This window comes from Delphinapterus leucas, chromosome 21 (genome assembly GCF_059928025.1).
Source record: "Delphinapterus leucas isolate spDelLeu-1000000601 "Yukka" chromosome 21, BTC_Dleu_Yukka2, whole genome shotgun sequence".
NCBI classification, from domain to species: Eukaryota; Metazoa; Chordata; class Mammalia; order Artiodactyla; family Monodontidae; genus Delphinapterus; species Delphinapterus leucas.
This window is the reverse complement of record NC_143149.1, coordinates 28,277,864-28,349,952: the sequence shown is the minus strand read 5'-3', so window position 1 is coordinate 28,349,952 and position 72,089 is coordinate 28,277,864. Positions and strand designations below refer to the sequence as shown.

Sequence of the window (72,089 nt, the reverse complement as noted above, 5' to 3'; positions counted from 1 at the left end):
CATTCTCTTTAACCTGAGACTTGGTCTAGCTTCTCTTCCACTTCCCCAAGAAACAGTGAAATATTCAGAAACTTTTGAGTACCAGTCAGCATTCAGGGTAGGTGAGAAGGGAAGATGGTTGGGGGGGAGAAAACTTCAAACTCTTGAGCTCAGTAATGCTAAATTACTGTGGCTCATTAGGAATTATCAAAAGCTTTCTTTAGTAGAAACGATTCAACTTCACACAGAAGAGACTGTGCTTTCTAATATAACTCTCACATTGTGAAATGAAGACATGACGGGGGAGTCTGGCTTATTTCACTCAGTATAAATATTCTGGGATTCATCCATGTTGTTTTGTGTGGAGTCCATTCATTTTTATCACTGAGTAGTACTCCATTGTACGGATATACAACAAGTATTCTGTTGATGGATATTTGAGCTGTCCAGGTTTCAGTTGTTACAAATAAGGTTGCTATGAACATTTGGATATAAACACTCTTTGTATACACGTATTTTTATTTTTATTGTGTAAATATCTAGTAGTCAAATATTTGAGTCATATGGTTTGTTTACCATTTAAAAAAACTGCAAACTGTTTTACAAAGTGGTTGTACAATTCTGGTGATAGAATTTTACTTTGCATCTGTGTATAAGAGTTCCAGTGGACTCTACATACTTGTCAATGCTTGTTATTGTCTGTTCTTTTTTCACTTCAGCCATTCTAATATGTGTGTTGGATTGTGTTGTACTAGCTCTTTGTGGTTTTAATTTGCATTTTCCTAATGACTAGTGATGTTGGGTGTCTTTTCATGTGCTTATTTGCCATCGATTTATCTTTGGTGAATTGTCTGCTCAGATCTTTTGCCCACTTTTGGGGGTTATTTGTATATTTGTAGAGTGCATAGTAAGATACATAGAAGGCTCTGGAAAAGAAGCAAAGAAACCTTAGTTGTGAACAATATTGTACGCCAGAGATATTTAGCACCAGCTTCCTTTATTCAGGTTAACATAGTCTTACTTTACCCCTTTCTTCTCCAAATGCATTTGATAGATTTCATGATGTACATGACAGCATTACTTCCTTGGTCTTTTCTTGAGATGAGTTCAAGGCTGGGACCTTTCCTGTGGAACAATGTTGAGTAGAGAGAAAAGCTTCTGTTGAACAGGACTAAGTTCAAATGTTGGTTCTATGCCATGGTAGTTGAGTCACTGTGGGGAAGTCCCTTATGTCTCTGAGCCTTAGTTTCTATCTGGACAACTGGGGGGGGAGGTGGTCAATGTGGAGGTGACGGCATCCCCTTTACAGAACTATCACGAGGATCAAAAGGAGCTAAGGAAAGGAAGCATCCAAGACTGTGTTGAACTTGGGTTGTTTTAAATTTGTCTTCTTTTTTCCTCTGTAACTTGAGTGGGAGACAAGCAGAGATGTGTATAGGGCTTGAGAAAACAAGTACATGATATTCTTCAGGGTACTCTTTTAAACACTCCTTAAGTAGATACCTTTATAATTATACAGGTAGGAGTGAAAGTTCTGCCACCTAGAAGTATAGGATGCTGGTGAGCTAAAGGTACCTGGCACTACGCACCAGACTTTGTATAAATCAGCCCAAGAAATACATAAGATGAAGAATCTTCTTTCAGGTATGCGAAGCCTCACTAGGGACAGAGAATATATCCCCATAATTCTTCTTTATTATTTCAAGTTACATGAAATGTTTACTTGGAAACAGAGGACCCCCTCTGGCTAATGCTGAGTGATGTTGATGTTTTTTATGAAAAAAGGAGATGATATTGTTAGATGGGGAGTAGACTGGGGAATTGGGATTTGAGGATCCTCGATAGTGCTAAATATTTTTAATGCATTTAAACCTGATCCAAAGTCCCTTGTGGCCAATTGTATTATTTGTTCATAAGTATTTATTCATTCCTTAGGCTTGCTTTCTCTTGATTGGAATACCCTTCTGTGTGGCCTTTTCTAACACTAAATATGTCATTTTAAGTCTCCAATTCTTCAACACTGAGTGGGTGTCCAACAATTCAGTTCTGACACTGATTACCCATAGTTAGTGCAGACCCCATGGGCTAAGGGCTCTGTCCCACAAGACTGCCCCACTTCAGACGTCAGCTGCAAATGGCGGCCCCCGGTGACCCACACGTCTGCCTGCTGACTACCAGTTCAGGGGTTCCAACAGCCTCCTCGCTCAGGTTCCATAATTTGCGAGAATGATTCACAGAACTCAGGAAAGCACTTCACTTAAGCAACCGGTTTATTATAAAGGATACAATTCAAGAACAGCCAAACGGAAGAGATGGGTAGGGCAAGGTGGGAGGGCGGAGGTGCAGAACTTCCGTGCCCTCTCCAGGCACACCACCATCCCAGCATGTCAATGGTTCCACCAACCAGGAAGCTCCTTGAACCCACCAAGGCGTTCTCATGGTGCTTTCGTCACATGGGCACACTTGATTAAATCCTTAGACATCTGTGATTGAACTCAACGGCCGTCCCCTTGTCCCTCCCTGGAGGGGGGTCGGGCTGAAAGTTCTCATTCTGTATTCACATGGCTGATTTTTCTGGTAACCAGTCCCCATCCTAAAGCTACCTAGGACCTCCTTTCCTGTGATTCATTTCATTAGCATACAAAACCCCCAGGAAAATCCAGGAGTTTGGGGAGCTCTGTGCCAACAACCAGGGACAAGGACAAAATATCAATATGTATATATATATATACATTTACTGTACCACACCTTCCAGGCTCCATTGACTCTAGGCTTGATTATCTGACTTGCGTGGAACAATGAAATGTGGGCAGCTTCGCAGCTCCAGGTGAAGGATTTAAGAGGAATTCCATGTTTTTTGTTCATCCTCTTGAACTTCTGTGCTCTATCGCCAGAACAGCACACTCCAAATAGTGTCTGCTCCTTGAGCCTGGTTCCCAGAATAAGGACTAACAGAGCAGACCTGAACCCAAACGTGGCACCGAGCGCATCCAAGCCCTGTTGGACGCAGCAGAGCTATACCCAATCCACAGACCCACGAGTAAGAAAGACAGGTTTGTGTTATAAACTGCTGAGGTCTTGAGTTTGCTTGCTGCCACAGCAAAAACTGACAAATGTATACATCAACATGCATTACTTCATGTTTATCCTTTGCTTACTGCTGGATTTTAATCACAGTTGTACATGTTCGAAATGAATCATATTTCACTAAATTCAGAATTGCCATCCATTGAATATTTATTTATTTTTAACATCTTTATTGGAGTATAATTGCTTTACATTGTTGTGTTAGTTGCTGCTGTATAAAAAAGTTAATCAGCTTTTAACTGATTAAAAGTGTTTGATTTTGCATATGTTGAAGAATCCTTGCATTCCTGGGATAAACCCCACATGATCATGGTGTATGATCCTTTTAATGTGCTGTTGGGTACTGTTTGCTGGTATTTTGCTGAGGATTTTTGCATCTATGTTCATCAGTGATATTGGCCTGTAGTTTTCTTTTTTTGTGACATCTTTTGTCTGGTTTTGGTATCAGGGTGATGGTGGCCTCATAGAATGAGTTTGGGAGTGTTCCTCCCTCTGCTGTATTTTGGAAGACTTTGAGAAGGATAGGTGTTAGCTCTTCCCTAAATGTTTGCTAGAATTTGCCTGTGAAGCCATCTGGTCCTGGGCTTTTGTTTGTTGGAAGATTTTTAAGCACAGTTTCACTTTCAGTGCTTGTGGTTGGTGTGTTTATATTTTCTATTTCTTCCTGGTTCAGTCTCAGAAGGTTGTGCTTTTCTAAGCGTTTGTCTGTTTCTTCCAGGTTGTCCATTTTATTGGCATATAGTTGCTTGTAGTAATCTCTCATGATCCTCTGTATTTCTGCAGTGTCAGTTGTTACTTCTCCTCTTTGATTTCTAATTCTGTTGATTTGAGTCTTCTCCCTTTTTTTTCTTGATGAGTCTGGCTAATGGCTTGTCAATTTTGTTTATCTTCTCAAAGAACCAGCTTTTAGTTTTATTGATCTTTGCTATCATTTCCTTCATTTCTTTTTCATTTCTTTCTGATCTGATCTTTATGATTTCTTTCCTTCTGCTAACTTTGGGGTTTTGTTCTTCTTTTTCTAATTGGTTTAGGTGTAAGGTTAGGTTGTTTATTTGAGATTTTTCTTGTTTCTTGAGGTAGGATTTTATTGATATAAAGTTCCCTCTTAGAACTTCTTTTGCTGCATCCCATAGGTTTTGGGTTGGCGTGTTTTCATTGTGATTTTTTTCTAGGTATTTTTTGATTTCCTCTTTGATTTCTTCAGTGATTTCTTGGTTATTCAGTAGTGTATCTTTTAGCCTCCAAGTGTTTGTATTTTTTACAGTTTTTTTTTTCCTGTAATTGATATCTAGTCTCATAGCATTGTGGTTGGAAAAGATACTTGATACAATTTCAATCTTCTTAAATTTACCAAGTCTTGATTTGTGACCCAAGATATGATCAATCCTGGAGAATGTTCCATGAGCACTGGAGAAGAAAGTGTATTCTGTTGTTTTTGGATGGAATGTCCTATAAATATCAATTAAGTGCATCTTGTTTACTGTATCATTTAAAGCTTGTTTTTTCTTATTTATTTTCATTTTAGTTGATCTGTCCATTGGTGAAAGTAGGGTGTTAAAGTCCCCTGCTATTATTGTTTTACTGTCGATTTCCCCTTTTATAGATGTTAGCATTTGCCTTATGTATTGAGGTGCTCCTATGTTGGGTGCATAAATATTTACAATTGTTGTATCTTCTTCTTGGATTGATACCTTGATGATTTTGTAGTGTCCTTCTTTGTCTCTTGCAGTAGTCTTTATTTCAAAGTCTATTTTGTCTGATATGAGAATTGCTACTCCAGCTTTCTTTTGATTTCCATTTGCAAGGAATATCTTGTTCCATCCCCTCACTTTCAGTCTGCATGTGTCCCTAGGTCTGAAGTGGGTCTCTTGTAGACAGCATATATATGGGTCTTGTTTCTGTATCCATTCAGCAAGCCTGTGTCTTTTGGTGGGAGCATTTAATCCATTTACATTTAAGGTAATTATCGATGTGTATGTTCCTATTACCATTTTCTTAATTGTTTTGGGTTTGTTATTGTAGGTCTTTTCCTTTCTTTTGTTTCCTGCCTAGAGAATTCCTTTAGCATTTGTTGTAAAGCTGGTTTGGTGGTGCTGAATTCTCTTTGCTTTTGCTTGTCTGTAAAGGTTTTAATTTCTCCGTTGAATCTGAATGAGATCCTTGCTGGGTACAGTAATCTTGGTTGTAGGTTTTTATGTTTCATCACTTAAATATATCCTGCCACTCCCTTCTGCAGAATTGCCATCATTTAGATTTTTCTTTGCATCTTGGGTTTTAAGCTGAACTTTAAAAGGCTTCATTGTCACTTGCTCCTATGGTTTCAGGCCCTCTTGTATCCACAAAGGCCTGGAAATTAAAGGAAAAAATAAGTAGGTTACCTGTGAGGCAAAATCCAATGCAGACTTTGCAAAATCCTTTATGTCTGAAAAATATGTTCCTTGAGCCTCTCAGTCCAAATGCCACTGGCTTCCTCCATCCCCAGTTGATAGTACATTATGTTCAGGACTTATCAAAAATGCAGCCAGCCTGCAATTCAGACCAGCTTGCATGGAGGCGAGGTTCCCAGTGGGAGATGCCTCACAGAACTTTGTTATCTCTTGACTAAGAATGGCTAGTTAGGAATGACAGCTCTAAGAAGGAAAATGCATGCTGAAGAAATACAGATGAGAAAGGGGCAAGAAGAAAAAGGGGGAAAAAAAGAAAAAATCTCCTGAAAAAAAAAAAACAACTGAAGTTTGCCCTGTAGAAATTCAACTGTGTGTGTGCGTGCGTGCATGCGTGTGTGTGTGCGCGCGCGCGCAGTAGGACACTCCAAAGCCCAGAAAATCAAAGCAGAGAAGGTGTTAGCCTACAGTGAGAGACGAGCACCCAGCTCCACTGCCTTGGTGCTGGGCAGGTGCTGGCTTGGACTAAAGAAGGGGTGAGAATTAACTAGAGCTGCTTCTGAACGCCTTCCTTGGAATTGCCTGTTTGTGCTTTTGTGGTTTTGTTATCCCTTCATTCTTGGTGCTCTTCCAGCTACCAGGCTCCTGCAAACTCAGGTCTTGAAAGCAAACCTGACTCTGTAAGTCTGCAGGAAAATGAGCGCAGCAGTGTTTGTCCCTTTGATTCGTGCTCTTTTCCCATGGATCTATTTTTTTCCCACAACCCAAAGACTCATAACAGTTAATGAACAGCCCATAGTATAGAGAACATAAAACAGATGTCCCTCCTGAATCATCCTTGATTATGGTTTCTACAAACTCATGTGTGGATTACTGGATCCAGACCTTCCATTTGTGGGAGGGGCTGCTTATTTTCAAAGGCAAGTGCGAAGCTATTGATAAACTCAGAAGACTTCAGTTGATAAACAGTCCGATTTCAGTATACTCAGCCTGAGAGCCTTCTCTTTGAAACTCATTATGTCCTTTAATACAACGCAACATTTAACCTGTCTTATGTTTAGCTGTCTCTGTGAGTATTTGGCAAATTTAAATTTTCAACCAGTTTCAGCCTGAGCCATCAACATCACATTTTTTTTTTCCAATTTTGGTTGGGTCACTGAAATAATTGCTGGAGCTTAGCAGATTAAGTTGGATTGATTTCCATGATCTCTTACATATCTACTACAATATACAAGGTTGTGATTGGGGTGGAGAGACATCCTGTTTTACTGTCATTTGTTTTTCTGAGCAAGTTTTAAAAAAAATGCTTGACGAGAGCCAAGAGTACTTATGAAAGGCACTGCATCTATGCATTAGAGAAACATCTTTAATTATTGGTGATGAATTAAGGAAGTTTCCTTCTTAAAGGTGGAGATGCTCTGTGTAGACAGTTCATCACTGTAACACTGGGATCCTGCTTGTCCTTTAGTTTCAAGTTCTTTTCTTTAGAAATGGGATTCAGTGGAAGCAAAGTCCAGGAGAGTGTGGGTCCTGTTGAAAATACTCTCCTCTTAAAACATTCCGTGTCCGTGGACAACCTAGGAGAACCTGCATCCTGTAAAAGAAGCCCTTCGTTTACAGGCATACTCTTCTTAGAGGTTAATTCCCCTGACCTTCCTAAATCAAACTCATGCATAGGAGTAAACAGTGGGTAAGTGCTGGCCTGTCTACAGAGGAGCAGAATATGTAACAGACTTTCATACCATCTGACATTTTTCAAACTTGGGAGAAGGATGATGGTGGAAAAGCCTCACTTGTGATGCTACCATGAAGCCAAGAGAAGAGAAATGAAAAGAAACTGAAAGCTGTCCCTGCACCACCAGACTCAGATTCCAGCTTCTTCTTCCCATGGCAAGCACAGATCATTAACACTGGTAATGTCTTCACTGAATCTGCTTGGATAAAGTGACAAGTCTAATTTGTTACCGACAGACCGACGGCTGGGAGTACGTTTAAGATGCATTGCTCTTGCTCCTGGACCCTCTGAGTTGCTGTGCGGAGTCTGCCAGGTAGGCTTGGCATTTGGTTAAAGACTATCTGTGATTTCATCCATCTCCCCAAAGGCCTCCCAGGGGAAGGACCTGCTGCTTCTGCTCCCTCCTTCTTTCTTCATTTCCAGGAATAGCCTCTGCCAGCAAACCTGGAGGTGCTGTGATTTAAAATTCAGAACCTGGGGAGGGATTCCTTATGCAAGCAATTACCATTAATAATCAATAGCTCTCAGCCTGACAAATAATTGCAACAGATCTGGATCGGTGTAAACTTACATTCTTTGAATCATATGGACGTGGCAACGATACTGGTTTTCATGAACTAGAAAACATATTTGGGGTCCCATTTTAATAAGCTTTAGAGTGATTTTAAGTTAAGCTGCATAGAAGTTAAAACCATGATGCAAATGGGGTCTCTGAGGAATGGAGACGAGTGAGCCTCATGAAGGAAAAGCTTAAGTCATTACCTATGACCTAATATTATAATAAGGTGAATGTTATGTGGAAGATGATGATAGCCTGATCCCAATGCCAACCAAATCCAGAGCAATGATGGCGGGTCTTCAACATGATATGAAATACTTAGGCTCTACCTTGAGCAGGCTTCCTCTATAAGGCAGACATTTAGCTTACGTAAGAAGCTATAGCGGGAAACGGATCAAGGGTAAACCAGCTATCTACCCACACACTACGTGCCTCACTCCTAGTTAAAATGAATGGTGCTGAGTCTTTGAAAGGCATTCATGGAATCTGAGAACTGGAAGTGAGTTCCCCAAAATGTCAAAGAAACAAATATTTGCTGTGATAGATATGGGTCACAATTTAAAGCAAAATTTGTGCTCTTCCTTGACTTTACACGTATTGTTCTTCTAGTTTAATGTCATTGGTTTCCTGATTTAGTTTCAGAAGTTCAGTCTTTTAAAAGCACGTGCACCACGGGAATGGAATGTAAACCAATAATAATCTAGCCCTTGCTAACGTACCAGGCACTTTGCTAAGTATGATACATACGTGATCTCATTTAATCCTCTGAACCTATGATATATTTACATCTTTACTTCAATTTTAGATAAGGAAACTGAAGTTCTAAAGATTTGGAATTTCAAGAATATGCCAATAAAACAAGTGTAAGATAGTGTAGGGAAATTATAGCCACGTAAAAGCAAAGTCCAGTGAAAGACTGAGACAGCCCTGATTTGGAGATAGATACAAGGTACTCTTTATTCATTCTAAATATCAAGGACACAAAGAAAAATAAGAAATGGTCCCCATCATTGAGACCTGAGTATAATGGAACAGCTGGGGGGAGGGCATTGGGTTAGTACCCTCTTTGCTCACAAGACGTTGTCCCGCAGAACTCAAGAGGCAGATGCAACCATACGTTGTAGTCCTAATCTCCAATTTCCATATAAATAGCACAATTCGATGGATCGCACTGTTTCAGAGTATAGCTAGCTTCTGCCACTGCAAGTTCTAGAAAAGAGGCGAAATGATCCTCACCTCTTAGTAATATTGCAGGGAAGACTTCTGTGATGGGATAGATGGCCTCTCAGATCATTCCAGACCCAGAAATTCTGCCCCTGCCTTATGACTGTTAACAGATGAGTGGCCTGTTACCATTGATTGAAGGCCTGCGAGTATGTGAAGCTGGGTGCAAACAGCTCTTGGAGCAGATGGAAAGAACAGGTTTCTTAATGGTAATTGGTCCCTTGGATATCACTGCTCACTTTCTACCTCATTTTTTGGAGGTCAGTGTGTCAGTATAAAAAAAAAAAAAAAAGACTTTTCGGGTGTGAATTACTTTGTAGCCTCATGTATTGAATTTCAGTTGAATATCTTCATCTCCTACCTTGTCTCCAAACACCAAACATGTAGAGGCAGAGGCTTCTGAACTCTAGATACGGCCCTGGATTTGCCATTCACTAATTGTGCGATCCTAAGTCAGTTACACTGCTTTTCTGGATCTCAAATTGCACATCTGTAAAATAAAAATAATTGAGGAAAATGCCCCAAGTTTCCTGTTCCTATTTCCGACCACATTGAGAGGATCGGCACCAACCCCCTCCCCACCTGTCACAGGTATTATCCTACAGAAGACCGGACCCGAGGCCACTCATAAATCCTCCTTCTTCCTCCGTGCCCGCTAGGAAAGCTAGCATGCTGGTGCTCTGACCATTTAGCCCTTTTCCCAGCAAGTGACACATCCAGCAGCAAAAAGGAAGTTCTGCCTTAAAAAGTTCTTTCAATTGTTCTTGCTTTGCTCTGATGTAAAACTAAAACTAAAAATCAGTCATAGACCTCTGGAGGTTTTAGTAGAGACGCATTTAAATCATTTGCTCCTACAGTTGTTATACGTCAGTGTTCACACATTGCAAGCTTTTCTCACAGCAAGATGCGCCCCATCCAGTGGACTTTAATACAGAGGACTCCCATCACTCGTGCTGCTACATACTCAACACTGGCTCCACCACATACGCGTCTTTTTTAGCACATTTTGCATGCTCAGTATTCTGCTACCGATTGTACACATCACTCTGGCTATGTCAGCTGACGCTTATGTTAGAGAATAAGTATAAATGTAGGTACACTATGTGGAGAGTGTATTTATATTCATGGGACACATTTCTGTGACTGTGCATATTAATTACAACATTATTCAAGTGGTTCTTGTAGAGATGGGGATATACACTGTATACAAGTCATTTTAAGTTCATTTGGGTGGAAAATATTTAGATAAACTAAAAGCAGAATCCTAGTAAATGCAACATTGACTCTTAAATTATTCTAGTATTTACTTTACTTTCTGATCTTTGTATTGTTCAACACAAAAATAGTATTATAAATTGCTATGCAAGGGAAGTTAAACCAAAGTCACCTTCAGTTTGCATGGACAAGAATCGGCATTAGACTTTCAACCTTGTGCTTTTGTAAGTGATGTAATAAGGGCAAGAGTGGGGCAGAAGGTGGCAAGTAGGTGCCAGTACTAGCTTCCTCTTCTCCACAAGGAAGCATGGAGTCTGTATTGGATTCTGAGGGCATTATGCTCCAACATCCAGACGAGATGCTTTGACTCTTCTTTCTAATTTTTGCTTTGAATAATCACTGGGTGTCTAAATCCCATTAGAAATGTTCTACTTTAATTGGGTGTCAAATTATTTGTGGAAAACAGGAAGCACACTATCTATAGGGTATAGGGGTCTGTTTGGGAGAAAAAGTAGAGCTGAGATTAGAACAATATATGCCAAATCAGAAGGTTTCGCTGCAAGATGTGGGATTTGGGGCAAATCACTGAGCTTTAATTTCCTCACTAGTAGAACTAGTAGAAGATGCTTAGAAAAAACGGAGCTAATATATGCTGTAAGTCCTCCCCAGTGTTGTCTTTAAATTGAATGAGCTTCTGTTGGTGAAGAGACACTGTAATTCAAGAGTTGAAAGCAAGTTTTTTTTGGTAAGAGTGGGAGAAAGGCTACAATCCCAGAGGGTCTGGGAAGTTGAAAGTTTACCAGTACTGGAACTCAGTTACTGGACCTTGAGACCAAGAAGGGCAAAGAGGCTAATTTGATGGTTCCTTTACTCTAAACCTAGAGTTCTTTAAATTCTCCCTGATGGGAGGAGGATATGTCCTAGTGTCTACACGGAGCCGAAGCCTCCAGATGGGGTCAGGCCAAGGACTGAGCTGTTACTCTATAGCTTTAATCCTTGCGGAAGCATCCTAAGAATTTATTTTGGATTGGTTCCCATGAACTAAATACCTCAAGACATCAATAGGTATGAATTTAAGGGAGTTTGAAAAAATATTTGTACGATTCACAATGAAATAAAAATGCTACAAGCCCAGAAACAGTGACTATTCTGAATCATTCCTTTTATCAATGACTCAAACTCAATGCCTTTGGAAACTAACTCCAGTCAAGAGCACTTAAAACACTTTGTATTCAAGCTTCTTAAAAGGAAGAATTAATCATTTCTGACTGCACTTTAAATAGAAAACAAGCTGGACTAAGACAATTAGAAAGAATGGCACTGAGCAGCTTCTGTTGCACCCATTCTTCCCAGATATGTAATTAAAAATTACAAAATAATAATACCAAGATGTAAAATAAAAGTAAGTCCAATAAAGATCTAATTTTCCCCCAAAGATTTCTCATTTTATGTTTTTCTTAGGAAATATCATTATTAAACCTAAGACTCTTTCAAACATCATTTTGGTGCCCCTAAGCATATGTTTTCTCTGCCTGCTGGGAAACTCGGAACTGACTGAACACAGCAGGATATGTCCCAAGAGTAGTAGCATCTCTCTTGTACTCTCGACTGGGAGATAAAAATGAAGGCTCAGATTCAACAAACACTTGGGGCAAGAGAATGGAGGTGGACACTGAAAGAGGAAGCGGTTAATCAGGGACTGAATGTTGGTGTCCCCATTCCTCTGAGTAAGAAAAGCAAGGAGAGCTTTTCTGGAGTTCTGCAGCTACACAATCACTGAGCAGTACTTCATGAGGGAAGATCATAGCATTTCCTTCTGCAAAGACAGTGGCAATGAAAGAGCAGATGTATTTCTGCTCAGTTATTCAGTGTGAAGAGTCAGCAGCAAGTCTGAAGTGAACAAAATTGATAATATCCTTCTAGTCCTTCACGGAAACAAACACAAAGATAAAATCTGGCAGCCTGGCCTTTTGCCTCCCTTTTCATTCTTGGCTGCGGCAGTAGGCTGGCTGGAAAAGACCTCCCAGCATCTGGTTCAGGGTGGAGTAGGCATACATCACTTTCATGTCTTACCTTCTAAGTCCTTTCTTTAGTCTCAAAACCAAAAGTTACAAAGGTTTGTTATTGCTGGGATTCTAGGCAGTGAGTGGCCTTGGAGATGAACGGGAATAGGATTGTCCATGAGGCATGAAAAGGGGATAGGTCTAAAGAATAGAGACCAGAGTAAAAAGAAAAATTATAAAAAATAAAATAGGAAAGCACAGAAAAATAGTAGCTGAATAACCAAAGGGAAAGAAAAAGGAGGGAACCGGTTATAGGCTGAATTGTTTTCCCCAAAATTTATATGTTGAATCTCAACCCCTAGTGCCTTAGAATGTCACTGTATTTGGAGAAAGGGTACTTAAAGTGATGATTAAGGTAAAATGAGGCCATGTGGATGGGCCCTAATCCAATATAGCTGGTATCCTTATAAGAATAAAAGATTAGGACACAGACTCACAAAATGGGAAGACCTTCTGAAGATACAGAGAGAAGGCGCCCATCTACAGCCAAGTGAAGAAGCCTCAGAAGAAACCAACCCTGTTGACACCGTGGTCTTGACTTTCTAGCCTCCAGGATTGAGAGGAAATAAGTTTCTGTTGTTCAAGCCACCCAGACTGTCAGAACCAGAAAATAAAAAATAAAATCCTCCAAGAATAAATAGAAAGAATAGAGGAAAGTTGCAGATAGCTAGAAATCCATAAGAAAATAAGATGGAAATAAATGAATATTAGGATGCAAGTAACAAAGGAGGGAGGAAAATGCAGGGGAGGAATCAAAGGACATGGTGGCATTTCTTGCTGAATTTCTGGGGAAAAGAGAAAATGAGACCTGGAAGACTAATAGGCATAGAATAAACAAATACAACAAGAGAAAGCACACATCAGGTTTTATGTGTGCATGACTGAGGTAAAATTTGAATGTTTAGTTGAACTTCCTCACTTTTTGAAACACCAATCACAGGGAAAGCCTGCAGTTCTTTCCAGAAACTTAGATTATTTGGGGAAATAAATAGATGCATGGGATAATCTTGATTATATATAAGAAGAATTTCAAATAAGGAATAACAGTGGGGGAAATGCCATAAGATTCTTATTTCTAAAAGAACAGATTGATCCATAGGTTGAGCAGGTAATCAAAAGTTCCGTTAACGATGTCATTAATCAGATTCATTTTCTGGTCCTATTGGAGCTCTACAGAAGTGTTTCTGGTGGTTTGCTCAATAATATGTCACAGAAACTGTGCAAGAATGCCTGATATGGAGAGGCTCAGAAGTCAAGTGCTGAGAAGTGGAAAAAATGTGCTACAGATTTTTTGCAGATGTTCTCAGATCAAATTATGGTGTTGAAAAATTGTATAGTATGTTCAGTAGAGCATCTGAGATGAAAAGACAGTTCAGTGGCTTTGTAATCTAGATAAAAAAAGAATCGTGGAGCCGTGCTTATGTAGGGTGTAATTCACAAGTAAAGAAGTGTCAATGTTGGAGGTGATGGCAAGGAAGCACTTGACTTTTTGAATAACTTTCACATAAATTTACATATAAAAACCTGGGTAATATCAATAGATCTGCCTGATTCCTTATTTTCTGTATCTATTGAGTAAGCAGTTAGGTTTTGTATTTTGTCTATTTATCAACCAGTACATGTTCTATACACAGGAAATGCTAAAAAAAAATTGAGTAGATGGAAGAAAATATCCTAAGAATCATAGAATTTCAGAGTGTGCAACAAAATCAGGCATCATTTAGCTTATGTCCTTTAATTTACATTCCCATAAAACTGAGGTTCTGAGATCTAAGTGACTTTTTTTTTTAATGTAAGCCTGTATTTATTCACATGTAATATCATGTATTTTATGAATGGCAGCCTCTAGCCTAGATTTTACTTTCTTGAGCAGTTGATATCTAAGTGATTTGAACAAAGTTAGCTGGAGACAATGGTGGATCAAGAGTAGGACACAAATTGTGCAACTCCCAGGTTTCTGGACTTTTGAGATCTTTGAAAAAAGATGCTAAATGTTCCAATGAACATATTTGTTATTGTTCTGAAAAGAAAATAATCCCTTCGTAGACTATCCCTGATAAGAAGATATATTTAGATATAAATCTGGGACATTACAGGATATACCAAAAATGATGCAAGCCTTTATTTGGGGGGGATATCATTCCCTCGCTTGTTCAATAAATCCTTACTGAGCACCTACTATGGGCCAGGCACTGTCCTAGGAACATGGCAGTGAGCAAAACAGTCAAAACTCTCTCCCCTTATGGAATTCATATATTCATGCGGGGAGCACTGAAAACAAGAAAAATATATGGAACATCAGATGTAATAGCGCTGTTGAGAAGAATGAATTGGGAAGAGATAGAGAGGGGTAGGTTAGAATGATCTGATCAGATCAAGCCTCACAGAGAAAGTGATGTTTACGCAAAGGTTTGAAAGAGAAAAGTGTGAGCATTACAGCTGAAACGAGCAGTTCTGTGGAGCTGCGGAGGTATTAGGATTAGGGTTAGGGTTAGGGTTAGAGTTTTATCATTTCGGAGGCTAAATAGTCAAGATCAGTGGCCAATATTTATTACATTAAGGAGGCAATAGGGGTAAATGCCACTTGACTTTTCACTGTGTAAGGTGAAAATATTCTCAGGGGCCAAATGACCTTTCAGACTATCCTGACATATACAATCTGGCCCGGCAAAGTGGGTACATTTCATGAGCTGGTTGGTTGAAGATGGTGAAAGGAAACCTTTGATGAATTCAGTCAATACTGGTTTTCTTTCATGTCAGTTTTTATCTGTGGACACAGTATGACTGCTTGGGTTAAGAAATCTAAATTGGGATACTACTTTCTGACAGAAGTATGATGGATTTATTCACTGTGTCACAGCCAGAAGCATAACCCTTCTGCGGAAATGAACAATTTAGCATTTCCAGGTCACAGAAGACCGTGAAGATGATACGTCAGGCCACGTTTAGTATAAATGCAAATCTTACTGAAGAGTGACATGTCAGCAGGGCTTGAAACGACTCTTTTCCTTTAAAAGCAAACCTAAGAAATGGTCTTTCCCAAACATTAAATTTTTCTGCTATGGCAACATTTACAACAACTTGATATGTGAAAAAAATTGAGAACCCAGTGCAGATACATATGAAAAGAAAACAAGAGTCTCTTCTTTATATATATACACTTACTTCTTGGTTCCTGTACTTTAAAATGCATTAAAGTATGATTCATTTTACACATGTAAAAGTATGTATCACTTACTAAATACGCAACTGTTGAAAATACTGAAGCTATCTTCACTATTCAGATGGTCCACACAAACCTATTAGAGGGGCTTCTCTGGCGGTCCAGTGGCTGGGACTCCACACTTCCACTGCAGGGGGCGCGGGTTCGATCCCTGGTCAGCTGGCCGGTCAGGGAACTAGGATCCCGCAAGCCACATGGCACGGCCAGAAACAAACAAACAAACAAAAAACCTATTAGAGTTTTCTGGCACCCTTCACAGGCTACATACGGAAAGGGAACAGGTTAGACATAAATACTGAAGTCAAAATAGGGGGCAAAGCAGGGAGATGCGCAGCTGTAACAGATGGAAATGTTTTTGAGCACCTAAGGCATGAGAGCAGTGATTTGACAAAATACTCTACTTTTGGATATACCTGAAAGTTAGATCCACAGTAAGACTGACACCAAGAAGTGGTTTTCTTTCAAATAACAATGAAGTAACCTAGCTTTGTAAGCATTTTCCCTACTTGCTTAAGAAAGAACTTCCGTTTAAAACCCAGAGCTGTCTTGTGTAAAGCTGTAACATTAGACACAGGGATTCAAATCTTAACTCTCATATTTACATCTGTGACTTTGACCTCTCTGTCCATTTGTCGTCCTGTCCCCTTTAGGGTTGCTGTAAATTTAAATGACGTAACACACAAAAGTGCTTCGAACAGTGTTTAGCACAATGGAAAGACTCATGTATATTAGGCATCACTATTATGTTCCAGTGGTTCCTGGAATAGAAAAGTGGAAATTGGAAATGCAGGACCAGGCTCTTAATTTGTTGCTTGATTCATCCTGGTGTGATGTAAAGCACAGCCTTTACAGTTAGACCTGGCTTCTAACCCCAGCTCCACCTCTTAGTAGACGGTGTGACACAGTAAAATTCTTTATTTGCTTTCAGCTTCAGTTTCCTCATCTGTAAAGTCAACACACCGATGCAGTCCTTACAGGGCTGTGAAAAAGCGACAAGGGTTAAATGCCAATGCCCAGTAAGGAATGGCATTACTCATATTTACCTTATGGATGTTTAATGTCATATCAGATTTTTATTGTATATAGTTAGGAGATCAAGAATCAAATCATATCCTGTTTCATATTAAGATCTGTAAAATATTTTTAAAGCGTAGAAAAAAAAACCATGGGATTTCTTAGCAGCAAAGACCCTGGGAATAATCTAGTTCAATCTTTTTATTTTACAAGCAAATGAACTAAGACTAAGAATAGGCACGTGTGTTGTTTCTGAAGTCACATGGTTAGTTTGTAGCAGATCTAAGAGCACATGCCTGTGACTAGCAGACCAGAGCTCTTACAGGTTTCTCCCATAGGTACGTTCCTAACAAGGCTTCTAACACATCGAAGCTTTATTGCAATTGCTTATCATTTAATCTAAATAGTGAAGATCTTTGTACTTTCAAATGCAAATATTTTCACACTCTGTTTCTTCACCTCCTGTGGCTGTAGATTTAAGAATATTAGATTTGCTTTAGGACAAATATTTTGGTTTTCAGGCAAACACTTTAATGATACATCTCCATGTATCACCTGCTAGGTTAGGGTAAGGATGTAGTAAGGGAGATATGAGAAAGGGTGTGATAGATTGTGAGCAGTGTCCATTTTCCCTTTGACAGGAGAATTGAGGATCAGTGTCTCATTTATTATATGGCAAATACCATGAGATTTTAAAAATATCTTGGAGTTAAGTACAATATAATCATCACTCTATTTCTGGAGCCAAGATGAGAGAATGGATTATAAATTGCAGCCCGAGGTATCTGCATTGAATACATGGATCTTGGCACTGAAATAGTCATGAGATGCAATAATATATTCCATTCATCAACTGGCTATACAGTTTCTATAGCATCTCCTTGTTTATTTAAATAATAAGTCTGTGTCTGAGACCAATAACTTCTCAGTTCAATCAACTCAGTGAAAGAGAAAAGAAAAAAGAGACTAGTTTGCTTGATAATTCCCACCACCTCTCCTCACCCAGTAGACATTGGTATATTTCAGTCAAAATGAATGAGAATCAAAACTCCTGGTGTGGAGTGAACTGGAGGCGGAGCCGGGGGGGGGGGCTGCTCTCTAGCTCCCCCTGGCTCTCCACCCACCTGCTCGATGGGGAGGAGTTACCTCTGCTCTTCGGCCTCAGAACTTACCATGATGGCTGTGACCTAAAATCCTCAGGAAGCCCTGGGGTCACGGCCCGGAAGCACCCCGGAGAAGGAGGGTTGTGTGGAGCCCACCACAGTGGTGGTGCCTCCCTCAGGACTTTAGGACCCTCTGTGGACCCTGAAATACTTTCATTCTCAGGACTCAGGGACTCGGCTGGGCCTGCTCACAATGGTACCCGCTGCCTCACAGAGCACTCTAGTCCTAAGTACACACAGCCCCCAAATCCAGCCCACTGGTCAGATCCAAGCCATGGCCTCCAAGGGGTCCACTCCGTCCCTAGGGATGGAGAGGACCCTGATCAGAGTGAGGCATCTTCAGAAGAGTCAGGAGTGGGCCAGGAACTCTCAAGAGAGAATGAGGCTGGGTACCAGGAGGATGGGAACCCTTCTTTTCTTTCCATTCCATCTGCTTTTAACTGCCAGGGAATCCCTGAAGGGCCTTGTTCTGAGGGAGGAGACAGCTCTTCTAGCAGCTTTTGCCACCATTGTACCTCTCCGGCTTTGGGGGAAGATGAAGAGTTGCAAGAGGAATGTGATGAGGAGGAACCTCTTAAGTTTCCCAGTGGTTTTTCACGTGTGCCCAGTGGAAGGAAACCTGTGCTCCGGAGACAACGGCACCGCGTTCCAGCCAAGGAGGGTACTTGGGAGGGTGGACGCAGAGATCCCAGATCCCCTGGTTGACATCGGCTGGGTCGGAACCGGAGTGGGACAGATAAGCGCAGAGGACAGGGAGTGTGGGTGCGTCAGCTTGGACAGGCAGGCTTCTGGTGGCTGATCGAACTGCTGGTATTAGTGGGGGAGTACGTGGAAACTTGTGGCCGTCTCATCTATGCACGCAGGCAGCTGAAAGGCAGCGATCTGGACCTTTTTTCGGGTCTGGGTGGGAGTCTGGGCAGGGCGGCTGGGGGTCGGGGCCCAGGTGATGTCCCAATTTCCGAGCCAAGGGTTTTGCTATGGGGCAGGGCTGTTCACCCGTTTTCTTAGGCTGCTGGGTGCTTTGCTGCTCCTGGCTCTGGCCCTTTTGTTGGGCTGTCTGCAGTCGGGCTGGTGGTTTCTGGTGGGACTGAGAGATCGGTTAGGCTGGAGGGGTAAAGCCACCTGGCTCTTCTCTTGGCTGGCTTCTCCCACCTGGCAGCGGTGCCTGATCCTGCTGAGAGACAGCAGGCCGTGGCAGCAGCTGGTAAGAATAGTTCAGTGGGGTTGGCTGGAGTTGCCTTGGGTCAAGCAGAGGACCAGTAGGCAGGGGAATGCACCTGTAGCTAGTGATCGCTACTGCCAGCCTGAAGAGGAAGTGGCTCGAATGTTGACCATGGCTGGGCTTCCTGAGGATGAGCTAAAGCCTTTTCATGTGTTGGGGGTTGAAGCCACAGCATCAGGTGTTGAACTGAAGAAGGCCTATAGGCAGCCGGCAGTGATGGTTCATCCTGACGAAAATCATCATCCCCGGGCTGAGGAGGCCCTCAAGGTTCTGCGGGCAGCCTGGGACATTGTCAGCAACCCTGAAAGACGGAAGGAATATGAGATGAAGCAAATGGCAGAGAATGAGCTGAGCCGGTCAGTGAATGAGTTTCTGTCCAAGCTGCAGGATGACCTCAAAGAAGCAATGAATACTATGGTGTGCAGCCGATGCCAGGGAAAGCATAGGAGGTTTGAAACGGACCAGGAACCTGAGAGTGCCAGATACTGCGCTGAGCGTAACAGGCTGCATCCTGCTCAGGAAGGAGACTTTGGGGCAGAGTCGAGCATGTTGGGCCTCAAGATCACCTACTTTGCGCTGATGGATAGAAAGGTGTATGACATCACAGAGTGGGCTGGATGCCAGCATGTGGGAATCTCCCCAGATACCCGCCGGGTCCCCTATCACATCTCACTTGGTTCACGGATGCCAGGCACCAGTGGGTGGCAGAGAGCTACCCCAGGTGCCCCTCCTGCTGCCCTTCAGGATTTCTTGAGCCAGATCTTTCAAGTACCCCCAGGCCAGATGTCCAAAGGGAACTTCTTTGCAGCTCCTCAGCTGGGCCCTGGGACCACTGCAGCCTCCAACCCCAACAGCACAGTACCCAAGGGAGAAGCCAAACCGAAGCGGCGGAAGAAAGTGAGGACGCCCTTCCAACGTTGACACCTCCTCTCTTTCCTCAAATCAATGTCAGGGAGTCAAAAGGGCCGTGTACAGCACAGGATGGAGTTTGATTTATTTTTAAATATTTAAAAAAGGGAAAATTTTAAGCTCAAATTGTTCACTCAGTACTTATAGGAAGCCCTGGAACCACTGTCCCTCCTCCACCAGCACCCAGGAACTGAGTCTTGTCTTCTGACAATACCAAAGTAATAGGGGGTGAATAGAACGAAGAACCTAAGGGCCTGGACCTGGGCTGGACCATATCTCCCATAGTAGTGTGGGAACTGGGTATTTCCCTGGCGTCTGTATGCCTTTGTTTTGTCTTTTGCTTCTACAGCAGATGACACTTTCCCCCCACTTTTTAAACATGTCTGTATTATTTCTTGACCCATTTCAGGAGGGAGCCCCCTCCTTTGCCCCAATATACTAGTAAAAATACAGAACGAGAAAGCATGTAACCCTAATTAAAGGAGATACATAGAGTTCAGAGGGTGGGGACTCTCACCTTGTGGGTAATCACCCAGCTTCGTGCTTGTTGCTGCAGGGATGGCCAAAACTGATAATTTTTAAAAAACAGATTCACGCCCTCTGCCCTTGGGTGAGGGGGAAGGATAGAGGGGCTCCCGGCAGCCCCCTTATGATCCAAGGGTTTGTATTTTTTAAGTTTGTTCGCATTTGTATGTACATATCTACTTAAAGCCAGGGGATTATCTTTCTATAAATACATAACTGGCAAAAAAAAAAAAAATTCCTGGTTTGAGTGTTAGTTAACTTACACTCTATGTCTTGGGAATCTATATATCTTAGAGGTTCACTAAAGAACTGTGTATTTGAACCAGTGGATTTTATAAAGCACGGTGAATACTCAAAGTACTAGTATATTTCCCTCATATTCTCAGTCTAACAATACAAAGATAAGTCAAACATACCTCAATCATATGTTATTTGAAAAACTGTCTTATATATCCACTTAACAAAAATTTATTGAATGCTGATCATGTGTCAAATACTGTGTAATGTACTGTTATTAAGTGACAAGTATATTTACAAATGTACTTTTATCAAAAGAGGGGGAAAAGAAAGAGCACGGAAGCATTATTCAGCTATTCAATTATTATAAAATATGTAAACAAATATTTGTCGTGCATTGGTTTTCCTCTGTCCTGCTTCAAGATAGGAAAAGAAATTGAGAGAAACTCTAAAAGAAGTTACTCCCAGGGTTCATGTTCTAGGTTCATAGGTAGGTTTATTTTACTCCTGATTATTAACTGGCATAAGGTGAATTAAGCTTCTCTTAGATACCAGGAATAAACCTCTCATCAGAAAAATTTATCAAGCCATAGAATCGTTGTTTGTGGAGAACATTCCAAGTCCCATTTCTGGAGTCCTTTAAAGAGAAAAATGAATACGGTGCTGGTGCCTTATTGTAAATAACTTAGGCTCTGACTTTGTCCAGCTTTTTGTTCTGTAAAGAGCCTAGTGCATTTTGGGGGCTTAATAAATTTTGAATTGTAAGTAACATTCTTACACAGCCTCTGGGGATGGACTCTTAGTCCTAATGAGATTTTCCAACTCTAATTTTCATGATTTGCTGCTGTGTAGGTAGCAGTCATGAATTCAACAAGATCTATAAATGCAAAGTATTTTGTAGTCAAAGTATTTTGTAGTCTCAATATGTCAAAGATAAGATTTCATTGAAAGTAGCATTAGAATGAACACTATTGAGTACCTCTAAAATGTGGATCGAAGGACGACCTATAGAATTTCATATAAGGTGAGCATTGTGTGAAGTGCTAACCCAGGTTAATTTTAAGCTGAGATTGATAGGGAAATAAGATGAAATAGAAATGAGAAGAAAGATCATTATCCAAAATGAAAGGTGCTGGAGGATTTATGGTGGCACAAAAGCAGAAAGGACCAGGGCTAGTGAATTAGGTAAAAGTTCAGTATATATCGAACAGGCTGTTTTGGTACTAATACATTTCTGAAAATAACCCTGCTTTAGACAATATATGAAAGAGCATAATGTGTATATATGGTGGTGAGATGTGAGGTACGTGTGTGGGGGGGATGAGGATTCAGAGAAATTGAAGCAGAGGTAAGGTTAATGCATCTTTTGGACTAATGTAGTCATAACGTAACTGATGCAAAGAGAGAGTAGGTCATATATTGCTTCAAGGGAATCGGAAGGCAGTAGGGGTCCTGGAAAGACTCTCTGAATAATAGTTTCAGAGCATCTGCTGTACAATATGGTTAGAACCTTTTGAAGCCCCATGGTATAACTCACTTGTCACTTGGCTTGAGGAAGAGATGACAGGTCTGCCAGGAATATTGAGGAAGACTTTTTTTTCCAGGGAACACAACAAGCCAGCTGTTCTTGTTGTATCGATATTTTAGCAAATGCATTGATCTTAGCATTCTGAACATACCTGGGATTTTAATATTTCACATATAATATGCTGAGGGAAAATACTGCCCTAGCACCTAGGAAGGTACTCTGAAGAGACAAGATGAAACCTGGCAGATGGATTTACTTAGCAAGAAATCATTTTAAAGATTAAGAAATACCTTGTTTTATTTCCTGTGATATGCTTCATTATGTTTTCTCTAAGTTGTCCTTCACCTCACATAATTAATTCAGAAATCTGACCTTCTCAAACTGTGTGAAAGAGTAAGATTGCTAAGGCACCACTGGTAAGAAAATCCAGGGTTTGGAGAAGTAGAGGTTGTACCTCAGACACTCTCCTTCAACATACCCACCTGCCACATACACAGCCACTTCCTCCCCTGCCACACACAGGCCTTCATCTCTAAGAGTAAGCCATTTACATTTAAAGGTGCCCAAAGACCCCTGGAGTTGCCTTAGCCCTCATCTAAGCACTGCTTCTTTTAGTATCTCTATTTTCCAATCAATTGGAGAGATTTTCTTAAAATTATACCTGATTATGTCACTAATTTCCTTAAAAAACACTTGGTGTCTACTCAATGCTTTTAGTCACTTAATATGGGTGTAAAAGTTTTACTGGCCTTTCCTCCTCAGCACCCTGCACTACCCTCCATGAACTTCATGATTGGTTTCATGAGTCTGCTTGCCATTCCTGAATATGCCAGGCTTTTCCTAACAATTCTTGCCCCAGGATTGCTGCTTTTTCTGTGCAGAATCTCCTGAAGTTCCCCTTCCTCTCTTCTCTGTCAGATTAAATCCTACTCACCTGTTCTTCGTGGCTTAATTCAGTTGTCATCTCTTCTGCAAAGTCTCTCTGAAAAGTAGAGTTAGTGGTTCCCTTCTGCATGCAATTACAATATTTTCTTCACTCTTGCTTTTGTGCTTACCAGTTCAGTGCAGTGAGTCCTTATTGTGTTTGGTAGTGGTTTTTCTCTCAATGTTGTGAATTCATTAAATCAAGAAATACGGCTTACTCGTTTCTGAATCCTCAGGACCTAGCATAGCTCTTGCTTGTGGCAGACATGTGCTGAGTAGTTACTGATTGAGCACCGTTCCCCACCAGATGGGCTTATATTTGGGAGTCTCTTGTTACTTTTCAGGTTTACCCTTTTTAACATGTATTCTCCCATATCAGTCCCAGACATCCAGTTTAAAAATCTAGCCTGATTTTGCATCTATGTGGTCAATTCCAGAACTCCTTAAATTATGCATAACTTGTCTTATATGGCTTACAGGGCTCACACTCCAAATGATGTTAAATGATCCCTTTCATGCTGGAACCAAACTCCCCACTGTTTGCCTGTTGTTAGTTCCTTCTTTTCATACACCTCAAATGCCAACTATCTTGAGAACCTAATCTAAGACACCTTCCCCTTTATTCTCTAGAGGACATTCATTTGTTCATTAATGGGGGATTCTTCACTAAATGCCAAGCACACTGCTAAATGCTAGGGATATAACAGGTTTCTGTCTTCTTTAAGCTTAGGGTCTAGGTGGGGGATAGAAAAGCTAAACAGACAATGGCTATACAATGGGATACAGGCTCATATACAAAAAGGAAGGATGGCTATGGGAGAACATGGGCAGGAAATTCACCAAGCCTTGGGGAAATAGTAAATACTTCTTGCAGGACGTAATGTGTACACTGAGGTTTGAACACTAAGTCAGGGTTAGTTAAGTAAAGAACTGGAAGAGGACCATCACAGCTAAAGGCAAGAGCAACACATGGAAAGGCCATAGAACAAGGAACGTGTGTAATTCCCATTTTGACAGAATACCAAGAGATGAGGCTTTAAAGCTAAGCTGGAGTAATCTTATACACTGTCTTATACTTCATGTTAAAGAAGTTTGAGTAGGGGCTTCCCTGGTGGCGCAGTGGTTGAGAGTCCGCCTGCCGATGCAGGGGACGCGGGTTCGTGCCCTGGTCCGGGAGGATCCCGCATGCCGCGGAGCAGCTGGGCCCGTGAGCCATGGCCACTGCCACTGAGCCTGCGCGTCCGGAGCCTGTGCTCCGCAACGGGAGGGGCCACAACAGTGAGAGGCCCGCGTACCGCAAAAAAAAAAAAAAAAAAAAAAAAAAAAGTAAGAGTAGGTTATAGGGAAGATGACAAAATAGACTTTGGACATTTTGAAACTGAGGTGCCTGTGCGCAGTACCAATGAAGATTTATGAGTCTACCACTCAGGGTGGGAAGAAACATGTATATGTACAGCTGATTCACTTTGTTATAAAGCAGAAACGAACACACCATTGTAAAGCAATTAGACTCCAATAAAGATGTTAAAAAAAAAGTCATTAGCACTTGGATATAATTGAATCATAGGAGTGAATGAGTTTACTGAAGACAGAACACTGACACAAGCGAACCTAGAACAACACTGATGGGATGCAAGAAAAACAAGGAATCCTCAAGGGAGATGTGTGAGGAGCAGAACAAGCAGAAGCATTTGAGACCCTGGAGTCTAATGGATCAACATGGATTCAAGAAGAAGGAGGTGGTATCAAATGCTGCTGAGATGTCGAGAGAGATAAGGACCGAAAAACGTTCACTTCATTTAATTACAAGGAGGGCTTTGGTTTTAGTGGAGTGATGAGGATGGAAGTAAGTGAGACTGGATTAAATTGTGGATGGGAGGGGAGGAACTGAAGATAGTGAGAAACAAACAAAAAAATTTTTTCGAGTGTTGTTGTGAAGAAAAAGAAAGCAGTTGTTGGTTTTCACAGGTTTTCTGGTTCGGGACCCTTCCAAGTTTTGACCACTTTAATTCTTCTCCCTGAACGTTCTTCACATTTTTGTAGCTATTTAAATCATTGGTTTTCAAAAAAACCAGGAGTGCATCCAGTCTAGGGAGGGATTGGAGGTTTCCACGTAAAGCCCCAAAGGCACCATTTCAAATGTGTTCAAGTGTCTTTTTAGTAATACAACTGTTTTCTAAAAAATCTCATGAATAATTCGAACATATTAGAAATAGATTAATTCTAAGCTGCTCTGATTTAAGTGGGTGTGGAGAGCCTGGAGCCCTATACTCAGTTCCCTCACCTGGTTTTCCACGGTGGCCCCTTGCAGGCATTTCTAAAGAATCTTACCAATCCAGAGAACTAGGCCAGGGCAGGAAATGGGAGAATGATGAAGGTGAGGGAACTGCTGAGCCTTGTGTGGACGGCTTGGTACATTGCCTCCCAGCCTCTCCAAGGATGCCAAAGCGTGTCAGCAGATGAAATCTGAATGATGTCCCTGTTTTAACAAAATATAAGCTATGTGAGGTCTTATCGAAATGACAGCAGCATAAATAATACGAAATAATAGATATTTGTGCAGCACAGAGTATATGAAAGAGCTTACCAAAGTGGACGGAGTATTCAGGACCTCTTTCTATTTCTAACTGCTGGCTGGCAGCAGAGAAAAATCAAACTCCTGGGTGAATGAATGCAGCCCTGAATACGCAGAAAGGGACAAAAATCACCTTGTACTGGAATAATAGCATATATGATGTCCTTAAACAGCTTATACCCTTCCTGCCAAACACAGAAAAGCCCAGAAGGAAAAAGGAGAAAATAAATCACGTTACCCTTTAGCAACTCTTTAGTGTAGATACTGTTATCTTCATCTTACAGAGGAAAGAACTGAGGTTCAAAGAAACTGAATGGCATGCCCCAAGTCACAGAGCGGGTAAGGGGAGAAGCTAGGATTTTTCCCACATAATTTCCAAAATGTTCTCATTACAACAGTAGTTTTCAAAATCAACATTCTTCAAAAATGTGACCAAGTACTCATCATAAGGAGAGCTGCCTTTCCTTATGCTTACTCTTCACAGTAAGCCATACAGCTAGTACTTTTCAGCGTCCCCTTGTACTTGTGGATGAAAACTTGGGTCAGCTTAAGATTGCCATTTTTTATCGTGGAATGTCTTCTAGTGAGCAGGAAGACCAAGGTGCTGGCCACAAGGTAAAATGTGAGGAGCTAATCAGAAGAGCGCCTTCACCACATCCAACTCAAGGCTAGGAATTCCAGTCACTGCCTCTGTTTCTACCATTAGAACGTTTAAAAATTCTTGACTTTTCAGCTTTTGTCCCTTTTAGAAATGCAAAGGTCCCTCATTGAATTCATCTTTTGTTTAGAAGTTAATTATCTGTACTCTTTTATTGAGAACTGTAGCAGAATTATCCAAACCAAGAATTATGCCTCCATTCCTGTAGTGATGGCAGATGGGAGGTTTGGAAGGGAGCTGCCCTGTTACTAATTAAAAAAACAAACAGGGCTTCCCTGGTGGCGCAGTGGTTGAGAGTCCACCTGCTGATGCAGGGGACACGGGTTCGTGCCCCGGTCCGGGAAGATCCCACATGCCGCGGAGTGGCTGGGCCCGTGAGCCATGGCCGCTGAGCCTGCGCGTCCGGAGCCTGTGCTCCGCAACAGTGAGAGGCCCGCGAACCGCAAACAAACAAACAAACAAACAAACCTGAAATTCACATGTTAGCAATGCATTAAAACACCTGGCCCTGTTACCATGGCAAATTTTGGGTGGCCTCCCTAGTTTTCCACATATTTCCTCTCAAAGTGCTCCTTTATGGCTATTCGCTTGAAAAAGCCCTCTCAATGGCCATTTTAACTGGATTTTGTTAGGGTGAAAATCTTGGAAGTTGGCTTCACATGTACTAAATGTCCTAGGAATGCTTCTGGTCCTCAGTTATCTCTTTTTTTTTCTTTTAACATCTTTATTGCAGTATAATTGCTTTACAGTGGTGTGGTATTTTCTGCTTCATAACAAAGTGAATGAGCTATACATATACATACATCCCCATATCTCCTCCATCTTGCATCTCCCTCCCACCCTCCCTATCCCACCCCTCTCGCTGGTCACCTCAGTTACCTCTTATTTTTTAAATTTTATTTATTAATTTATTTTTAACATTTTTATTGGAGTATAATTGCTTTACAATGGTTAGTTTCTGCTTTATAACAAAGTGGATCACTTATACATATACATATGTCCTCATATCTCTTTCCTCTTGCATCTCCCTCCCTCCCACCCTCCCTATCCTACCCCTCTAGGTGGTCACAAAGCAACGAGCTGATCTCCCTCTGCTATGCAGCTGCTTCCCACTAGCTACATATTTTACGTTTGGTACTGTATATATGTCCATGCCACTCTCTCACTTTGGCCCAGCTTACCCTTCCCCTCCCCGTATCCTCAAGTCCATTCTCTAGTAGGTCTGCATCTTTATTCCCATCTTGCCCCTAGGTTCTTCTGACCTTTTTTTTTTTTTTAGATTCCATATATATGTGTTAGCATATGGTATTTGTTTTTCTCTTTCTGACTTACTTCACTCTTTATGACAGTCTCTAGGTCCATCCACCTTACTACAAATAACTCAGTTTTGTTCCTTTTTATGGCTGAGTAATATTCCATTGTATATATGTGCCACATCTTCTTTATCCATTCATCTGTTGCTGGACACTTACGTTGCTTCCATGTCCTGGCTATTGGAAATAGAGCTGCAGTGAACATTGTGGTACATGGCTCTTTTTGAATTACGGTTTTCTCAGGGTATATGCCCAGTAGCGGGACTGCTGGGTCGTAAGATAGTTCTATTTTAGTGGTTTTTTAAGGAAACTCCATACTGTTCTCCATAGTGGCTGTATCAATTTACATTCCCACCAACAGTGCAAGAGGGTTCCCTTTTCTCTACACCCTCTCCAGCATTTATTGTTTGTAGATTTTTTGATGATGGCCATTCTATTGGTGTGAGATGATATCTCATTGTAGTTTTGATTTGCATTTCTCTAATGATTAATGATGTTGAGCATTCTTTCATGTGTCTGTTGGCATACTGTATTTCTTTTTTGGAGAAATGTCTATTTAGGTCTTCTGCCCATTTTTGGATTGGGTTGTTTCTTCGATATTGAGCTGCATGAGTTGCTTGTATGTTTTGGAGATTAATCCTTTGTCAGTTGCTTCATTTGCAAATATTTTCTCTCATTCTCAGGGTTTTCTTTTCGTCTAGTTTATGGTTTCCTTTGCTGTGCAAAAGCTTTTCAGTTTCGTTAGGACCCATTTGTTTATATTTGTTATTATTTCCATTTCTCGAGGAGGTGGGTCAAAAAGGATCTTGCTGTGATGATGTCATACAGTAGTCTGCCTATGTTTTCCTCTAAGAGTTTTATGGTGTCCGGCCTTACATTTAGGTCTTTAACCCATTTTGAGTTTATTTTTGTGTATGGTGTTAGAGAGTGTTCTAATTTCATTCTTTTACATGTAACTGTCCAGTTTTCCCAGCAACACTTATTGAAGAGGCTGTCTTTTCTCCACTGCATATTCTTGCCTCCTTTATCATAGATAAGGTGACCATATGTGCGTGGGTTTATCTCTGGGCTTTCTATCCTGATCCATTGATCTATATTTCTCTATTTGTGCCACTACCATATTGTCTTGATTACTGTAGCTTTGTAGTATAGTCTGAAGTCAGGGAGCCTGATTCCTCCAGCTCCATTTTTCTTTCTCAAGATTGCTTTGGCTATTCATGGTCCTTTGTGTTTTCATAAAAGTTGTGAAATTTTTTGTTCTAGTTGTGTGAAAAATGCCATTGGTAGTTTGATAGGGATGGCACTGAATCTGTAGATTGCTTTGGGTAATGTAGTCATTTTCACAATGTTGATTTTTCCAATCCAAGAACATGGTATATCTCTCCATCTGTTTGTAGCATCTTTAATTTCTTTCATCAGTGTCTTATAATTTTCTGCATACAGGTCTTTTGTCTCCTTAGGTAGGATTATTCCTAGATATTTTATTCTTTTTGTTGCAATGGTAAATGGGAGTGTTTTATTAATTTCCCTTTCAGATTTTTCATTATTAGTGTATAGGAATGCAAGAGATTTCTGTGCATTAATTTTGTATCCTGTTACTTTATACCAAATTCATTGATTAGCTCTAGTAGTTTGCTGGTAGCATCTTTAGGATTCTCTATGTATAGTATCATGTCATCTGCAACCAGTGACAACTTTACTTCTTCTTTTCTGATTTGGATTCCTTTTATTATTTTTTCTTCTCTGACTGCTGTGGCTAAAACTTCCAAAATTATGTTGAATAACAGTCGTGAGAGTGGGCAGCCTTGTCTTGTTACTGATCTTAGTGGAAATGGTTTCAGTTTTTCACCACTGAGGACGATGTTGGCTGTGGGTTTGTCATATATGGCCTTTATTATGTTGAGGGAAGTTCCCACTATGCCTACTTTCTGGAGGGTTTTTATCATAAATGTGTGTTGAATTTTGTCAAAAACTTTCTCTGCATCTATTGAGATGATCATATGGTTTTTCTCTTTCAGTTTGTTAATATGGTGTATCACGTTGATTGATTTGTGTATATTGAAGAATCCTTGCATTCCTGGGATAAACCCCACTTTAACATGGTGTATGATCCTTTTAATGTGTTGTTAGATTCTGTTTGCTAGTATTTTGTTGAGGATTTTTGCATCTACGTTCACCAGTGATATTGGTCTGTAGTTTTCTTTCTTTGTGACATCTTTGTCTGGTTTTGGTATCAGAGTGAGAGTGGCCTCGTCGAATTAGTTTGGGAGTGTTCCTCCCTCTGCTATATTTTGGAAGAGTTTGAGAAGGATAGGTGTTAGCTCTTCTCTAAATGTTTGACACAATTTGCCTGTGAAGCCATCTGGTCCTGGGCTTTTGTTTGTTGGAAGATTTTTAACCACAGTTTCAATTTCAGTGCTTGTGATTGGTCTGTTCATATTTCCTATTTCTTCCTGGTTCAGTCTCAGAAGGTTGTGCATTTCTAAGAATTTGCCCATTTCTTCCAGGTTGTCCATTTTATTGGCATAGAGTTGCTTGTAGTAATCTCTCATGATCCTTTGTATTTCTGCAGTGTCAGTTGTTACTTCTCCTTTTTCATTTCTAATTCTATTGATTTGAGTCTTCTCCCATTTTTTCTTGATGACTCTGGCAAATGGTTTATCAATTTTGTTTATCTTCTCAAAGAACCAGCTTTTAGTTTTATTGATCTTTGCTATTGTTTCCTTCATTTCTTTTTCATTTATTTCTGATCTGATCTTTATGATTTCTTTCCTTCTGGTAACTTTGGGGTTTTGTTCTTCTTTCTCTAATTGGTTTAGGTGTAAGGTTAGGTTGTTTATTTGAGATGTTTCTTGTTTCTTAAGGTAGGATTGTATTGCTATAAACTTCCCTCTTAGAACTGCTTTTGCTGCATCCCATAGGTTTTGGGTCATTGTGTTTTCATTGTCATTTGTTACTAGTTATTTTTTGATTTCCTCTTTGATTTCTTCAGTGATATCTTGGTTATTAAGTAGTGTGTTGTTATCCTCCATGTGTTTGTATTTCTTACAGATTTTTTTCTGTAATTGCTATCTCGTCTCATAGCGTTGTGGTCGGAAAAGATACTTGATACAATTTCAATTTTCTTAAATTTACCAAGGCTTGATTTGTGACCCAAGATATGATCTCTCCTGGAGAATGTTCCATGAGCACTTGTGAAGAATGTGTATTCTGTTGTTTTTGGATGGAATGTCCTATAAATATCAATTAAGTCCATCTAGTTTAATGTATCATTTAAAGCTTGTGTTTCCTTATTTATTTTCATTTTGGATGATCTGTCCATTGGTGATAGTGGGGTGTTAAAGTCCCCTACTATGATTGTGTTACTGTCGATTTCCCCTTTTATGGCTGTTAGTATTTGCCTTATGTATTGAGGTGGTCCTATGTTGGGTGCCTAAATATTTACAATTGTTATATCTTCTTTTTGGATTGATCCCTTGATGATTATGTAGTGTCCTTCTTTGTCTCTTGTAATAGTCTTTATTTTAAAGTCTATTTTTTCTGATATGAGAATTGCTACTCCAGCCTTCCTCTGATTTCCATTTGTATGGAATATCTTTTTCCATCCCCTCGCTTTCAGTCTGTATGTGTCCCTAGGTCTGAAGTGGGTCTCTTGTAGACAGCATATATACGGGTCTTGTTTTTGTACCCATTCAGCCAGTCTATGTCTTTTGGTTGGAGCAGTTAATCCATTTACATGTAAGGTAATTACTGATATGTATGTTCCTATTACCATTTTCTTAATGGTTTTGGGTTTATTATTGTAGGTCTTTTCCTTCTCTTGTGTTTCCTGCCTAGAGAATTTCCTCTAGCATTTGTTGTAAAGCTAGTTTGGTGGTGCTGAATTCTCTTAGCTTTTGCTTGTCTGTAAAGCTTTTAATTTCTCCATCAAATCTGAATGAGATCCTTGCTGGGTAGAGTAATCTTCATCACTTTAAATATGTCCTGCCACTCCCTTCTGGCCTGCAGAGTTTCTGCTGAAAGATCTGCTGTTAACCTTATGGGGATTCCCTTATGTGTTATTTGTTGTTTTTCTCTTGCTGCTTTTAATATTTGTTCTTTGTATTTAATTTTTGGTAGTTTGATTAATATGTATCTTGGCATGTTTCTCCTTGGATTTATCCTGTATGGGGCTCTCTGTGCTTCCTGGACTTGATTAACTATTTCCTTTCCCATATTAGGGAAGTTTTCAACTATAATCTCTTCAAATATTTTCTCAGTCCCTTTCTTTTTCTCTTCTTCTTCTGGGACCCCTATAATTCGAATGTTGCTGCATTTAATGTTGTCCCAGAGGTCTCTAAGACTGTCCACAGTTCTTTTCATTCTTTTTTCTTTATTCTGCTCTTCAGTAGTTATTTCCTGTATTTTGTCTTCCAGGTCACTTATCCGTTCTTCTGCCTCAGTTATTCTGCTATTGACCCATTCTAGAGGATTTTTAATTTCATTTATTGTGTTGTTCATCACTGTTTGTTTGCTCTTTAGTTCTTCTAGGTCCTTGTTAAACGTTTCTTGTATTTTCGCCATTCTATTTCCAAGATTTTGGATCATCTTTACTATCATTCTTCTGAATTCTTTTTCAGGTAGACTGCCTATTTCCTCTTCATTTGTTAGGTCTGGTGGGTTTTTGCCTTGCTCCTTCATCTGCTGTGTGTTTCTCTGTCTTCTCATTTTGCTTGACTTACTGTGTTTGGGGTGTCCTTTTCCCAGGCTGCAGGTTCATAGTTTCTTCTGGTTTTGGTCTCTGTTCCCAGTGGCTAAGGTTGGTTCAGTGGGTTCTGTAGGCTTCCTGGTGGAGGGGACTAGTGCCCGTGTTCTGGTGGATGAGGCTGGATCTTGTCTTTCTGGTGGGTAGGTCCATGTCTGGTGGTATGTTTCGGGGCGTCTGTGGCCTTATTATGATTTTAGCCAGCCACTGTGCTAATGGATGGGGTTGTGTTCCTGTCTTGCTAGTTGTTTGGCATAGGGTGTCCTGCACTTCAGCTTGCTGGTCATTGAGTGGAGCTGGGTCTTGGTGTTGAGATGGAGATCTCTGGGAGATTTTCGCCTTTTGATATTACGTGGAGGTGGGAGGTCTCTTGTGGACCAGTGTCCTGAAGTTGGCTCTCCCACCTCAGTGGCATAGCCCTGATGCCTGGCCAGAGCACCAAGAGCCTGTTCTCCACACGGCTCAGAATAAAAGGGAGGAAAAAAAAGAAATAAAGAAAGAAGAAAGTAAAATAAAATAAAGTAAAATAACAATAAATAAAGTTATTAAAATAAAAAATAATTATTAAGAAAAAATATTTTTAAGTAATTATTAAAAAAAAAGACAGAACCCTAGGACAAATGGTAAAAGCAAAGCTATATAGACAAAATCACACACAGAAGCATACACATACTCACAAAAAGAGAAAAAGGGAAAAAATATATATATATATTGTTGCTCCCGAAGTCCACCTCCTCAATTTGGGATGATTCGTTGTCTATTCAGGTATTCCACAGATGCAGGGTACATCAAGTTGATTGTGGAGATTTAATCTGCTGCTCCTGAGGCTGCTGGGAGAGATTTCCCTTTCTCTTCTTTGTTCGCACAGCTCCCGGAGTTCAGCTTTGTATTTGGACTCGCCTCTACGTGTAGGTCGCCGGAGGGCGTCTGTCCTTCGCTCAGACAGGACGGGGTTAAAGGAGCAGCTGATTCGGGGGCTCTGGCTCACTCAGGCTGGGGGGAGGGAGGGGCACGGAGTGCGGAGCGAGCCTGCGGCGGCAGAGGCCAGCGGGACGTTGCACCAACCTGAGGCATGCCGTGCGTTCTCCCGGGGAAGTTGTCCCTGGATCACGGGACCCTGGCAGTGGCGGGCTGCACAGGCTCCCCGGAAGGGGGGTGTGGCTAGTGACCTGTGCTCGCACACAGGCTTCTTGGTGGCGGCAGCAGCAGCCTTAGCGTCTCATGCCTGTCTCTGGGGTCTGTGCTTTTAGCCGCAGCTCGCGCCCGTCTCTGGAGCTCCTTTAAGCAGCGCTCTGAATCCCCTCTCCTCACGCACCAGGAAACAAAGAGGTAAGAAAAAGTCTCTTGCCTCTTCTGCAGGTCCAGACTTTTCCCCGGCCTCCCTCCCGGCCAGCCATGGCGCACTAACCCCCTGCAGGCTGTGTTCACGCCGCCAACCCCAGTCCTCCCCCAGCGCTCCGACTGAAGCCCGAGCCTCAGCTCCCAGCGCCGCCCGCCCTGGCGAGGGAGCAGACAAGGCTCCCGGGCTGGTGAGTGCCGGTCGGCACCGATCCTCTGTGCGGGAATCTCTCCGCTTTGCCCTCCGCACCCCTGTTGCTGCGCTCTCCTCCCCGGCTCCGAAGCTTTCCCCCTCCGCCCCCTGCAGTCTCCGCCCGCGAAGGGGCTTCCTAGTGTGTGGAAACCTTTCCTCCTAAACGGCTCCCTCCCACTGGTGCAGGTCCCGTCCCTATCCTTTTGTCTCTGTTTATTCTTTTTTCTTTTGCCCTACCCAGGTACGTGGGGACTTTCTTGCCTTTTGGGAGGTCTGTGGTCTTCTCCCAGCGTTCAGTAGGTGTTCTATAGGAGCTGTTCCACATGTAGATGTATTTCTGATGTATCTGTGGGGAGAAAGGTGATCTTCGTGTCTTACTCTTCTGCCATCTTGAAGCTCCTCTTACAGTTATCTCTTAAGGGAAGATTTACGTTAGTGCCTCAGCGGCCCTAACCACTGTCCAAGGTTCTGATACACATTTCTTGGAAAGCCATGAATGTTAAAGAACACAGCTCAGGAAATTGTGCCCTAATGGCCGCTCAGCTGAGATTAAATGTTTTCATCTAAGTTCCTTCTCTTGCAGTATCTTTCGATTTAGTATTTTACTTGAGTTGTTATTGAGACATGCTATCCTAACGAGGAGGATTTCTCTTACTTTGAATCAAGTGATTCTCAGCAGGGGTGATTTGGCAACGTCTAGAAACATTTTTGGCCGTCAAAAATGGAGATGGGAGGGACCTGCAGGAATACTACTGGTGTCCTAGTAGATGAGGGTAAAAAACTGCAAAATATTCTGAAATGCACAAGGCAGATGCCAGAACAAAGCATTATGCAGCCCAAAATGCTAATTTTGCTAAGGTTGAGACACTTTGCTTTAAATGAATCTTCAGAGAATGGGACATTACTGCTCTTCTTCTACCATGGTTAGGAGGGCTGGGTTCTGCTGTCAGACAAGAAAAGCTCCTAAAGAAAGAAGAATTGTGGTTAAAAGTTGAAGCTTTGAGCCAGACAGACATGGATTTTACTGCCAGATGTGCTCCTTAGCTGTGTGATCTTAAATAAGTTATGTAACCTCTCTACAATGCAGTCTTCTCAGGTGTAAAATTAGCAGTGGATTTTACTGGATTACTATGAAGAGTCAGTAAACGCATACAAAATGCTTGGCACAGATGCTACTAAACAGAAGCATGTGTCGGCAATGATTATTGTTATTCTCCAGTGAGAGCTGTATCAACTGTCCGTTCAGTACGCTCAGACCAGACAAAACTAAATCTTGATATAAATCAGACCCAGAAGCATACACCAAAGGACACCCTTCAGTCCATTTTCTAGTATGAACTATTTCTTAGCCCACTCTGGCTTCCATAAGGCCTTTCTTTTGTGAAAGGAGAATATGAGGAGGAGAGTAGGATGACCAACATAACTAGTTGCTACCACTTATTCATTCATTCGTCACGTCTGCCTGGGCTTGTGGTGGGAGGAAAGTCTGGATGAGTAGATTGGAGATGAAGGTGAAACAAAGATGACTAAGACTTGATGTCTAATAAAAGACTGAAGGGACTGATTTAGAATGGAAGAACTAAGGCATGGACACAGAGGAGCTTGACACAAAGTAGAAAAATGATAGAGCGCCAGGGAGACGAAGCCAAACTGCTCTATGGCAGTTCTGAGAAGAGACCACTTCTGTGTGGAGAAAATTTTGGTTGTCAATTTCCTGAACAGCAAACACCCTTTATTCTCCATCAATCCTTTCTTACCAAGCTTAAGGGAATTTAAAAAATTCTAAACCGAGTGATTAAACTGATTCCTGGAGCCCTCCCCTCTTCCCTCCAGCTTTGGTGGTAATTAATCATGGCCATTCCTGGCTTTTAATAGCATTACATTTGTGCTTTACTATATTATTTTGGTTGTCTCTTAGAAACTCAATTGTGTCAGCATACAACAATGCAGACAATAGGTTCAGAAATGTAAATTAACCTTGATTCACTCCACCTCTGAATGGGAGCTCCTGAGTCTTTCAGGAGAATGCTTCCCATCATTGAATGTGAAGTTATCCATTTCCTAGTGGTGTCTGTCTGGAGATTTTCACAGTGTTTTCAATAGGAGGCCAGATTATTTGGGCCAAGAGAAACATGTACTTGAGTGATAGTGGACCATTTCCCTATTTAAATAGGCTTTAAGAGCTTCAGGCCAAAGGGCAAAAACATCAAACAGAGAATATCACAAGAGTCTTGAATTCACTAATATAATTTATGTTGAAAAATATCACACATTTTAAGCCCTCTTTCAAAATGAAGTGTTAAGTTTCTTGTTTAACATGGTGATCTTGCCATTCTCAATTCCCTTGAAATTCTTACGAAAATTTGGAGCGAGAAATAAACACACACACACAAACACACGTGCAGGCACATACACCAAATCAACTACTGTAACAGTATGCAATTTCCCAACACTTGGAAGGTCTATGCTGACAAAGAGAGACTTACGGTTGGTGACAGGGGCTGATCCACACGTGAAGTGGAGCAAACGTTCTTTCCTGAAGAACTTTAAGGCAGCATCTTGTTCCTCCTCCGCTTTTTGAATAAGAGACTCAAGGTCTGCAACAACAGAAAACTTTCAGGCTACCCCCTATAGTATATTTATTACAAGATAGAAAGACAGGAAGTAGAAGGGGCTTGTAGAACACAGAATTTGAGGAGTTATAATTCCAACAAGTAAACCGTGGGGTGGGGTGGAGACAGGAGGAGCCCTGGTGCAGGCTGGGGACTATACCTACTCGTGTATTTCATCTCTTCCGCACATTAAAGAAGCGTGAAGCTGGGTGATGGCGGCTCAAATCAATCCTGTTGTACCCGTGGAGAGAATATCTTGGAGTCATAAGATATAAGCTAGTAGCCGGGCATTGTAATCTGTCCTCCAGCTGTATACCTGAAAAGGGAATTCCACTCATGTCCAAGGGTACACACGCCATCTGTTCTGTTTAGTATGTCCATCCATTATCCGCATGGCATCAAATGAATTGTAGGTTTTTGGATCGGTTAAGAAAAGCTGACTTTTCCCCTCGGTAAACAAAAAAAGGGTCTTTCTCCCCATGCATAAGTGGATTCCTCATAACCAGGGAAATGGGCCAGCAAACCACATTAAAGATTAAAAATCAATAACAGTGACAATATAAAGCAACCTTTCTTTTGATAGAAGGCAAGTCTCCTTCATCAACGCTATAACTCCCCTCCCCTTCTGTATCTCCCTGTCTCTTGTTCACTGGGATATTTTCCAGCCCGACCGAGAGAATACTAGCTTTTCTTTCTTTCTTTCCTTCCCTAATTATGTTATTTTTCTCCCTAGTTGAGAAGCTGGCCACCAGTAATGAGCTTAATATATCCTCCATTGTAAGATAGGTACAGTAGTACGATTGTGTTTACAATAATAGGACTGGTTACAGGATAGTTTCGAGTATTGAAAGCGATGAGGCAGGCAAAGCACTTACTGCAGTGCCCCACTGCAGTAAGTAAGTTTAGAAACACCCCATAACAGAAAAACCTAGAAAATTCTATGACCCAAACATTGTAATTTGGGACCAGTCACACATGTGGCCCTACCAAAAGACTCCTGGCCTGCATTCAGTGAGAAACAGAAAAATCCAGGCCCAAAGGCAACTCCATAGCAGTGGCAAAAGATGCATCCAAGAGGCGGGGCGTCACCTTGACCACTGCTTACAGGTGTTATGTTCCACTTGACTGTGTCCTTTTTGTTCAGCTATCAACCATCCTGTTCCCTCATTACAGGAAACTGGGCTTGCTGCTTTCCTTCAGAAACCAAAGTAGAAACTAGCCTACATGGTCCACAAGAACGTTAGTCACCTGATCACTGGGAGCTAGGAACTGATTCTCTAGCAATCTGTGCTGGCGAACAAGCTGAACAGGCTCTTCCTTGACCCTTAAATGACCATCTAATTGGGAGAATTTCTCTATCTGCTACTGTGGCAGATTGCTGCTTTGATACGTGAATGTATAGTCTCTTATCTTCTACTACAGAGCTGTATCAGGGCAGTGCTACCTGCTCTAAACCTTAGTGGTCTAACACATAGAAGGTCATTTCTCACTTGCTTCAGGTCCAAAGCATGTGTTCCCAATCAGTGGGCAACTCTCTTCGTAGCAGCTGTTTAGAAACCCAGCTTCCTTCCATCTTCAGCAAGTGGCTTCCACGCATGTGTACATCAATCCAGAGGAGCGGGACAGAGCAGGGAGTCTTTGATGGACCAGGCGTCTGATAGCAGACATAACTTCCGTTCACATTTCCCTTGCTAGAACTTGGCCACATGACCACACCTAACAGGGTAGTCTGGGGAATGTAATCTAGTTGTGTGACCATAAGCGAGGGGATGATCAGTCTTCAGGGCCGGGTCAAGCCACTCCACGAGGCCTGCTGACAAACACAGTCTAGAGAGAGCTCTCCTCAATCCTGAATAAGCATCTTGGACACACACTTTTGCAATAAAGCTTATGGGAAAATACTTTGAATCCAGAAAATTTACAACCATTCTTAAGACTCGGTGGGGCATCCCACCTATGAAAATTATTTAATCCAGGAGATAGAAAAATATGATTCATAAGACCATCCTCCATGAGCTGGAAGGTACGATCTCTTTGGAGCAGCTGTGGAAGCCATGGACAGAAGGCTGAGAATGAGGCAGTGCTGTACACAGACAGTCCTGTAAGAAATGATGCCTCATAGAAAACACTGCATCTTGATATTTCACATTAATATGTATGATAAATATTTTCCTAAGTTTTTCAATACATTTTCACAGCTTTTGATGGCTTATATTATACATCAAAATATTCAAGACTGAGACTTGTATCATTTTTACCCTCTGCCAACTTTTAGAGTTAGACTTTCCTATTTATTCTTTGTAATAAACTTCAGAATTTAACATATACATGTATATTGGGAAAACCGGTATCTTATGATATTGAATCTTCCCATCCAGAGGTGTATTACTCAATTTACTCAGACTTTATTTTAGGCTACTCAGTAAAGTTTTATTTTTATATTTCTGCACATTACTTACTAGTAAGGTAAACTTAAGCACATCACCTAACCTTCTGAAGTGTAAGTTTTCTTTTTTTTAAAATTTTATTGAAGTACAGTTGATTTACAGTGTTGTGTTAATTTCTGCTGTACAGCAAAGTGATTCAGTTATACATGTATACATTCTTTTTTATATTGTTTTCTATTATGGTTTATCAGAGGATATTGAATATCGTTTCCTGTGCTATACAGTAGGACCTTGTTATTTATCCATCCTATATACAATAGTTTGCATCTGCTAAAGTATAAGTTTTCTTAATGTGATTACTAATAGTAGCTCTTTTACAGTACAGTATTGAGTATTAAATGAGGTAATACATGTAAAAGCACTTAACATAGTGCCTGACATAGGAATAGCTGTTCAATAAATGAGAGCAGTTATTATAATATTGCTAGATTTATTAAATATTTACTTGCTCATTTATGTAAGTTGTATGAATAGGGTCAATTTTCCATACTTTCTAATTGGCTTTGTAGATAGCTAAGGAAGATTTTTTTTCATGTATTTATTAGATTTTAATTTACTAAATACTGATTCTAATAGCTTTTCAGTTGATTATCTTAGTTTTTCATTTAGGCATTAGAAAATATTATAGTAATGAAAATTTTGAATCATCCAGTTTCTCACCATCTTCCTTGTGAGACCTTTCTAGTTGATTTTCTTTTATTCAGTATCACCTCGTCAAATCTATGGTTAGTATCAAGGCCAGATTTAACTTCCTAAAGCACGTTTGCATACAATTCCTATTAGAATTCAGCCCATTCCCACTTGTCAACACCTCTTTTCATTCTATTCTTCAAGTCCCAAGATTCACCACCGCTCTTAAGTCTTCTATGTGTGCGTCAGTGAGCCTTTATGTTCTATATCACACTTATTGTCTGTTTCATTACATTTCACATGGCCTGTGCTACTTTATATGGTTATCTTTCTATATGTGTGTCATATTCACCTGGATTGATGATGTTGATAGTGGTGGTGGTCAGGTTTATACCTGAGAGTCATCATGCAGATCTGGCTGATTGCAGACTTCACCAAAGGCCATTGCAATGAGGGATGTGGTGACCTCAGAGACCAGAGACACTGTCTCTAATATGACAGTTCCCTCAGCTTCCTCTTCTCTTCACCAACCAACTACCTCCACGTGGCAATCAGTTCTAAGTGAACTGAAAGGGAAAATATTTTACCCAGGAGAAATTAATATAATATAGTATAACATAACGCCCATAACACATAACATAAAACATAACAACATAAAACATAACATAACATAACGCAACATAACATAATGCAGCAAAAATGCCCTTAAGCAGAGAGATGATTCAATAGCCCATGCGGGGATCTGAAGAGCATTTGGTCACTGCTTTGTACGGTGCTGGCCTTGGGCAGAGCAATGAATGGCTAAAGTAGCTGTGACTTTTCTGATGCTGGATTACTTATATATTCCGATTATTGGCTTTCCTCAGTAGGAAATCTGAGGCTTCCTGCATAAACTCAGACCATGACTTTTCACGGCTGGCAGTGGAGAAAGGATTTTTACATGGTGGACACCCTGAACCTCAAAAGATTTGACAAGGAAACAACTTCTATTAACCTTATTTCTTCTTGGTTTCTTACAAACAAGAACTGATACCATAGTGAGCTCAAACAAGTTCAGAATTCTTCCTTGATTTCTTCATAGAGCAGCAAAAGACACGTTGTAACAATAAAAACAAGTTTATCCAAAGACAGATAACAAAATGGAAACTAATGCCCCAAATAACACCAATTAAACTTGCTTAACATCATAAGCCTCGTGGAATGCCTCATGGGATGCCTGAGGTCCCTTTTCTCTAGCATGAAGGAGTGAGGGGGGAGTTTTAGGGGGAGGGTGGTAACAGTATCCTGAGTGCCAACTAGAAAGTGACTCCGGCATGCCTCGTTGCTCAGAATATGTTTAAAATAATTTTTTTTCCCATGCCCATTTCCTTTTTTTCTCCACCGATTCTGATTCAGTAGAGCAGGCATGGGACCTGAGAATCTTTACTTTTTAAAGTGTTCTGGGTGATTCTGTTGTAACTGGAATTCGGGAACCATTGAACTAGACTCTTTGAAATCCAGACCCAAGGTAGCAGTCCAGAGAAATACAGACACTTCCTCACCTGCCACAAGCCAGCCTCCAAGGTTCACTTCATACCCAAGGACATCTCTCTTCCTTAGATGACTGACAACGTAAATGTTAACTCCCATTGGGGATAATGCCACCTATGCATGATGGGTGGCGTCTCACTTCAGAGCATCAATGGGCTAAATAAACAAGTAAAAGAACACTGGAAAAAGTACAAATTATTCACTGGAGAGTAAAACATGGAATGCCAGAGACAGCTGTGCTAATGTCTACCTTGCTCTCATTGGCTCAGAAAGTGAGAGAGAAAACAATAAAATCAAAGAATTCTAAAGTGTGGGAGAAATCCAAACACCCCCATTGATTTTTCAGGCTAAAAATTTCAGAAAGCCTCACAGGACTTGAACTTCTGTTTCCTCTCACACTTCATCGCCTACTTCTTCCTGTGCCACTCACTCCATTCTGGCCACTCTGGCTGTCTTGCTCTTTTTCCAACAATGTAAAATTCTTTTCTGCCTGAAAGACTGACTTTCACTTTATTTTAGTCTTCATTTAAAATCCACCTCCTCACAGCATTTGTCCCTAGTCACCATTATATATTATGTCAACCTTCATCACATTCCATTCTCTAACCTGCTTTATTTATCATGACCTGACAGTATAATTATTAATTTATTTGTTTATTTAAATTTTATCTATCTCCTCCACCAAAATGTCAGCTTCATGAGGGCAGGCACTTTGCCTGTTGTCTTCAGGAAATTAGTAGAATCATATTCCCAGCAGCATCCTTATTACTACTACCAGTTTATTCTTTCCAATTCATATGTGCATACACCATGGTTAAGTTAATATTCTTAAAGACAAGTTGCAATCACATGACTACTTTGCTCAAAACACTAAGTTGTGGTTTACTGCATACAGAATGGAGTCAAAATTCCCCACAACGGCAATTTGATGCAATCCTAGTCTTGCTTTTATATCATGATCTCTCACCATTCCTCTACTATTTATTTCAACCAAATTGGATTTTGCAATGTGCTCAAAAAATTTGCTATGTCCCCATTTCCATATTTTCAAAATTTTGTCCATCTTATAAGTTTTATCTGAAATCATTCTTTCTTCATGAAGAAATGTCCAATTCTCTTTGATTGAATATGACTTTACTCCACTCTGAATCCTTGAAGAACTTACCCTGTGACTCTTTTATTGTACCCACCTTGTCTTTTTTCCCCTCCATTCCATGGCAAGACCAAGACCATTTTTGACTCATCTCCATGTGGCCCCAAGCAGAGCAGAGTGCCCGATGTCTGGCTGACATTCATTTATTGAGCACCTGTTGATTACAGACAGACTAGGTGAGTGCTGTATCACAAATAAACTAACTGCCTAGAGTAGAAATTCTTATTAACTCTACTCTGCCGAAGAGGCTAGGTAACACGTCCAAGGTCACAGTGATGGAGCTAGAATTCAAGCCCATTCTATCTCCAGGCTATCTGTATGGCAGTGGCGTACACAGGCACATGATTTGGAAAATTGCAGGGAACTTCACTCGTAATGAAGCCACAGAATCTGGACGATACAACATCTGGTTATTTTGGCTGTGAATTTTTGGATTTCTGTTATTCTTTTCTCACGGCTGGTTGCAAGGGTTTATTTCTGAGTCTGACACATCTCTGGGCTGTTTTATCTTTCTGAAGGAAATGATGTACTACCCAGATTTCCAAGACTCTTCTGAAAAATATGCATTCTATATTGCTGTTCAATTGCGTCACCTGGTATTTTAAGCCAGTCAACGCTGTGTATTCGAGACAATCAAGGGACTGGGGGACAATCAGTTAGGAGGCCTTGACAGCCAGAGAGTAAATTACATTTACGAGCATACTCTGGAGCCATCACAAAAGGCTCCTTAATGAGAACATGGGCTATTTGTTCTCGTCCATTAAACAATGTCTGTATGGATGTTGGTTGTTGGTTTGTACAACCCCCAGCTTTTGTTTTTACAGGTCAGAGTGGAGATTTTGCACATACATTGCTGTCTGGACCACTTGCAAAAGTGATTGAAATGCATCAACATTTCATGGACTTGGAATCCACATTTATCTTTTGAAAGCACGTTAGCACCTTTTTATTAGATATTTGGCCACATGGTATAATGGAAAGTATATTAAACTTGAATTTAGGAGTCTAGAGCTTCCTCTCTCTAGTTTATTATCTGGGTAAGTCATTTTACCTCCCTAGTGTAAAAAATAGGGGATGGTAGATTAGGCAAAGTTTCTTCCCACTTAAGAATTCTAATTGTATGCTGGCCACACATTGATGTAAAGATGCAAAACTTTATGGTTTATAAAAAATACAGTATAATTTAGAGATAGCCCTTTTATATAGCTTCCTGAGTTTCAAGAAGAGATGCTAAATTAAAATATGTGAAACAAACTCTTGGTCTTATATTTAGGAGAGGAAGTGGATTTGATGTTATTGGTTAAAACCTAGCTCCAGAGTCCATTTAATGGGGTGAATTAAGGTTAATCCATGTGCTTCTGTTCCTTAGATTAAGCTGTTATACTAGGAACCAGTAATGTATAGTACCTCTAGACATGGAGACATAGAAAGTAATGTGGTCCCTCCATTATTCTAAAGTATTTAGTATACAGAGTATATCATTAGAATACGTTCAATGAGAAGTAAAAGAAAATCCAACTTAAACTATTGTAAAAATAGAAGAATTCATTTAAAATGTTGTATACCTTCTTCCTGAACTATTTTTAAAAACTATGTACTGATACATACATATATACATGCATGTATATGTACGTATACTTATATCTCTGTAATATACATACTAATATATGATTTATATATGTTGTATGAATTAACACGTATGTAGTATAATATATAAATGGATTTTAACCTTATCACTTTAAGTATGTTGGAGTAGAACTTATTAGGGTATATGAAACCATCTCAATCATTTCAACCATTATACAGTAGTCCATTTTTAACAGGAACCTATACATATAAGCATTTAAATTCTTTCCAGGAATTTGCTTAAAGACAACCTGTCCAGTAAATTATTTGCCCACCAGCGCACAGAGGCTTCCCAGTCCAGGCCACTTGCTGGGCAGGATCCCTCTTATTGGTTCCACCGGGCCAGGTTTTTGTGTGAACATGTCTTCATTTCTCTGCAGGAAATACCCAGAAGTGCAACTGCTGGGTCTTAGGATAGCGGCATGTTTAGTATTTTAAGATACTGCTAAACTGTTTTCCAAAGTGATTATAGTATTTTACACTTCCATTAGCAATGTGTGAGTGATTCAGTTTCTATGCATTCTTATCGGCATTTGGTATTATCAGTATTTTAAAAAAATTTTAGCTATCTTGTAAGTGTGTAGGGATATCTTGTGGTTTTAATTTTTATTAATTTGCATTTACATTTAATATTATTTTAATTTAAATTTATTTACATGGATAATGGTGTTGAACATCTTTTCATGTGCTTATTTGTCATCTGTATATCCTTTTAGGTGAAATGTCTCTTCGTATCTTTTGTCCATTTTCTGACTGGATAGGTTGTTTTAGATACTTGTTCTTTGTCAGCTATGTGGTTTGCAAATATTTTCTCCTAGTCTATATTCTTTTTCTATAGAAATTTTAGAATAAGCTTGTCAGTGTCTACAAAAAAGCATTACTGGGATTTTGATAGGAATCATATTAAACCTGTAGATCGATTTGGGTGAATTTCCTTTATTGAATCTTCCAAACCATGAAAATGATATGTCTCTTTACATTTTAAAAATTCTTCGATTTCATTCATCAGAATTTTATAACTTCCAGTATACAGATCCTGTACCTGTTTTGCTCAGTATATACCTAAGTGATTTGACTTTCTTTGGCATGATTATAAATGGTATTATGATTTTAACTTTGGTTTCCACATGTAAGTTGTCAGTACATAGATATGATTATTGTATGTTGATATTGTATGCTGTGACATGGCCGACTCTATTATTTCTAGGAGTTTTGGGTTTTCTACATAGACGATAATGTCATCTGGCAACAGGGGCAGTTTTCTCTCTCTCTTTCCAATCTGCATGCCTTTTATTTATTTTTCTTGCCTTACAGTAGCAAGTAAAACTTCTAGTACTATGTTGAATAATAGTGATAAGGGCAGACATCTTGCCTTGTTCCTGACCTCAGGGAGAAAGTCTTCAGTGTTTCACATTTAGCATAACACTAGCTGTAGGGTTTTCATAGATGCTCTTTATCAATGTGAGGTAGTTCTCCTCTTCCTGACTTGCTGACTGAGATTTTCTCATGACTGAGTTGGGTTTTTTCAAATGCTTTTACTATGTCAATTGGTATGATCATATGATTTTTCTTCTTTAGTGGATTTCTTTAGATGAAATCAATCTTTACATTGATTTTCTAATGTTGAACCAGCCTTGCATACCTGGAATAAATCCCACTTAGTCACAATGTTTAGTTGTTTTTGACATTGTTGAATTAGGCTTGCTAATAGTTTGTTGAATATTTGTGTGTTAAGCTCAGGAGAAATCTTTTCTGTGATTTTCTTTTAGTGTCTTGTGTTTGATTTTTGATATCATGGTAATAGTGGACTCAACAAATTGAGTTGGGAAGTGTTTCTTCCTCTTCTACTTTTCTTCTAATCCTTTTTTTTTTCTCTTCTGATCTTCCCCTGGAAGACTGTATAATGTAAAGGATGTTGTGCTATACAGCATTTTCATCATCATTATTTTTAGGTATTCTGAAATTTCACTTGTGATCGCCAATTTGACTCAAACTTTACTTCAGAGGAATTATTCCAACTTCTAGTTGGAAGGTTCTTTTATGTTCACATTTACTATTAATGTTTAGTTTTATAATATTCTTATCAAAGAATGTTGCCTTTAGTCTTTCTAATTGGGAGAAATTATTGTGGTTTTCTTTGAGGTTTCATATGTAACCATATTATGCAATTAGAGAGAAGATCCATCTCTGTTATCAAATTATAAAGTTTGATAAATTTCAATTCGATATACCTTGTTGTGTCATTTTTTTCTCTAATCCTTTTCAGTTCTTCTCATTTCCATTTGCTCATATTGCTCAATTCTGTCCACCATTAGTTTGTTGCATTTTAGTTAAGCGTCTCTTCTCCAGCTTCCAAAGAGAACTTCATCTCCATCACAGTTTTTTCTTTCCCACTTCTTTCCTTAGTTCCACCAGCTCACTTTTCTTCTCCCAATGTTCTTTGCCTAATATATCCTAAACACTGACATTTCTGCTTTCAGCAGGTCTTTGTTTTTAAAAGGTGATTGTTTCATCACTTTTTTTGGTTAATTATTAATCATTTAATGGTTATTAGCTTTAATGGCTTTAATCTACTCTGTGGAAACTCTTTTAAGAGAATGCTGACACTTATCTTTTTCTTACTTTTGACACCTTTATAAACTTTTTAGTTTCTACTTTGTCATATTTTATAATTTTTTAATTTCTTTTTTGTTTTTAAACTTCACTATATAGTATAGGTTTGCCTTGATTAATTGTGTGTTGGAATCATTTTCTTAATTATTTTATGTTTGAAGGAGGTGTGTTTTTCTTCCCAACTTAACTATGTCAGGTGTGGAGGAGTTTGGTCTCTATTCTGGGACAGCAGCGATTTTCCTTGATTTCAAGAGAAGTCCTTAGTGACAGGGTTTTTCCTGTGAAATGTTTACCTTTCTTCTCCCACCCAACAGAGATCAGCAGCTGCAGTATTGCTCCAAATTCGTATTTTATCGTCTCTACTCTGGCTTACCTGCAAACAGTCTGCTGTAAACCTGGCTTGTTTGTGTAGTCCACCTTCCTGACTTTCTCCAGTGGGGAAATGAAATAAAAATGAAAGACGGAAGCTTCTACTTTTAAGCCTATTTTTTACCACCATGTGATTGTTGAGTTTGTTCAACATCCCTACTTCGGGCACCTACTTAACATATGGCATACGGCACCTACTTCGGAAAACTGAGCTCTGCAGTCACCAGTGTCTAAACATCTTCCCACGTGTCCATGGGATACTTCCTGCCCTTCTTAATATACAGAAATCAACTAATTTATAGCAAGTATTGAATTTCTGTTCTTACCCTTTTGGCTTGGGGACTAGTTCTGAGAAGAGAGGGCAAAAATACATTATTCTGTCATCTTTGTGCCAGAAATCCATGATAACTATCACACCTTAAGAATAATGTTTGGCATTGAAGAGTTTTACTGGGCAAAGACTCTGGGGCCAGGGAGATTTGATACTCTATCTTGAGTATCTGATGAAGAAATTAACATCAAAACTCTCTTTGCTGGGATTCAGGTATGTGATAACGGGAAGCATGGCTGTATGCTGGTTTTCCTAAGGAGACCAGTCAGTGTCCACACGAGCCAAACAAAATCTTCTCAGTTGGGATTTTGGTGTTCCAGGTTGGGAGGAGCTGCCCATCAGCTCTGCGTGATCAATCCTACAGAAAATTACTAACTTATGCCGAACTTTGTGTATTAGTTTCCTGAGGCTGCTGTAACAAATCATCACAAACTTGGTGGTTTAAAACAACAGACATTTACTGTCTCACAGTTCTGGAGGCCAGAAGTCTGAAATCAGCATCACTGGACCAGAATCGGGATGTTGGCAGGGCTCTGCTCCCCCCACAGCCTCTAGAGGAGAACCTATTCTATACTTCCTCCAGTTTCTGGTGGCTGTCAGCACTTCTTGGTTGTGGCTGCATCACTCCAATCTCTGTTTCCATCTTCACAGCGTCTTCTCTTCTGTGTGTCTAGTCTTCCTCTGCCTCTCTCTTATAAGGACACTTGTGATTGCATTTAGGGTCCACACAGTTAAGCCAAGGTGATCTCCCACTTTCGAGATCCTTAACTTCACTGCAGCTGCAAAGACTCTTCTCTCCAATAAGGTAACATTTACAGGTTCCAAGAATGAGGACCCGATATCCCTGGGGGCCATTTTCAGCCAACCACACTATGAAAAACCCATTTACAAAACCGCAGCAGTTGACACATCAACCAAATCATTCCACACACTCTTCAGACTGGCACTCATCTGTCTATATCTATAAATGGATCCCACAAAGATATTCAACTAAAAGCACTACTGGTTTTAATAGAGATGTTACGGGAGCTAAAATGGAAAAAGAAACTTTAGAAACAACAAACAATCTTTCTCCTGTGACCTTTATCCATTAAGATGTAGCTCTTATCGGAGCTGGTCTATAGGACAGTAGAAACAAACACCAATGAGCTGATCCATTAAGAAGCATATGTGTAGGATACTTGTTGAGAACCATTTAGAGTCAATGCCCCGAGTCTAGGAGACAAACCGCTACAACCAGCAGGAGCGAGTAGGTAGTTAAAGGATTATTACTTACAATAAGACACTTCCCTCCATCTTCTAAATGTTATCAAAGTTGAAATTAAGAACAGCAGAAAGTATAGAAAAAAATGCAGCTGGTCCAATGACTCAAATGAATGAGACTTGAAAATATTCTATATTGAAAATTATCATCAAATCCAAAAAATTAACTCACTGAACATGAGCAAAATGTAACTGAAAGGATGCTTTCCTTCTCCAAGGAGCCAAGCAGGAGCATAGAGCGAGGGAAGGAGGGCTGGAAAGAGAGGTCATGGACATGAATTCCCATTCACTAAATGGGTGTGTGACTTCATGTCTCTGAGAAGTCCTTTCCTTATGTAATGTGGCATGGATTTGGGGGAGATAGAGCTACGATGAGGCAGTTGAAAACACAATCTCTTGCAACCCTTAAAGCTGTAATAGTGATGGTGCTCTTATGTCTTCAATGTTGCTTGCTGAAGAATGTGAACATTTGGGTTTCAGAAGGTCAATAAGAACAGAATATTGCAATTAGGAATAACTCGAGAGAGGACAATTGGATTGATTACAGCTTTTATTTCTGCAGTTGGTTAAAGTCTGGTGCTAATTGAGGTCAACGATGTGGGTTCAATTCCTCTAAGGGCCAGATGGCTTTGCTTAGTTTTGGGGCAAGAGGCTGCTACACAGGGCTCCCACTAGCCACCTCACTAATGTGTATCACTGGTCCCAGAAGAGAAGAAAATAAAATCAGAGTCCACGCCATATGTGAACAAACAGGTCAACATCATTATAGAGTTCAGCATTTACAGAATCTCAGGGTTGAATGGAATTGTGTGACCTTCACAAAGTAGAAATGAGTATCACTATTATTATGATATTTAAAAACATAGTACTTTCCATTGTTAACCCTTGGGTTTCCTTTCTCTGAATGGGAAATTTCTTAGGTTGGGATGACACATCAATTAGGAATTGATGAGAAAAACAGAATCACTGGGACTGATCTGAAGTAGGCAGTTGATTCTAAGAGTTTGCCTTGATGCAGTTGACGGAGCCGGTTAAAGAGTCCATGTAAGGCAGTATTTCTACATTTGCAGCTGGGCCTGAAGTTAGCAGGGCTGACAGCTGGGAAGGAGAGATAATGCAAAGTGGGGAGAGCGGGATGAACAGGACCTACTCACAAGGCAAGCTGCATCCTCTGAGGACAAAGTGGAACCTGCATCGGCCTCTCACCACCTCCGGGTCACTGATGCAAGTGAACTTCTGCAGAAGGAGCTGATTTCCTTCTCCACAGCGCTGCACATAAACCTGGCCAGGATTCGGAACAACTGAAGGAGGAGGTCTGGCAGGTGCTAGAGAAGCTGGGGGCTCAGCCACCGTCACAAACCAACAAGGTGAGCCAGCAGATCAGCAGCCACATACATGGACCACACCCTGCACCTGGCGCCCCGCACCAACCTTGAGAGTGTAAAGAAGTTGTTGTTTCTCCAAGCCTGCCTTCTTCTAAATCTTGTGCAAAATGTCACTTGAGACAAACAGTCTCTTGCTTCAAAAAGAATAATTTTGTTATTTTCTCCCAAGCGTCTGGATGTTGAATCTGGGGCAGATGGGTAACTGGTGTTCTTCCTTTGATTAGTATAAAACAGAGATCAGCAGACTATAGACTGTGGGGTCAATGTGGACCACTGCTTATTTTTGTAAAAAATATTTTCTTGGAATACAGCCACTTCCGCGTAGTATGTATTGCTGAGAGCGCCTCCCACTACAATGGCAGAGTTGAGTACTTACAACAGAGACGATGCAGCCTGCAAAGCCTAAAATATTTACTATCCCTTTGTTTACAGCCAGAGTTTGCTGCCCCCTGGTATAAAGCTCCCTTAGGCTGTCCTCTTGACTGGTACAGTTCGAGACCATCTTCAGACAGCTCCCAACACCCCAATCTGGTGGTCAAAGATGGGCAACAAAACAACACTCCTTTACTCCAAATATTTCCCACATCAAACTGATTGTTTTGCCGCAATTCTGAAAATCCCATGTGGAGATTAAGGAAAGCCTCCAGAAAGCATGTAATAGAAGTGCCAATATACCACCAGGGTTTACACATTCACATTAAAAGAAATTAATGTGATTCCATTAAACCAATTCATTAAGTTCACTTAGTGAACACAGGCTTGGATAAAAAATGCAGAAGAGGAAGTTGGTGTTGGATGTTCAGGACGTGAACCAGTCAGTTCAAATCTTACCCGTTCAGTCTGTGTTGGACACACTTCCCTGGGCCCTTAAAAAAAGATCAATGGATGTCTGAGCCTGGTGGCCAACTTATGAGAGAAGTGGATAGGAATACAATCTCAACTTCCCCATGTCATCATTTTGCTAAGGACCAACCTTGTTAAGAAGACAGATTGCTTTCTCTCCCAGGGCATGCCAGCTACAACAATCAGTCCCGGAAGACTCAGAATTTTAACAGAACACTTCCAGCTTAAATCAGAGCAGTTAAGTCAGGATGTCTGCACCCAGTTGATAGCTGTATGCCCACGTATTTGACAGGTGACTCTTGACTCCATCAAGTTTGTGTTGTAATTGAGGCTCCAACTCTCCGGGGGATCTGGCTAGTTCAGCCGGGAAGTCAACGTCCACTCATTTTTTGCTTTTCTAATCTCTGCCACCAGCATCGTCCTGGCTTTCTTCTTTTTCATCTTTTATTATGGATGCAGTGTGGTTCCTTATTTAGATGCTTGATTTTATTTCTGTAAATGGAAAACGTTATTAATAAGACACAGGTGAAATCTCGGGAGTGTTTCCTCTCGGGAGGTGACTTTCAACTCAGTATGAAGCTAAAAACATGGTAAATAAAGGTTATTTCCCAAGGTCTCATGGGCTGGAAAGTGGGCAAAAATGAGAGCTAAGGAAAAGGTCTTGAGTTAACTATTGCAGAGGCTGTTAAGTGCGGCTGTACAGCTTACTAAGTACTCAAAGTCACTTTACAAGCAAGAATGAGTGTTCACGCAAGAGGGAGGAGATACGGGGATATATGTAGATGTGTAGCTGATTCACTTTGTTATACAGCAGAAACTAACACGCCATTGTATACTCCAATAAAGACATTAAAAAAAAAAAAAGAATGAGTGTTCACGCTCTTTGGTCTGTGAGGCTCTCTGGATTTTGCGGTTGCGATAATGATGCTACTTGCCCAAGTTTTCCCAATCAGCCAGAACTCTCTGACCTTAATCCTTGCTCTTCATTCTTGTCGATGTCCTTTTTCAAGTGCTGTGATTCTGTCTTAGAAACACAGTCGAAAAATGTGCAAAGCATATGAGAGGATCTGCATAGCTTGTAACAGTGGAAGCTCACGGTTTCCAAGGGAATGAAATGCCAGAAAGTCACTCAGCTTTCAAGAATGCAACACTTAATCCAAGTAATCCGAAAGCAGTCTACTTGGCCGTCTAGTTATATCTCCTTAGGAGAAAACTGCAGTAGCGTTTGTTTGCATTTAATTGCCTGCCCTTAATATGTTTGTGTTGTACCCATTTCTGACTGCTGGCAATCTAAAGGTCCCTTGTAATATCTGACTTAGCTTTCCAGACGAAACCAGAGGATTACAGCTGGATTCACACATAATAGGACAAGCAAGCTCTTATTCTGTGTATGTCAGAGCTGATGTCAGTTTCTAGAAACAATCACTTTTCTTAGACAGGTAGAGAGGAAAACTACATATTTAAATTGACTCTGTTTTGTTCTACTTATGTATTGAATCATCGATAACACAGAGAAAATTCTATGCCCCGCTCCCTCTCTCATTATGTGCATTTTAATGGTGAGGATGGAGAATCCCAAGAAAATGACTCATCTTTAGCCATATGCAACAGAGCAATACCTGTTCAAGGGTTAGATTCTGATGGGAGTCCCATTCCTTGAGAACCATGACAGTGCTCTTTATACTTAATTGGAAATGCCACATTTGCACATTGTTCCTGAGTGTTTTCAGAGATCTCGGAGGAGCTGGGTGAAGGTTGAGGCCAAGAGTTACTTCTGACTCTCAGGAAAATCATGCCACACTCTTGAACTCAAATCATCTTGCTGGTTTGTAGAAATACAGACACTGCTCTCAGTCCCAGCACGTGTTTCTCTTCTGTCTTGTGCTCTAGCATCGCAATGGAATTTCAGTCTTCACTGCAACTATTTCATCTTTTCACCTGATCTTTTTCGGCTTGGAATGTCCCCCAGGACTGCCCTCTTTCTCTCCTCTCCTCCAGCACAGAGATGCTGCTACCCCCAGAAAGACAAAGGCAAACCTCCCTCATTGATAAAATCCTACTTGATAAAATTGTGCTCAAATATCGCCTCCCCTGGGAATTTGATCCCAATATCACTCCTGACCCTGGAACCACGACATTTTTGACATCAACTCGTTTTGATATGTATAAATGCTGCAGTCCGGTAGCCCTCGTTACACTGAGACCTTTCTGAGCAGGATCATATTCCTCCTTGTATCTCCAGCTTCTACGCACAAAGCAGAGCATATTGCAAGCGCTCCATAACACTTGTTGAATGAATGAATGGCTGTCAATATTCTGCTGTCAGTGAAGAACTGGATTCTGCCACATTCGGAAAGGAGAACATTGCTCAAAGTTGGTTCATCTCCTTTTTGGATTCCATGGCTCTGGAAAGTAAAAAAGATACATAGCACAAGAGTTTTCTTAGGATTGCTGTCTCTCTGCTTGCATTGCTCATCTGTTCTTCTATGCTGTCTACTTTGTCCATTACAGCCCTCAGCACAGTAATCATAGTTGTTTTACATTCCTGGCCTGATGATTCCAGCGTCTCTTCTGTGTCTGGCTCTAACGTTTGTTCTGTCTCTTCAAGTTGCGGTTTTTGCCTTTTGGGATGCCTTGTAATTTTCTTTTTGAGTGCTGGATATGATGTGCCAGGTAAATGAACTGCTGTAAATCGTGTGGTAGTGAGGTACGGGGAGAGGGAGCATTCTGTAGTCCTGTGATTAGGTCTCAGTCTAAGTGACTGTGAACTTCACAAGTGTTGCTCAGCTTTCTGTTCTCCCCCCTTGTGTGGGACAGGTTGCTTACAGTGAGCTGGAGTTGGGTATTTCCTTTCTCCCATGTGGAAGGCTAGAACAGGGTGGCATTGGTGGAACGTGCAACCACTCAGCAGGGAGGTCGTAGGTGTCTGAAGCCTAGAACAAGTAGGTCGATGCTACAGGTCACTTGCTCCCACGACTGAGATTCTGTGCTGGTGGGACCCCTGGAAGGCTGGCAGCCTTCACTCCTATGGTGCTGCTCAGAGGTTCAACAGGAATTCATAAGAAAGGCGTTGGGAACACAGAGGGGCTTCTGATTTTTCCACCCTGACTGCTGGATCTGCCAACTTAGAGCCTTCTCTTTGAAGGTTGTACAATAAATTCCACATGACTGTTTTCTGTGTTAAAGATCAGTCTATTTGTGATGGAAATCTACCTCATTCGCGGGGGTCTCTTTTGTCTATTATAGTCTTAGGAAATCTTGAACACAGGCTGTCAGAGTCCTGGGAAGCTCTAGAGACCTTGTCTGGAGTTGCTGGATAGAGGTAGTGTTAAGAGAAGTACACGAAGCCAGTAGGACTGGGAAAATGTTCAACCCTCTGGCATTATCTTCATGCCTTTTCAAAGAGCTGGTGAACTCTCCTAGCATTTGTTCAGTCAATCTGTTTTGTCCCAAAATCACCATCTTCTCCACTTAGAGACAAAAGGCGTCTCCCTTTATAGCTTCCTCTGACAATTTTCTGTCAGACATTTGCAAAGCTAGTCAGACATGCAGACAGGAGCCTTTGATAGAACAAGGGTGACATTTCAAAGAAAGAAGGATGATAGGATGCCTAACAGCACACTCCAGAAATAAGCACCTTTGAAAAGGTGCGGTGGAAATTTCTGAGCATCAGCCTGGTACTTTACCATGTAGTGCTATCTGCTGAGCCCTTTCATGTAGCTCAGCATGAGTTAAATTATGTAGAAGTTGCAAATGCCAAGTCGCAGAAAGGTGAATTTCAAATTCTTATTTTACAGCTCCAAATTAGTGTGGACACTTCCCATCAAGGAGGACATTTGTTTCACTTGAGTTCTTGGCACAAATATTGCTCTTCTATGAACAAACTGCAGTTGGAAAAATGATGCTTCCCACAGGCAGAAGGAAGGGATTGCTTTTACATTCTCAATAACTAAATAAATATGTATTTTTGATGGCCGCTTTAGAAATGTCTTGCTTACAGGGTGTTAGGAACTATAGTTACCACTATTTGCAACCAGGCTTTAAGTATCCAGAAATAGCTGGCCGTTTCCATAATACAGAATTGCATAGGAGAGTAAGATGCTGTTAGTGGCTAGATTGCCAGTTTGAGAGGTACGCAGTGGTGTGACTGAACTAGATGAGGGCAGAGCCAACCCTTTGGCTGTTTTCTTCTCACTGGAGTGTCATTCTCATAGATGGGCTCCCACATGGCGTCGGCATATGCGTTCTGAAGGGTCTTGGTTGCCAAAGCAGTGTTATACCTACTTCCTGCCTGGCTTGAATTCACACACACAGTGAGCAGATCTTACCGCGTTCATCTCTTCTCAATGAGAGGCTGGAAGTTTTTTGATTTCCGTCCTGGGTTGAATCAAACACATAATCTTCGGAAATTTCTCAACTTCCCCAAGATTCAGTTCTTTGACCAGCAAAATGGGGGAAAGTGAATTAATCCACATGTCCCACCATGTAACTCCTCTGCTTCCATATCTGCCCTTTTCAGAGTTAAAGCTGTAGGTCTGATAACTGTCCAAAAGGCCTTGCAGGCTTAAATTGCCCAATTTAAAACTGTGATGAATTGGGAGATTGGGACTGACATATATACATTAATATGTATAAAATGGATAACTAATAAGAACCAGCTGTATGAAAAGAATAAAATAAAATTCAAAAACAAAAATACTGCAGCTCCTCTTCCTTCCATGCTCTTTCCCTCCACACTCCTTGAATTATTTTTCTCCATACTTACACATCTGACATACTATGTACTGTACATTTTGATTATTTACCTACATACACACCTACATACAGATATGAAACAAAAACAAGAGCACAAGGATTCTGACTTTATCATTAACTGTTGTATCTCTGGGCCGAGAATAGTGCGTGGCACACAGTAGATGCTCCATAAATATTTTTGAATGAATATACAGTCAACATTTTTATGGGGTTCAGAGGTTTCTTATTTAATTCTTACTCTACAAGGGAAAGATCCTTTTAATCCCTATTTTACAGATGATAAAAAATTGAATCCCTGTCTTATAGATGAAGAAAATGAGATGTAAAAGCATTTATATGTGTAGGGCTTAAGGCCCCACACCTGATATGCAGTCAGCTGGAACAGACCCTTGATCTCTTTGAATCCAGTTCCATTTTCTTTTTGTTACACTATTCTGCATCTTTTTACCTCAAAAGACTGCTGTGAGAGTTTAATTTTAAATTATCTGAAGTCTTTAAAAACTGCAATGTCCCATTTTAGTGAAAGGCGCACTAAGCATGATTTTTGTATCTTTGTTCTTTGATGAGAACGCAAGCCAGGGCTTCCCATTAGAACCCATTTATTTTTCCTCCACACAGATTTTTGACAAGCATTGGCTCAAATATACCCTACACGTCCACTGACTCATTGGGAGGAGCAAACCCAAAATGCTATGGAATGAGAGAAGGGAGAAGATCCTGGTGGATGGGAAGAGAAGATGAGGAGCCATATGACAATAAAGGTGGCATTTTCCTTTTTTCGTTTCTTCAAACAGTACCAATTGCTATCTTCAATGGCTTCCATCATCTTAGTTGCATCGGCCCCTGGGTTCATTACGTATCACTCCCCGAGTATCAGTGAGAGCAAGGATGCACCATGGTACCCAAAAATGCCTATGGAGGGAACCAGAGCTACCTAGTGACCGCCTAGCAACCACCATTCTACTTCCTTTCTTTCTTTTAAAATGTCCCCTTTTCTGCTATACCCTAGCCACTGATAACCACTATTCTACTCTCTATTACTATGAATTTGGCTTTTTAAAATTTGACATATAAGTGAAACCATAAAATATTTGTGTTTCTGTGTCTGGCTTATTCCACTCAGCATAATGTCCTCCATGTTGTCACAAATGGAAGGATTTTCTTCGTTTTTTGAAAGCTGAATAATATCCCATTGCATATATATGTATGTGTGTGTGTGTGTGTGTGTGTGTGTGTGTGTATGGAGTTGGCCAAAAAGTTCGTGTGTTTTCCGTAAATATAAATATATATATATATACACACACATATACACACACACACACACACACACACACCCAATGGATACTTAGATTGTTTCCATATATTGGCTACTGTGAATAATGTTGAAGAGAACATGGGGGTGCAAATATCTCTTCAAGATAGTGATTTTATTTTCTTTGGATACATACCTAGAAGCAGGATTGCCAAATCATAGGGTAGTTCTATATTTAATTTTTTGAGGAAACTACATACTGTTTTCCACAGTGGTTGCACCAACTTACAGGTAAATGATTGAATGAGTAAATAAATGAATGAATAAGTGATTAAAATATGAAAGCCATGTTTTAAGCAAATACAGTTTTCTAAATTCCTTAAAGTTTATGACTCATTGGAAAGACTTCTCTAGGTAAAATCTGAGTCCTTGCAAACCTGTAAGTAAAGCATTTTCAAATGACTGAAGGGATTCTATATTAAATTATTGAAAACTGGAAAACTAAGAATACTTTTGTAAAAAAAATCAATAAATAATTAACAGAGTTGGGGCACCTTAATCAGCTTTTATATATTTGGATTTTCATGTTTACTCAAAGTTAAATTAATACGCATGTGATTCAAGATCCCATATTTTTTTTTGTTAGTTTGGAAGTTCAGGTTTACAAAGAAGGACCATATTTCTCTGTAAACATCCAGGAAGTGAAAGCTGCCAATCTAACTAAAATATTCAGGGAGGAAAACAGCCAAAATGTCACATGGGTGAGGAATAACTTTCAATGTCCTATCAAAGGACGTCTTCAAGTTATGTATTGATCCCAACACAAGGAAAATATGCCTAGAAACTTAATTTGACATTTACAATCAATAGCACTCAGATGTCACCTGAGCAGAGGGTGGGAAAAAAGATGACTTGAAAATTGCAGTCATGAATTTATAATTACAATAATGAATAGAAGTAATTTATTGAATTAATGTTTCCAGAGCCTAAAGAAAATCAGCCTACTGTGGCACATTGCTGAAGGAACGGGGAGACGGGGTCTTGGTTTTTCTAGACTAGTCTTCGTTAACTCATCTATGCCTTCCCCCTTATCCCATTATTTGGGCTTTGTGCTTCACTTTCTCAAGTGTGGTCATTTTTTTCCCCAACAAACTAACTACTGCACACTAAGCTAGTACGAAGATTGAGCCATTAAAAGACTCAACTGTGATAAGGGTGAGCCTTTGCCTATGCTCATTATCCTGTCTTTGTCCAACAGTCTGAAAGGATATGCACATACTGTGTTGGTGGAGGAACGCTTTGGTGGAGGAATAAAAAGCACTGTACACAGTAGGTGCGTAAGAATCTGTACTGAGTGAATGAATCATCCAGGAGTAACTGGCATCAGAAGCGTCTACTGGGAATGACAAATATATTCGAAAAACAGAAGGACTCTACACAGGTTCTACTGTGATCGTAAGTACTCTGGGGATTTCTTTCTCAACTTGATGAGTTCTTCCTTTTCTCCTGGACACACTTCCCTTTTTTTCCCTACACCATTCCTTTGACGACTTATCTGGTCTCAGAGCTTTAAATGCCATCCTCTTGCTGATGTGCAAAGTTACATCTCTGACCATTAACTCTACTTCCAATTTTTTTTTTTTTTTTTTTTTTTTTTTTGCGGTACGCGGGTCTCTCGCTGCCGCGGCCTCTCCCGTTGCGGAGCACAGGCTCCGGACGCACAGGCTCAGCGGCCATGGCTCACGGGCCCAGCTGCTCCGCGGCATGTGGGATCTTCCCAGACTGGGGCACGAAGCCGTGTCCCCTGCATCGGCAGGCGGACTCTCAACCAGTGCGCCACCAGGGAAGCCCTCTACTTCCAATTTTTAATGCTTCTTTCCTCTTGGCTACCTATAACACATATAGTTTGATGCTGAGTAAGCACTTCACACTTGACATGCCTCCAATCAAAGTCTGTGATTTCCCTTTCTCCAAAGATGCTCCTCTCCCAGTCTTCTTTATCTCAGCTGGTGGCAACTTCATCCTTAAGGCAGAATCTTCCTTGACTCCTCTTTTATCATAACTTACATGCAATACAGAGCAAATCCTTGCCATCAAATATATAAAGAATCTGGCTAACGCTCACCATTTCCTCTTTGTTCCCTACCTGAAACCATCATCTTCCACTGTGTTACTGCGATGGCTTCCTTATGAGTCCCCCTGCTTCTGCCCCTCCCAATACCCAATCCTCACCCGCACTCTATTCTCAATGCAACAGGCACAGTTGTCTTTTCAGAACCCAGGCGGGACCATGTCCTTTCCTCACTCTAAACTCTGTGATGTACCCCCATCTCACTCAGCATAAAAGCCAAACTTGACAATGGCTGTAGGGGCCCAGGTGAGCTGGCTCGCCTGCAACCTTACTCATCTCATCACCTTCACCTGTCCTCCCTGGTCATTCTATTCTGGCCACACTAGTCTCCTTGATGCTTCTTGAACACACCAAACACATTCTCACCTTGAGATGTTTGACGGTGCTGTGTCCTCCGCCAGGCATTCTCTCCTTACAGATAACATGACTGGCCTTTGAACAACATGGGTTTGAATTGCAAAAGTCCACTTATGCAGAACCGTGGATATGGAGGGCCAACTGCAACATTATATGAGGATTTTTGACTGCATGGGCATTGGCACCCCTGTGTTGTTCAAGGATCAACTGTAATTTGGCTTCATTGCTTGGCTTTCAGCTCATGTGCCATTAAATCAGTAATGCCTGGACTGACAACCTGACGTGAAATGACAGTTCCCACTCCCCCTGCCGCCTTGGTATCCTTATCCTTACTCTTGGCTTTCTGTTTCTCCACAGCTTTGATCGCCATCTGACTTATTCTTTTTTTTTTGGCCCCGCCTCGCGGTGTAAGGGATTTTTGTTCCTAACCAAGGATTGAACCCACACCTTCGGCAGTGCAAGTGTGGAGTCCTAACCACTGGACTGCCAGGGAATTCCCCTGACCTACTCTTTATTGGCCTGTTTTATTTACTGCCAACATCTTCGCATTGGAATGTAAGTCGCACGCGGGCAGAGACATTTCTGTTGTGTTTTTTGTTTTTGTTTTGCAGCCATATTCTCAGTGTGTAAGACAATGCTTCAATAAATATTTGGGGCAAGTTGAATGAATTACATTTATCATCCATTCCAAAGCATTAAAAAGCAAGACTGCATCTTCCATTTGGAGGAGTCCAAATCTCCGGATTTTCAGCACTCTTTTGCTCATCATTTCAGTACTGCACGGCAATTATGCTCTGGGTTCCACCTCTGGGTTTTCATTAACTAATATATTATCAGCGAATTCAACTTATTTTTGTAGCTGTTTTAAGACATGCTATTGAAAGATTATTGTATGAGATACCATGTGTTTGTACATGGATAATTTTGCTCTTTAAATTCTCAGAGGTCTCTTTTAGCCGTATTGGCTTCAGTTTGGTAAAACAACACTGCAGATCTTAGATATTCTAGAAAATATATCCCCATTTAAAAAAATGTTTGTCAGGCAGGGCTTCTGACATTGCTGGTAAAGTACAAGTAATAACCGGTAGCTACAGTTGGTATCTGCTTCCAGGAAAGCAATAAGAGTAGAAATCTGTGATGTCCTCTTAAGCTCAGCACTGTATCCGGAATCATGCCAACAATTTTACTGACAGGTAAGTTCAGATGAGAGGATATCTGTCCCTTCTGGTCAAAAGCCACTTTGATTCTGCTCCATCCATGATGCTAAAGGGACTGTGGACAGTATTCTACATCAGGTCTTCTCTAATGATGAATGAAAACACATGAAGACATATATGAGGGAGACATCTACTCACGTGTTTGAAATTGATTTCAGGGAAGATTTCAAGTCCTCAATCCCACTAAGAAGTCATTTCAACGTAGAAATAGTTTCAGTTCCAAAATAAATATTTGTTAGTTCCAGACCAAAGGAATATCCTCTGGAAAGAATGAGGATAGAATGTGAGTCAGATTCTTTTGAAGGAACACAATTCAGAATCTGAGAGTGCTGCCCCTTACTTGGGTGCCTTTACAATTGGATTTTTCTTTCTATGCTTATCTCAGTCAAAAAACCCGCAATAGTCTCTTGCTCGAGCTAGAATGGCTCAGGAAGATCTAAACATGTTCTGTATCTTCCTTTCTGACATCACTGAAATTTTTTCATAACTTTTCATACAGGTCAAATACTGCTTTGTCCATAAAGCTTTCTCTATTACCTTTAAATGAAAATCTTTTGTTCCTTTGGATTCCCGTAACTCCCATTACACACATTATATATATGCATATATATAATATTTAATGTGTTAAACATTTAATATATATAAATTTATATCCGAATTTGCAAGACTGTGGTCATTAGGGACTGATCATCCTTTCAACTTCTGGCTCTGTGGATAAGTCCATTCCCTCGCGTCCCTGAACAATGACTATCTCGGTTTCTGCTTTAATTGCGTCTATCACAGTGGTGTTGCTACCTCCCAAGACAGGCTGCTTTTTTAGTGTGGATTTCGCTCTCTGCTGACAACACCTTGGACCAGGCAGAATGTACCTCCTCCAGTACCTAAGCTGCAGCAGGCCTTTTGTTTTGGCTGATTTGTTTTAAAAAAAAAATCCTGGTCTAACAATAGGGCAGTGATGACCTACAACAGGATTTTTTTCATTGACAACTGAGGGAGAAAATGTGCTATAATTACCAGGAGCTCCAGGGAGAATTAGACGGTTGAGATGATGTTTTAAGTGATTAAGGGATTTTTTAAAAATCATCTTTCCTTTTTCAGGATTTGGAACTGCTTAACTGCAATAAACAGGTTTTCTGGAAGAGTTTCTTGGGAAATAGCTACTGGGGCTTGAATCCCAAATGCTGTTTTCAGGTGGATGCCTCTGCTCTCTGTTCCCACTGACCTGAGACACACTTTCTCCCAACATTTACCGTACTTTGCTGTAATTAGTTGTTCAATGTGTACCTTCAATGCCAGACTGTGAACCAAAAGAGGTCTAGTAACCAAGATTTTCTTGTCAATCAATCATTCCCAGGGCCAGCAATTACTTGCAGAATGGATAGATGGCTGTATGTGGTAACAGTATGAAGTGGGTTACCTGCTCCACAAGACGCACAGTCCCAGAGTAAAATTTTATCAAAATTTGTTTCCCTTCTTCTCTACAAGATGAACATTTAAAATGGTACAATTTAAAACCTTGTTTTATGACTTCCATGGATATATTTAGTGGACAAAATAGTTTATCTGAAATGATGTCCAGAACTAAAATCATAGAGGATGGAGGCTGGGAAATAGAATGCAGTGAGCAGTGCAGATATGGATAATTATAGAAACACTCAGATATTAATTACCTACATTTTATTAACACTCTCCTAAAAATTATGAAGGGATAAAATATATATATATGTATATATATAATGCTGATGTAAGTCGTGTGCTTGGAAAGCTCAATAATGCAACATGATAATATAGTAAATTACTGATTGATAGATTGTATTGCTTGGAATAAGAGCAAACAGGTAGATGTTGATGAAGTAAATACCTGGAATTATTGCTTGCTATGGTGTGAATTGATTAAACAAATATTGATTGAGTACTTATTAGGGTAATCATAATAATAAATGATTTATGTCTATTAATTGATTTGATCTTCTCAGACATCCAATTAAGTATTTTATTTTCATTTTATAGATGAAATTAAAGGTCAATTACGCTGAGTAATTTGTGAGCAATTATATAACTTGTAATTGGCAGAGCTGGGATTTGAATTCTGTCATGATTTATCCAACATCTATGTATTTTTTTATTGTGTCACATGGGTAGGGAAGAGAGAAGAGCCAGGACACGTGTAAAGGCCAAGAGGCAGGGCATGTCTGAGGAACAGAAAGGTATTTGGTGCAGTAAGTAGTGACGGGAGAGGGCAGTAATAGCACTGAGGTAGGCATAAGTAGTTTGGAGCCATGTCTGAAAGTACCTATAGGAGATGCCTTGGTTTATAAGTAAGGAGGGGATGTTCTTTGACTTGCTCTGTAGACAGGTGATTTTGCCTGCGATGTGCATACCAGGAGACTGGTGAAGAAATAAGAGATACTAAAAGCTTGGGCAGGGCTGGATAAGCCCATTGAAATCACCTTATCCAGATGACAAGAGACAGGCTACACTACTGACTTGAAGAGCTCCTCTGGGGAATTCCCTGGCGGTCTAGTGGTTAAGACTCTGAGCTTCCAATGCAGGGGGCACGGGTCAGGGGGCACAGGTTCTGTCCCTGGTTGGGGAACTAAGATCCTACATGCCATGTGGCACGGCCAAAAATAAATAAAAAGTTTTAAAGAAAGAATTCCTCTGAAAGAACCATGGGTTTGGATAAACTATGCGCAATTTAATTTTCCTCAGTTTGAAGACTGTGACTTTGAGGAAGAGAGTAGAATAAGGGGAACTGAATAACTTTGGATATAAATCAGTTTGAAATGTGGATAATTGTTTTTCAAACCATAATCGATATGCCAATGGTTATGTTCTTAGCAAGGAAAAGAATGTTTTAAAAATCACCTAATTAATATAAGGACACAGTTTTTGTTTGACAGAGTACACAGGACTAATGAAAAATCTCCATTCTAGGATGGCAGTGTGGCTACAGTCTGCAGTCCTTCTTAACGGCCCCTCCTGAGTATCTGCTGATCAAGATGGTTCCTGCTCAATTGTTCATCCCACTCCCCCATGCCTGGTTCTTTGTAGGCTTGTTTACTGTTCCCTATAAGAGAAAATTCCTTTCTGCCTAACCCTTAAGATGCTAGCAGACCTCATGATCTGAGAATTCTCTCTATTGCAGTTGTCCTTCTCCCCTTATTGTAATAGTCTTTTCAAGTAAAGACTCTTCTGACTTTAGCCTGGATTCGTTTTTTCACTTGACCCAGGAGAAAATAATGAAAAAAAAAGGAGTTAATGGAAATTATATGATGGAACAAAATTCTAGTATAAAAATAATTAGAATAATTATAAATGGACTAGACATATCAATTAAAAAGCTAAGATTTAATTAAAAACAAAGCAAAAACACTGCTAACAGGAGACATGCTTAAAATAAGAGGAAAATGGTTAAAAAGAAAGAGATACAAAGTGATATCTCAAACAAAAATGAACCGAAGAAAATCGAGGGTTGTTTTCATAGGATCTGATTAAATAGTCTTTAAGACAAAAGTAATATAATGTTAAAAGAAGGACACTACATTCTTATACAAGGTATCATACAACAGCTATATATACAATATACACCTAACAATATAACCTTCACATATATCAAGCATCAACTGGATGGAATGTTAAGAGAAAGAGATAAGTTACTGAGAATTTCTACACCTCATTTCGAAATTAGGAGATTAAACAGGAAGGAAAAGCAGGGATTTTGAAGACTAAAAGAATATTAATAAATATAATCCACACTCAATAAAGAGAGATAATATTTTTTAAGCACACACAAACATTGACCACCCCCCCCCAAAAAAAAGCTCCCATATTGACACAGAGGAAGTCTCAATAAATTTCAAAGAATGACTATAACACAAAAAGTATTATTTTTGCAAAATCCAATATGTTTGGAAACTAAATAATTACTGAGTTATCTCTCAGGTTATAAAAGGAAATATAGGAAGTATTCAGAATAAATGATAATTAATGGGTTAAAAGACAAATTTGTGCAACAGAGCTAAAGCAGTCCTTAAAGGGAAATGTAGAGTTTTACACCCATTTATCAAGAAAGAAGAAAGGTGGAAGGTGGCACTCAATTCAGGAAGTTAGGGAGAAAAAAATCAAACCCAAAGGGACAAGAAGTAAGAAACAAGAAAATAATAAAAGTAAGAGAAGACTCAATGAAATTTAGACAATATATGAACAGTAAAGAAGATTAACAAATGGAAAGCTGATTCTTCCAAAAGATTGTTAAAACAAACTTCTGCCAGGGCTAACCAAAACAAACAAACAAAACCACAGAAAGAGAGAGAATATGCAAATAAACAAAATGGAGAACGAAAAGGTGGAAGTAGCTACAGAGTAGAAATTTACAAAGAGGACATAAATATACAGATTTTTAAAATATATTATGAATAATCATAAGTAATGAATTTGAAATCCAGATGCGATTGATAGATTCTTTAAAAATTACATAAAATTAAAAAGAAAATTAGGAACAGAAAAATTAGTTGGGGTCCATCCCTAGGACAGTGTGAGAGAATGAATGAACCTTTGTATTTTCCTAGCATCTGGCTTTCAACAGATTCTAATTAGTTTGTTGAATAAGATAATAAATGAATGGGTGAATAAATGACACTCAGATGCCTCCTGTGATACTGAGGGAGAGTACAGTGGCCATTGAAGAGTTCTGTTTTGATGCTGAAAATGTGCAGGACGGGAGTTGAGATGGCTGAGTTTGGGATGGGCAAGAAAAAGGGATTGGGGCATTTTACTCAGGAGGAGGAATGATGCAGGGAGCCAGGAAAACAAATAGCTCCAAAATTTAAGATCTTTTTTAAAAAAGACTTTGAGAACAGGAACTTGTTCACAGAAACCAAAATATTAAAAAATTTTTTAAAAATTCCTTTTTATGAACTGCTTTAATTTGGGGATAACCAAAGTAAGCTTTTCCTTTTTGCGTTTTCATGCATTGCATCCTAAAGCCAATTTCCATGATATTTGAAGAACTGAATTACTAAGAGCAAGGCAGCTTCTTTTGGGTAACACTGAAAAGGCTGAGGGAACTCTAAATAAATAAGAAATGAGAGATAAGAAAGGCTATTTTTTCCCTCCCATTGCTGAATGACAACTGACTCTGTATGTGCAAGTGAAAAAGAAAGACACTGTTGTGGCAGTATATTTCAGGAAATTGTTTAATAGGTTTAATATAATAAATTTCAGATCAAATTAAGGGAAAACAGTTTAGTAGCATGGTCACGGTGTTAATAAGGACATTCTCAGCCGGTGCCATTTCAAAGCACTTAACTCAAGTTAAGAAATGTAGCACAGCTGGCTAAGGTCACTGAGAAGCTGCATAAGTGCGAAAAAGCATGATTTCATAAGAAAAATATAGATTCTTCTCATCCCAGGTATTTGGGTTTTGAAGACTTTCCTTTGGCTGTTAATATATTTATTCAACCCACCAGGGAAGGCGAGTTCTACACTGGTCCGTGGTTGGGTCGGCTCCTTGTACCTGCTGTCTCATTGCTAATTTTGTCTCTTGAGCTGTCTCCCTTTTCTCTCCCACAACCAAAATGCTCTTTGGGGATATTTTCTTACTTCCCCAGCTTCAATTCTGGGGAACTGGAATTCAATTCTGTTCTCTTTAGCATCTGCCCTCCCCCCACCCCCTGACTGCTCTCTGGGTATTAGATAAAAAATCTTTTTAAATTTCCTTAATATTATGGCCTCAGAGGAGAGATGTGTGAGGTCAAAGGCTATAGGTTGGAAAAGAAAGTGTCTAAGATATCAAAGATGCTCTAATCCTTAACTTAGAAAAGACAAATTACCACTGCTTTACTCTCTGTGCCTGGTCTCTCAGCCATGACAGACCTTGTTTTTGTAGGAAAATTAGTACTCAGTCTGGGAAGTTTGCTTTACTGAATGTTACTTCCTCTTGATCCTGTAAAATCCTAAATCCTTTATGTCCCACTTGAATTCTATTCAGGCAAATCCTTAGTTATCCTGCCTGGACCAATTTCTAGCACATTCTACCCTCCAGAGGAAGGCACTTTTCTACTGTACCTTAGATTTACCTTTGCCCGCAGAGCCTCTAATATTGCTGACATTAGGTCAAACATTATTCTAAAATATGTAGATATGATAAATATTTGAAGCAAATATAGTAGATAAATGATTATACACTTAATACAGAAAGACTTCACAAAAATTGAGACTATCACTCAGAAAAAGAAGAGAAAATATAACCTACAAATGTACAAAATACAAAAGAGATAATGGAAATATCTGAAATATTTATGACTCTCTAGTAATCACAGAAATGCAAATAAAAATATTGAGATTAAACTTTTTTGCCTGTAAGTGAGCAAACAGTAAAATAAATGTTATTAATGTCAGAGGGTGCTATGAAATGGTTACTTTTATAGACTATGTGAATATAAATTACCCAAGTATCTTAGGAAGTTAGTTAGTAATACGTCTTGGTAACGTTTAATGTATTTATCTTTTTAAGTACTTTCTCCCCTTCTAGGAGTTCTTACGAAGGAAAGAATCAGAAATGTTGAAAAAGACTGATGCATAAGCATGTTTATTTATAAAAAAAAAATTAAAGTAAATGTCAACGAACAATAGAATAGTTAAATTAATTATGTTCCCTCTATAGGAAATTGAATATTATTCAACAGTTGAATATTAGGTTTACAAAGAATTTTAATGATGTGAGAAAGCCCTTATGACATTAAGTGAAAAAGCAGGATAGGATAGAATGATATATAGAATAAAATCTCAAATATACTGTTCTGTGTCTGTGTAGCTTCCATTTATCTTGTATTTCCTCTGTGGAGCTTGTTTATTCTATCTGCTTAAATACAGAGAGTTAATTTGTTCCGCTACCAAAGGAACACATTTAGTTTTATCCCTCTTCCTAATTTCTCAAGTATGGACACAAGGTCTCAGTAGTATAGGATTTTAATAGTAAGGCTTCAATATCAATCAGTCATCATTCAGTCAATCAACAAACGTCTATTGATCACAAGCGATAAGTGTCAAATATTCATTACTTGCTAGCAACGCAGCAGGGAGGGAGATACAGGGACGGAGAGGGAGAGGGAGAGAGATCCTGCTTTAAGGAACTTAGGCAGGTATCTGCACTATGTCTGTGATGGGGGTGGAGGAAAATAATATAAATAAGAGAATGTTGAGAATCAAGAAGTTATATGCAGAAGACAGAATGCAAGAACAATAATGAGGTAGAGAATGGGAGTGGGTGAGTGGTTTTTAGCTAGGTTTGCTGGGAGAGGCCTCTTTGAGCAGGTGATATTAGATTTGAGACCAGAATAATGAGCAAAGGAAAGAACAAATGCAAAGTCCTTGGAATGCCATATGAGCGAAACAGAAAGAAGGTTAGTACAGCTGATGAGTTAAAGGAGTAATGGAGACAGACAGGACTGGAGAACTGAACAAGGGTAAGTTCATGGACCATAATGCAAAGGTTTTTCTGTCATTGTTGTGTTTGTATAATTGGAGGCTATTCAAGGGTTAGTAGCACTGGAGAGATACAATCTGAGTTATTCTTCAGATGAACCTGAGGATGTCATAGCAAACGGACTGCAGGAGGCAGGGACAAAGGCAGGAGGACCTGAAAGGGGACTGTGACAGTCATTCATGCCAGAGGTAACAGGCATGAATTAGGACCATGACACTGGAGGTGGTGAAATGAGGTCAGATTCAGAACGTATTTGAAGTTCACCTTAGGGCGTGTGGGGCTCACCGATGAATTACATGTTGTAGATGATGAAAAGAAAGGAATGCAGACTTTTGGACTCTGAGCAACTAGGTTGCTAATGCACTGTGGAGACATGCAGTCAGGGTAGGTTTGGGACTTTGTTAGAATCCAATGAAGGGGGAGAAATTGATGCAGAAGAGAAGAGGGTGATTTTAGGAACGAAGCCCTTGGTAAGACATCCTGGGGATAAAAACCAGAGCTTAGGTGAAATCAATTGTCTAAAATATTAGTAAGTGCACTCTTTTCACTGAAAGCACCTCCAGTGGAAACGGTGAAAAGGTACGATAACTCTCATCTACTTTGATATAATTTCCCCATCAAGTCCATGGTGAGATTATTAGCTGAGAGTATGAGGTATGTGGAGAGGGAGGGGGAGACTTGGGGAGAACAATGCACAAAATAATTATCTGAGAGTGTGGAGAATGAATTTAATCAGGAAAGTGAGGCAATGTTATTGATGGTGAGTCCCTGTTTCAGAACTGTGTCAGAAATTTGAAGTAAGTCCAGTCACCATGGTTCTGTCATTTTCCCTCCCCTTTGGCAAAATTCAGTGGACCACGTGAAACTATGGAATAGGCACATGCTTGGATTTAAATGAGGATGGAGTTTTGCAGGGCAAGTAGAATTGAGAGAAACATGCAGGGTGTAGGGGAGGATTAGAGAGTTAAGGTGTTTACTATAAATTCTAGGCTGGGTATGGAAGGAAAGGAAGAAGATAAAGAGAGTGATGGAAAGTAGAAACATGATCCCCTCAGTGAGGATTAGAAGACCTCACTGAGAGCATAAAGTCACTGGAGTGGGAGGACCAGAGTGAGCGTGCTGGGACGATGGGACGTGATTTACTTTTAAATCAAGATTTTAGTGGAATGTAGCCATTAACTATTGCTCTAGGAGTGGGTATCTTAGATGAGGGTCGGATAAAATTTAACACAGTACAGAGAAGAATGAGGGTGCATAAATGCAGAATCTTAGGATGCGGTCTGGAATTCCACCATTGCCTAAGGAATGGAAGGTTGATGTCATTGGTCCTAGACGCCAGAGTGTTCAGCCATTGGATCAGCCTGTTCCATCTGAGGACACAGTACTTTCGATACATACAACTTTAAATAGCTTTCATCAAGAGGTTGTTTTCCTTTAATATTACTCGCTCCTCCACTGTTACGTGTGAGAGAACGAACGGGGCCTGGCCAGGGCATCAGAAATGCCAAAGCGAGTCATGGAGGAAGAAGCAAGTGACAGTCAGAGCAGATTATTGCACTGGGAATGAAGCACCAGAACTGACAAGGTCGAAAAAGCAAACAAGAAGCAGGAATAGGAAAACCAGAGTGAGGTCCCTAATAATAACGAGAGCTTGTATTTATTGAGAAGTTACTATGACAAGCATTTCACCTGTATTAATTCATTTACTCTTCATACAAGCTTCTAAGGTAGATACTTAACCACAGTTTACAGATATGAAAACAGAAGTACAGAGTGGTGAAAACTGGTAAAAGGCACCCAGCTAGGAAGTACCAAAGTCAGGAAGGAAACACAGAGCCTGGATCCAGAGCCCAGTGCCTATACCACGCCTCTGGGCTACAACTCCAGGTATGCCCAAGGATTTGCTGCCCAAGGCAGGACATGGGGAATCATCCCCAGTGTCAAGTTATTTCCTCATTGAATTGGTGCAATTAGTCCTGACCTCTAAATATCTCTTATTCTGTTCACTGTTTTCCATCCCACTGCTGCTACTCTGCTACAAGCCCCCTTTCATCAGGATTACAGCAATTACTTCCCAAAACGTCTCCCTGTATCTTGCCTTGGCCTCTCCAAGCTAAGCTCCCTAGCGGAGATGGAGAGATCTTTCAAAAGCACAACATTACTATATCACTTTCCTACTGAAAACCTTATGATCGCTTTCTCTTGCCCTTGGGATAAATTCAACTGCATAAGGAAGTTTGAGAGGCTCTCCATGGTTTCACCCCTGCTTACTTCTAGAACTTTCTTTCTTCTCTATCCTGTACAATGTATACTTCACCTGTACTAGACTTGTTTCAGTTATTCAAAAGACACTTGTTCTCTGGCATCTGGGCTGTTTCATGAGACATTTCCTCTGCCTGCAACAGGCAGCCCACCCTTCTCTCCCTCCCCTATCTGTTTTCAGTTTTCAGCAACTGAAAATCCAGCTAACAATGGCTACAACAATGAGATATGTATAGTATCCTAGCAAGAGTTCCTAATCTAGATGTTTCCAGGGTTCAAAGAATCAGCCTCTTTCTATCTTTCCATTCTGCCATTTTGGAGTGTTGCTTGTTACCTTCAAGCTTATCATCTAAGGGTCCAAGATGGTGGTTGTAGATTGTGATAATTACTCTGATAAACCACCCAAATCCCCTTCAATGAAAGCACCTGCTGACCCAGTTTTTGAGAGAGCTGTTAGCAGACAGCCTTTAGCTGTCAGCTTCTTTAGGGATTGGCTCAGTGCACAGAACCAAATTGCACAAGTTAAAGATCTTCTCTGGGTAGGTGTGTTGTGTTTACTATATAAAGGCCAGGCCATCTTGTCCCAGTGGGGAATGATACTGAAGAGCTTTTTTTCCAGAGTTCTCGGTTGGCTCCAAGCATTATATTTCAACTTCTTACTCTATCCAATCTGGCTTCTGCTCCCTTTCTTTTACAGGTATGATCCCAAGCGCATTCCCAAACATCCTGCATGCTAAACTCTATCTGAGAATATACTTCTTAATGGCAATAGTTGGTATCCTGGTGATCAGGAACAGCAACCAATAAGATGGCATTTTTGAGCTGGGTCACTTGCTGCCAGGGTAGCAAGGAAGATCCCGTTAGTGATGGTCAGTGGATCCCTAATAGTCCCTACAAAAACTAGTGATGCAAATGCTTGACCTTTCACCAGTGGTGAATTGGGTTGGTATATCAATGGAAAAGAATGCACTAGCTGGTGTAATTTATCAGGGCTTTGAGAAATATGAAATAGTAACTATAAGAACAATAGAACTGGTGGTTAAATTGAGCTCTGGAAAAAGGTAATAAAAATCTGAGGGCAATTAATAGCCAATTAAAAACTAGGACTGAAAATCAGAGGGCCTTGTTGGAAATATACAAAGAGTATCTCCTCTCCTCCAAAGGCAGGACAGAGAAAGCTGTGACTAGCCCTAGACTTAATCTTCAGAGTAACAGGGCTCCAAAAAGCTATAAACTTCCAACTAAAGCAGGTCTCTCTGAGACTCCTCAAAGCGACAGGACGCAAACTCTAAACACTGTATCTCCTGCGTTAGGGGCAGCTTAAATCTCTTACTTAGGTTTTGCAGCTGAAAATCTTTTGCTTTCTTCTGGATGTCTGTCATCTTCCCAGGACACGTGCAGCTCGGGGGCCCCCGAGTTTTTCAGGTAATATTACAAGCAGAATCGGAGCAGCCTCTCTGTAGCTTACAGGATTACATGAGGGACTTCCCCTCTCTGATTTCCAGCCACCTCTGAGACTGAGGGTTTCTGCTTGATTTCTAACTGCCCAGCACTATGTGCTCTCAGGGGACAATCTGAAAAATCATGGAGCTTGCCCAGTGAGATTTCCTTCTTTGAAGAGTGAATCTTCTCAAGTTTCTTCCTACTTTTGGTTTCTCTTCAGTGACTTTACATAGCTGTTTTATATATATTTGTCCAGAGCTTGCAACTGCTTTCTGTGGGAGGGTTTGTTTCATACAAGCTACTTCCGAATTACTAAAATGAGAACTCTCAATATTAGTTTTCTTGAGCAAGGAAGTAGAAGATGACTGCCACACCATCCACCCACAATCAGATAATACCACGCTGCCTTGCTAACTCCTTCTAAATGTTTGGATTTTAGCTTAAACATCTCCAGATGATCTGTCTTCCTTAACCTGCTGGAGTGGATTACCCCTACACATCTCTGATACATGTTTCTGCTGTGCCCTGTGCTTTCAGCTATCCCAACACCCATCACAGTTTATGGAACT

General features: G+C 40.3%; 1 pseudogene; it reads left to right on the top strand.

Moving 5' to 3' along the window:
* Nucleotides 1-17,514: 17,514 nt before the first annotated feature.
* LOC111173586 (dnaJ homolog subfamily C member 14 pseudogene) lies at nucleotides 17,515-20,501 on the top strand (annotated as a pseudogene).
* The last annotated feature ends 51,588 nt before the right edge of the window (nucleotides 20,502-72,089 follow it).